Source organism: Apis cerana, linkage group LG13, assembly GCF_029169275.1.
Source record: "Apis cerana isolate GH-2021 linkage group LG13, AcerK_1.0, whole genome shotgun sequence".
In the NCBI taxonomy this organism is placed as follows: domain Eukaryota; kingdom Metazoa; phylum Arthropoda; class Insecta; order Hymenoptera; family Apidae; genus Apis; species Apis cerana.
In genome coordinates, this window is record NC_083864.1 from 10,800,137 (window position 1) to 10,859,988 (window position 59,852).

Genomic DNA, 59,852 nt, shown 5'->3' on the forward strand with positions numbered 1-59,852 from the left:
TCAATATTGCGATATATCAGATTATTTTATTATGTTACATCATATTAATTTACAATTACATATCAATAATTGCATATCCTCGACACGATATTTTTAAAAAAAAACATAGATATATAGATATTTCTTAATTGATTTAAAAGTGCTCTTGAAATGAAAGAGAAAATTTCTTATTTATTTTGCACTCATTATCACTCTTAGATAATAAACTAATAAAAAAAATTATAAACATAATATCATTGATATTTTTATGAGATCAATAGGATACAATAAAATATCATTCGCACTGACAGAAATAATTCAAAGTAACGACCATTCAATTGAACATATGACACGTTTCGTTTCTTTATATTCTCTGCTACGATTAATAGATAGATCCTCTAGTCACAAATCACTCTTTGCGATTTTAAAATCGTGCAACTTTCCGATAAATCGTATCCTTGAACATATACATAAATTTATGAGAAATTAGCGAATGGAATAAAATAAATTTAACGATTCTTGCAATTCTTATTTCTTTTTCTGGAATGATATCAATCCGTTCTAAATTAAATTCCCAGAGATATCTGCCTGATTGATTATGCGTATATATTTAAACAATAACTTACAAGCGCGATATATTTTTTTATACATGTATATAAATAATTCTTATATTACGACGATAAAATAATATCAACGATAAAATAACGATATTTAATAATTTGGAAATAAGATTAAAAGAGATAAAAATAAAAAGTTATCTAATAGTTGGAGTAATAGAGAGGCAAAAATTATTATTTGGAGAAATTGTTATGAGAATTTTGAAGGGATAAATTTTGAAGATTTTAAGAATTTAAAATATGCGACGTATCGAGAAACTTTTAAATTAAATAACGAGAAATATATAATAAAAAAATAAATAGGAAATTTTTTAACTTTACATACCGGCACGTTCAAATTTGTACTTTCTGTTATTTTCTATCGTTACAACAAAAATATACGTTATCTATCTAATAATAAGAAGATAAGAAACTTTTCAATAAGAATACATACGTTCCTATCATTCTTCAATTCAGGAAAGAATTTTATTATCGCAATGTAATTTTCCCTTCACGTTTCTAGCGGTGTGAATTACCGATGGTTCCACTGAGAAAATATAAATGCACGGCATAAACTTCCTGTAAATCACGATGATTTCTTTGAGAAAATGCAAAGGGAACCCGAACAATGAGAATTAACCGTGGCTATGAAAATTATACCGCTTACGAACCTCGATGTTAACATCGTCAATCAAGTCGAGTTAATGAAAGTAACGTCACCGATCGAACAAAAGAATTGGAAGCTGGGAATACTTGTTATCGGCTAATGTGTATGAATTAAACGAAATTATTAATATTTTTTCCACTTGCGGTTGGAACGCTTTGAACCCAATGAAAAAAAAAAAGATAAATATCGATGGAAAGATAATAATTTTATGGAAAAGGGAAATAATTTTGAATAAAATAAAAAAATATTTTGAAATTATAATTAATAGGAATCTCGAGTCGATCGTATCGATCCGAATCCAATTCAACAAAATCGACTATAAAATTGGAAAATATTTCTTCGACGAAAAAATAATTGTCAGGGATCGATCAGCCCTATAAATAACGATATATAACGCAGGTAAATTCAATATATGGTTGAAATTTTCTTGAAATAAAAGGATAGAGATGCGTGGATTAAAAGGAGAGAATAGAGAAGCGGCGCAGCTTGCCAGCGGAACGTGTTAATTATTAATACAAAGCATTTAAGCCGAACAGTTATGGCGGCCTATTTTAATCCTGGAGCTCTGTTTTCACCGTTGCTTTTCGGCCACTTCCGCTCCTGAATTAGAAGCGCCAATAAACGGGTGGGCCTATATAGAGGCCTCGTTGTTTGACCAAGTGCACGCCAGCCACCCTCTCTACCCGCTCCACTCCTTTCAAATACCAGGAACGACGCTATGAAAAAAACCGATAATTCCACGTGTTCTGCCTTCGAAAATCGAGATAAACGTTGGAAGAGCAATTAATTAGCGATCTATTTCTCGCCAATCATATTATTCGATATTATTTTTTAATATTATAGACGCGTCTTTTCTAGATATTACAATAGAAATAAGATGTTAGATAAAAAATCGGTTTATCATTTTCTTACATTGTACACGTCATTTTCTTACGTGATGTACGATCATAATTTTTTCTTCGAACCATTCATTACTGACAAACCAGACACAGTGTCGGCGAACCGGAATAAATCTGAATCTTTTTTGTGAAATATATAACTTACATACTATACATATAATATATAAATTAAATCAAACCCTTTATCTATTCTTCGAATAATGAAGCGTTATGTGACCAAGGGAAATGGTTATCTGAATTTTTTTATCCCAGATTAAAACATTATTTCTTCGTGCATACGTTTCTCATCGTTATCGGTTATGTGCAACAACGTGGAACATTTGAGTTTTCAAAAATTTTAGAATCGTGACGTTTCATTTCATTTTCATTAAATTATAACGATAAATCGTTATAAAGTAATCGTAAAATTTTAAGATCCTATAAAGTTTACAATAACAAAATCTGACTCATATTCCATTACTATCTATTATATTATTCACTATATCGATTCCACTTTGAAATTAACGTTATTCCCTTTCGAAACAGAAGAAGAAAAATATAAAAGGAAAAAAAACAAAATATTCGATCATAGAAAGCTTCAACATTGAACTCGTGCTAATCGCGTCATTTTAATGATTCACGTCGAAATAATGATATCTCTCAACGCAAATCGTTCTCCTCGGGTCTTTTTATGATTTCATCAAATCTAGTGAAGAGCTATCACCTAGATCTCGCGTCTTTCATCGCATCATGCGAATTTTATACCCGCGTTTGGCACCTTTGTCGTGACACTATTACGCTATTATGTGTATTAGTTTCTGCTGCGTGCCGCAGAGGTGGATTAAAGGTCTCGCGGATAATGGCAACAACAGGTATTTGTTCTGTTATGAACTCATATCCTTTTGTGTAATTGGAGGCTTATGTGAAATATATTTGTTTTTTTTGTGCAATAGATGAAAAACTTGACACGTTTCGTCGTTCAAATAAAATTTAAGATTTTTATCGGCGGGGAAAGGTATCTTTAAAATTTTTTTTCTTTAAAAAAAAACGATCAACACGCGTGTGTTTCATTCTCGTATAAAATACATCATTATTTTTATTACTCCTGTGTTAAATTCCTATCAGCTTTCGTCATTTTTTCTCATATTTTAATTTCTGTCTCGGATACTTCGGATAAAACTTCGTATAATTCCAAGTATAAACATTCTTTACAAACCAATATTCGAAATCAATAAAAAATATAAAAGAACATAATGACAGTGCATTAGGGTGTAATAAAAATAATGCAATAGGATGAGAACCTCATTGAATAACACGTAAATCTGTCAAAATGTCCGAAAATGTTCGCGTACACGGTAGCACTTAATACTAAATACATCCAAGTACTCACTTAAAGTTGGAAGTGAGAGTACCATATGGAATCCTTGAGGAAGGTTAGGTCCTTTATGCCGGTGACTGTTAAATGTTATGGTTGACGGTGCATGCCAGGCTCGATCCTCTCAGTGATGTCCACTCACGCATGCGTTTCTGGGCATAGACTCTGAACGAGACCATTGTAAAATGAGGGTTTTTGTTCTTACGCGACGCACACGAGAAGGCCCTTCCAATCGACCTCTTTTTTTTTCTCCTTGTCTCTCAGGCTCAGCCCCTCCGTCCTGCCAGATCACCTATCGCTCACTTCTTCTTTTTTTTTTTTTCAAATCGTTTCATCTAACCCCCGTTGCGCGAATCGTCGTTGACAAACGATGCTTTTAACGTTTTCTTCGCCTGCGGTGTCTCTGCTCCCAATACTTTACCGATTATTTCTTTTCATGATATCTATTTATGATAATTCGAACAAGAAACATCGAGAAGCGAGCTTTTCTTTTATCCGATTTTGAAGCGTTCTGAGCATAAGTTTTCCTTTTCCAAGTCCTGTTTTACAAAATAACTAGTGGATTTTACGATAGAGCAGATTTCATCTTGATATATTTTTCAATCAATTTGAAACTAGAAAGATATTTAACGCGGACAAAGTTAACGAGACATCCCGTACACGAAGAAATTAGAAAGATTTTCTATTCTAACTTGGAGCTGGAAATTTTAATCATCCCTAGAAAAAACGAAATACTTTCCATCATAATTATTCGCTGACTCGATTTATTCGCCCGCCATTTCGAAAATGCTCGCCACGGTGAAATTACACGAGTTTAAAGGCTGCGTCGAAACTATACGTCGCATTACGCCACTGGCAGCCAGGCATCGGATTACAATAAAATTATTCATGGCGACTGTATCGGCGTGGCGACACTCTTGAAAGCACCTTTTCGATCGGGGGTCAGAGAATCACCAGCCGGACTTTCGCTGCTTAAAAAGTCAAATACAGTACATATGTCGAATTTGAAGTAGAAAAACAAAACGTCGACCGATATATATACGATTCTATTTATGCACCTCGTAACCGTATTTGGGTTAAAAGAAATGTAGAATAAAGGGGAGAGAAGATACTGATCTCGATGTCGCTACATTCATCAATGAATAAAGAAAAAAAAAAAAATATTCTTTCTCTTCTTCCGACATAATAAATATCATCGAATTTTCACCACACAAACCTATTAGAGCTCCGTTTGATTGTTGATTTCAAGAGAAACTCGAAGATCGTAGAATTAAATACAGATTACAAATTAAATTAACGACTGATATCACTCCATATCATCATGCAACTTACAAACAAAACGTCGTTGCAAACAACAAAGTTACATTAAACGTAATCTCTTATTCGACAAATTAACCATCCTGCTATCATTGATATCGATTTCCTCTCTGATTACGAATCTATCCAAAGAATTTTCACGAAAAGAAAACAACTAGTAGCAGTGAGAACTCGAAGAAGAAGAAGAAGAAGAAGTAATACTGTTAGTATGGTTGAAAGAAAATGTAGAATCGCCCGAGGAAATCTGCTACCGGCAATCGTAAGAAATCACGTTGGTAATTAATACGTTGTGCTCGTAAATTGTAATCCGTTACGTAAGCTTGGTTTCATTAGTCGAAGACATGGCGGCGTGATTGCTCGATGGGAGGAAATTACGGAACAAATATTTGGTTCGTCACGCCTCTCGATACAATTTACGGGAAGAAGATTACGAACGATGTACGAGAAAGGAAATCGCCATCCGTTTTACAGATTGTCCATTGACAAGCATCGGATGCTTTGTTGTAAATTACGCGATAAGATACTTTACTTACCTTTTAGTTTTCCTTCATATTTTTATGAAATCTATTACTTTAATGTTTTTAACATTATAAAATGTATATATTACGTACATATTATCGTTCATACTTGGATCCAGTGTATAGAATAAATAAAATCATTATTACGAAACAAAATTATCCTTTAATGTTTAATTTAAAAAATGGGAGATTCAATCGCTCGAATAATACCATTTTTGTTCTTATATCGTTTGAAACACTTACGAGGATAATAAGAACAAGATATCGGAAAGATTTATGTTTAAAAACGCACAAATACGAATAAATTTTGATCGATCTTCCCGAACAGAAGAAACGAAGAAGAGAATCAGCGAGAATCGACGTTGCCTCGATCGAGTAATTCAATTTCAACGAGAATCGATACGAGTTATTAACGATGGGATCAAGTGTCCTTTTTCAATGTATACTTATTCAGCAAACTAAATCTGATACGAAAGATTAATCCTACGAGATGCAATAATTAATACTTGTATTACGACGTGATGTTCAATCGTATGTAAGTTCAAGTGTAAATCGTTTATTTCAACGTGATCTTTTTGAAAACTCTACTAACGTTATCAACAATTTTTTTCATGTTAAATTTTAGGAAGAGATGTCGAAGATCTAGCCGACAAAGACGATCTTGAACCACTTCACCCGGTAATTTCTCAACTCCTCTAACGAGATCTTTATCGTGAACGTGCCATTATCTCGGTTGCGACTAACGATCATCGTCCGTGAATCGTAACGAGCAAGAAAGCAGCATCCCAACCGTTCATTCTATAATTGATTACTTTTTCAATCCTAATTTTCTCATTCCTCGCGTCTAATGAAAAAGTCAAACGATTTCCGAATTTTTTCTCACTAAATACATTTAATACATCTTTACATCCATCTTTGATGTATCGCATCTCGATGTGCAATAAGTAAGAAGAAAAAAAAGCGTAAATAATTTTTAACTTTAAAAACTTTCGAATTATTGCTTGATCATCAACAGTGGGCGAATTAGAACGAAGCGTATCCTTGCAAGCTTTGTTCTACGTTTAGCTAATGTCCATGTTTAATATGACACGAGGCCAGCGTGAAAAGCTGACCGATCAACAGGACAAATATCTAGCCTAATTGGAGAGACGCGTAAATACGAGTCAGCCACCGCGTCGACCCGTGACCCCATAATGGTCCTTTTTTTCGCGAGCCACATGTGAAAACAGACCTGCTCACCCCCGTACACGTTGCAGCTCCTTCAACGGTCGCTCAGGGTTCGTGGGTAGTGATCGTGGGAAACACGTACTAGCCTTGGAATCTTTTGAAACCCGCCACATCGATCCGTGTCCAAGCCAAATCTCTACCTCGTCTCCTTTTATATCTATCTCTCCTCCTTCGATCGTACGATCGATCTTTCTTATCGATCGTATCCTACGTTTTCCCCTTCCTTCTACTTTTATTCGATTTTTTTTTTTCCTTTTTTTCTTTTCCTCAGACAGAGATGCAAATGTTAAGATGGTTGGTCGGTTGGTCGGTCAATAGTTTTCCAAACGGTTTGGTGTACATGTGCTTCGCATCCCTAAACGCGTTACGAGACGTTCAGGCATGGGCGTGGAATCGTGATTGACACACCATGGTAATTTTCCTTTCCTCGTCAAGATCTCGGCCATATAGGTATGTAAATTCGAGGGCCACTTTCGATGGATGGAATCTCGTACGAAGGACGGATGGACCGGAGGATGTTGCAACTTTTTCGATAATAAAATAGTCGTTGGAGATCTTGATAAAAATTGTTATGGATTTCTTCCAAGTTTTCCAAGTTTTTCATTTATTTCTGTGCGTGTTTTTAAATATCTTTATGTGCTTTATGTGTAGACATATCGAACAAATACATCTAACAAATAACAAATGATCTGAAAATCTATAAAAAATTTTGTATTTCTCTTTCTTCTTACACAACCAACGAAAAATCACAAGGATCGTCAAAAAAAAATTCCCATATTTTTCCGTAATATCGTAAAGAAAATTGATTTTCTTCGAAAATGCCCACGCCATTGCGCCTCGACCTTACCAGAATTTTATAGGAGGCAGCACCTGTGGTTTTCGTCCTCGAATTCAATTCGACTGGATGGGGGTGCGGCGCAGAAGAAGAAGAAGAAGAAGAAGAAGAAGAAGAAGAAGAAGAAAGAGAAACTTGGGCGAGAAAGGAGATAGAACGATGCATACGTATATATCGAGCCTCTGTTCATGATTGTCGGACCCTTAAAAAGGGAAGGTCGCGTAGAGGGTTCGGATTCGAAAAGTCCCATTTTCAAGACGCACACGCATCGACGATGACGCGTATAACATCCATTCGTGGCCTTTCTGGACCCTTAGAAACACCTGTGTTCACGACCTGTTCCTCCACTATACAAACGTGCGCGTGTATTTATTTATCCCGGGGGTAAAAGCGACCTGCATTATGAATTATATGAATGCCACGGGGCTAGGATAGGGACGGCCTAGGGGATGATGAATCGTAAGGGTGGAATGTGTGTCCCTCGATTGTGGAAATCGTGAAATTTGAGAAACGATTCCGTTTGGATTGCAGGTATATACCTGTATACGCTGATGATGAATGCAATCTTTTGACTTCCATCGATATAACAAATTTTCAAGTTGTGTTAAACTTTTTTTTTTTTCAAATAATGTTATTCTTTTTCCTTTGCTATTCATTTCCCGTAAGAATAATTTTACACTTCGTTCGGAATGAATTTTAATTGATAAACGTTTAAAGTATTTAAGTCTCGATGTGTGATTTTACGATGCAGTAATAAAAATGTTAATAAATAATTAAGCATTTTTTTTTTAATTCTTTTCTAGAAAATATATAGAGGAAATTTTATAAACGTGTTTCTCGAAGAAAAAAATAGAAGATTATCGATCGTTGTTGACCGGAAGTATTGATTAACGTGCATTATAATTGACCTCCATCTATAGTTAAAGAATTACATATCGTGCATGAAATAAAATATTAGTTATTATTTTTCTCAAAAAAATATAATATAATAAGGAGAATGTAACAAGTATCTTTTAAATCTTTTTTAAATAATGGATTAATAATTAAAAATGGATATTGTTATTATTAAAGAATATATAAAAATATATATAAAAAATATCATATCATAGAAAATTGTAATAATTGTAATAATATTAAATAATCGATAATTCAACGATTTAACCTGCGCAATTTTTAAATTTTTTACATCCCCAAAATATGTATATCTGGATAATCTGTATCCTATTGACGCACTTCTCTATGATTATTTATTTATAGTGAAAATCGATCGTTAATGAAAAATATTCAGGCAAAATGGAAGAAAAAGATTTCCACGCTTTTTTTTATTCTACTTAGCTCGAGTCTATCGCATCAAACATAGGAATATTTATAAACGTTGTCGGCCAATGCTAGGCCGATTCAAACGAACTCTGGTTTCATCTTGGTTTCAACTCGGATCCGCACTTCTACTTTCGATGGTCGACCGTAGCAAGCGTTATCAATCATCCTCGAATATAACCGAGAGAAATATTAGTCGGGATAAGATAAAAAAAGAAAATACGTAAATATAGACAGAAGATAAGCGACGGCCATTTGTGCTGATTTCAGCAGCTCGAGGTGCTCTGGATACCAGCTATGGAATTGTATTTCCACCGCATCGATTATAGTACGATAGTGTAAATAAAGGTCAGAAATCAATCTTCTCGTTGCAATACGCTTTCTGTGACCCTAAGTTAATCGATCGATTATCTCAATAAAGATAAATTAAATTAAAAATTCGGTTAAGTGATAAATTCGTTCATCTTTTTTTAAATCCTTGTGTCAAGCCAATCGGAGTAATCATTTTCAAATCTTTTTTTTTTTTCTTTATTTTACTATATGTCAAGCAATTCTTAGGCACGATTATTATTATTATTATTATCATACGTGTAAAATTATTTCATTAATTTAATTAAAGAATTTCAGAGAAATTGACTTTTACTTGAAACTTTTGGGCGCAAAAGAAGGAGAAATGAATAATTGAAATATACGTATTGTTCGAAGCAGCTGTGCTTAACTTTTTACGTTACGTAGAGTTAAATGTATTAACCCTCGTTAAAAGTCGTATGGCTTATTTAGCTGTTGATATTGCTGGATCAATGTAGCTCCATTTAAAAACAATTAATTGAAATGAAAAGGTACACGAACGAACAATAGATCGTTAATGCAAGATAACAAATAGGATTTATTGTCTTCTTGGAACGATTAAAAATCCATAATTTATTCTCATTATTCTTGTTAACTGGGCGGTTAGATAATGATCAAATCCCGCGATAATATAAATATTATAATATAATTTGGATGTTAAAAGTTTGAAAACTTTTCTATTATAAAATCTATTGAAAATTCGAAACGAAATGTGAACGATTTGATACTTATTAACGTATTGATATTTATTAATTCTATTACTCATAATTATTTTCATTTAAAAATTAATAAAATTCTAACAATTAGATTTAATCTACTTCTACGAGATAGAAGAGATTATAAACAATATATAATTTCATTCAATCCGTATAAATTAAATATTATAGATTAATATTCTTCGCGATAATAATCAATATTTTCACACTGTTTTTATCTATGATTCTTAAACCAAGTTTAAAAAACAAGCTTCTTTCCAAAAAAGTCGAAGCAAAATATTTAAAAAAATAATTATTGTTTCTAATCATATCATTTTCCGTTATGCGTAAAATTAATCAACTCTTTCTTCCATCCTGCTCAATATTTTTTTCTTTTTCTACTCTTAGTCATACGACCAAATAAAAAAGATATTTCAAATCGATCGATAGATGGAAAATTATAAAACGAATCTCTCGCGTTAAATTCCATCTTTACCTATACTTTAGCAACATTATCCACCGTCGAATTACAGTGAAAAAATTCTCAAATCGGTTCGTTGTTAATAACAAAGAAATACAATAGAAATATAATTTTGGGAAACGAAGATATAAGGGAAACTGGTATACGGTTAAAAAGTTCAGATTTACGTTTCCTTTTTGGAGGGATCATAGCCGGGGGATCAGGTAAAAAGACCCGTTAGGAGATACTTTTTTTACAAAATTCGAAATTACGTCCTTCGGATCGGAGATTATGGTGGAAGATCAGGCGAGGAAGGAACCGGTCCTCTTTTTCGGCCGTCGATGTCTCCGCTTCTACGAGCTCTTCGATCCTGCTCGCCGTTCGCGCGCAACAATTATTCTCTCCCCTCCCTCTGCCCCTCACCTCGTCCCGTCTCACCACATTCGACACCCCTTCACCACGGTTTCTTACGATAGACCGAACAAATTCATCTTTCCTTCACCTCCGATACCCCTTTCCTCTCTTTCTTTCCGTTCCATACTCCTCGCTGCTCCTTTCTCTTCGTCGATCGTGCACTTTCTCCGTCACGAATTCTCTCGCTCGATCATCGCACAACAACAACGAACGAAAGTCGGGAACCGATCGTAGGAGTTTCTAATTTCGACCTTCGTGGAAGTGGGTTAAATCATGAACCGCGCTACCTGACTTCGGCCATTTTGCTTCCGCCACTTGCCGCTGCCACGGCGTGGAAGATAACAGCCAGGCGCTGTTCGCCATCCGGATCCCACTTCTTCTCGTTCTTCCAATTCTCGCTCTTCCTCTTTTTCCTTCCCCTTCTTGGGAATTCGATAACAAGATTCGCCTTATTGTACGGATATCTCGTTTCTCCGTCGCGCTATATATCGTAATCGAAGACCCCTTTGATAGAGGGATATCCCTGTATAAAACTTTCAAAGATTATTCCTAATCTTTCGGGTTATGTGGCAGTGCGATTATTGGAATTAGATAGTTACATTAGATAATTTCATTTTAGAAATATTACGTATAAGGGAGAAATACAATCAATAACAAATATATTAAATATTAATTAGCGATTTATACATATGTTAAAAATTTTATGAAATCGTAAAAACCTAATGAAATACGTCCAATACGTTTTTCTATACAGTTATTAAATTCTATCGCTATAACGTTTTTACGAGTATTTATCGATAATATACGAAGATTTATATTCGTATATGAATTATCGTTGCATAATTTTTTCTGTATACATATATCGATAAAAATTATAATTCTCGATTAAACGATATTAATAATAATGACCGAAAATATACCGTGAACGAAGAAGAAGTAAAAAGTTACATTGAGTATAGATTTTTTTTTTGAAAATCATGGACATTAGAAACGGAGATATATATCGAGGAAAAGATGACATTATCGTTGAACAAATGGATCGACCCTTATCCATTCTTTTTTCCAAAATCGAGGCTCGAATTATGGCAAGATAACATCGAGATAAGTAGTGACTGATGTCACCTTGAACTCCCGTAGAGCTTAAAATTGGTCATTTTCTCGACGTAAAGTGAATGCATCCGGTACCCATAAACTATATAATATACCGCGTCATTTAGCTTGTATTTTATTTGTAATTTTTTAAATAACTTTCGTAACACATAACATGTATATATGTATATATATATATATTTCCAATTCACTGAAAAATTAAAATTGAATATTTGAATATTAATCTCAAAAATATCTAAATATTCTAATGTAACGATTATCTTAGAATAGAAAGATATTTTATTTTTAGCGATCGAATAATATTTCGTTTCTATTTTGTTCATTACTTTATTCATTATTTAATTACGATTCATTCGATTGAAGATAATCTAGATAAAAGAATCTCACTAAGCCATTTTTTCGAATCAAAATATCGTTTCTCTCGATCATACGTTCAATTTATTATCATTCGATTCGAATAAAAATCGAAAATAATACAAATTCGAAAAGGCGTCTCGATAAAATCTAAAAAAAGAGAAAAGAAGGCTCTTTTTCTCAAGATTTGGGCAAATTGATGTTGCGCGTTTAATTGGTTCAATCTGTGGCCGAACGAAACGAAAGCAATCGTATGGTATAAATATTCGTTCCATTTCGATAAAGTTTCACGCTCGATGGTGGTCCCCCGTTTTTCTTTGGATTCAGGTAGCGGCATAAACTACCGTTAATTCGCGAACCGTGTACGCACGAACAATACTCGAAAGTGTTTGGGAATATTTTTCAAAGGGGGCGTAGCAGTCGCTATACGGCGAACTGAATCGCGCGAAAACGTAATGCGATCGCGAAACGGCATATGCGAACGTGGCCCGGCCTTTAACCAAGTGCTTGTACTTGGTGCCGGAAGAGAAATTTTATCAAGTACCTATCGTCGTCATTTCTTTTCCCGCGGTGGGAAGAGTAAGAGGCCGCGTGCACGCGCCGAGAAATACGACGAGGATCGGGGAACATGGACGCACGATGGAGAAAACGAGAACCGGTGACGACGAATCGGCGTCGTTTCGATATTTCGTGAAATACGAGGAAACGTCGATGTATTCATGGCCCGAGCGCGACGTTCCCGCTTTTTTTCGCCGCTGCGTGTAACCGATAACGGGAACCTTCCTTCTTCCACTTTACCACTTGCGGCCCTCCGATCAATCTTTTTTCAAATTTATTTTAAAATTTCCTTCTTATCATCGATTTTTCCATCGATTAATCTCTCTTCTTCTCGCGAGAAAACATAACCTTATTCCATGACCGTTAATTTTGTCTTTTCTTCTTCTTATTCTAGACGCACACATTGTATTTGTAATATTCTTTATGGTCTACAGTGGATCCATATTTTCGAAATTAATAGGAATCTATAATTTTTTATCATCTATTGTTACATACGTAACGTTATTTGTTTCCTCGGGATAAATGGACTGGTGATATCATGTCGAAAATTCACAAAGGGTAATTCGTGAATGGCCAGAACGTTTCATCGTCCGATCCTCGATATGTGTTACTTCGACAAGCCGAAGAGCTGTGGTCCAGCAGCGGCCATGTTGAAGGTCTGACCTTGAAGGGATAAAAAATCTTCCCCAAGATGTCTCGCGGCTCGAAGCCACTTTCCCTCTTCGTCTTTCGTCGTCGAACCTTCTCCCGGACTTTAACCTTCTCTCTCGTACCACCGGCTTTCCTCCACTCCTTCAATTAGTCTCCTTCCTCCTCCATCGTTTTCGACGTTCTTCTTCCCCTCTCTCGTTTCCTTTCTTATTCTCTTAGACGCGCTCTTTTCATTCCCGTCTCTCCCGTCTTCTCTTATTTCCTCCCTTATTCACTCGCGCCACCACGCCTCCTGCCTCTCTTTCTCTCCCTTTACCCATTACATCTCCCCTCTCTCTCGCTTCTTTTCCACCTTAAAACATCTCGTCCCCACGTTCCCTCTCTCGTTCCATCATTCTCCCTTCGAGACTTCCATAACCCTAGTTCCCTCTTCTTTTCACGCATTCGACCAATCGGCGTCTCCTTATCACGCCCTTGAACGCTTCTCTGTCCTTTCAAAGGAACCCAACGTGACTTTCCTTCCCTTTCTCCCTTCCTCTCCCGTTCCGACTGCCGGAGTCGCTCACCGCAGCCTTCGCAACTTCTCCGTCTCCTTTCTACCCGATCGCTTTTCGTCCTCTCCTTTTCCCTCGCCCCATGATTTACAATTCTCGCTCCGTCTCGCTCCATCCAATCGCCCCTCCTCGACCCTGTCCCGTGTCTTCTTTCTTTCTCTCGCTCCCGACCCCCCATCTTTTTATTCTACTCTCGCTCCTTCCGATCCAGCCCGATCCTGCGTCTCCGTCCATCTAACGCGATTCGACTCCCCTCTTTCTCTGACTCTCCGACTCCTCTTCCAGACCGTTTTCTTCTTCCTTCCATCTTCCTCGAATCTCACTTTCTCGCTCTCAACCACAACCTTCGACCGTCTCTTCTTTTCCCTTCCATTTTGCTCCACCGATTTCCCTCTTACTCGGCTTGCTGTCCAGTCAGACAGATATCCGAGCAACAAGGTTCGCTATATATAAGTATATAAATATATACGTGTATGTTTGTATATATATATATATATACATATAGTACGTACAATAAGATTCGTGTGATTGGAGTTGTATCAATTTCTCCGCAATAAGAAATTAGAAGCGGAATATATACACACATAATTCGAAAATTACGTTTCCAAGGGACTCGAGGGAAACCAGAAACGTATACACCGTGAATAATTGTCGAGCACGAAATTGGATATTATCCGATGTGACGAACATTGGACGTTATACATTTATAATGTAACAGTTGTCATTAAGGATTAACGCGTATTAATGTATTATAAATGTGTATTTGCTCGGTTGTCAGTCATGCTTAATCGTGATGTTCAAAGCGCGATGTTAATCGTTGTCCAAAGTTCGAGGACCGTGATCGAATCGGATGAATGATTGGTTTTTTATTTTGTTCGAAGTGCATGATTACGTTCCGAGTAGAAATTAGAATTCTGAGCATTTTGAGAGTTTTTTTTCGTTCTGAGTGGCTACGTTTGGAATTTGAGAATTTTTGTAGTGCGATATAGGAGGAGATTTGTGTAATATGATATTTAGATGCCTGAGTGGAAATCTGGTACTTATAGATTTTTTTTTTTGTTTAAAAATAAAAATAAAAATCTGGAAAATGATGCCTATATTGTAATTCGTATCTATGTAAAACAAATTTTCACGCGTAAAGTTGTGTATTTTAATTTTGAATTGAAAATTTAACTTTTATATCATTTTTATATCTTAGATATTAATTACAAAGGACTTGAGATTAAAAGATTAAATTCATTATCTTCAATATTTCACGAATAATCTTTTTATTTAATTATATTTTTGAACGATCTCCGATAATTTCAAAAGTTTTATTATAAGTTTTCTACATTCATTTCATTTACAACATTATATAACTTATGTATTCGTGAGATACCTTTGAAAGATCAAGATTCAAATAAATACAAAAATATCGATTGAGACTTATTTATTGAGTTATAAGCAATCGAAAAAGTTAGATAAAACGAGTAGGAGACGATTTTATCTCTGCTACATCATATCACTCTGTTGTTTTTCTCTTTTCTTTAATGTTCATAACAATTGAAATAGATTCACATATTATTTGAAGATCATAGAAATACATCATTGCAAAATAAAAATAATATTTTAATTTTCTCAATTTAAAAAACATCGTGACATATAATAATTTGTTTCATTCCAAGCAAATGTCCCTTAAAAATTCTTTTCCTCTATTTCTAAATAAGAAACATCTATTGGCCACTCGCCAGCGTTAAAAAACTTCCTCAAAGAGTTGGGTTAAACTCTAAAACACCATCTCGGCAATTATTCATCCGTCATCCCGAAACAGCTGTCATCGTTTCGTCTAAATAAAAACTTAACTATTCTAAGTCTTAGGGAAGAGAACTGAGGAGTGAAAGCAAAAGTTACGTACGTACGGTATAATTATCCATAGGCATTAACATTCGCTCGATATATCATACATTAAATACATAAAATTTACGTTTTCAACTATAACACAACGAACATTTTTTAATGTATTAAAGTATATAAATTCAATAACACATGTGACATCATGATATTCAAATATTAATACTAGTTATCGTATACACATACATGCATACGTACGATCACCATACACTGAATTCTGATCGAGAAACGGCATTATCTGTGGATACACGTTCGCGCGTACCAGTTGGCAAAAGCTGGCACAACACATTTACGATAACGAGCCCGCGTTTACGATTGCACGGTAAACGTAAGCGGTGTCGTTAAGCAAAGGCGAAATTCATGCAAGCGTATCACCTAACCGGCTACTCTCTCCTCCTCCCACCGATTTCGTTGGTCTAGGTCAGTAATCATAGGTTTAGAAACCAGTTGCAGTACGTAACCGCAAGAAATGTTATTAGCTCACGAGAAGGAAGCCGAACAGGTAAACATAACGTGAGCAGTTCATAATTTCGCAGATATGGGACGCATAATGCCATCGTTCGTTCGAACTAATCGTGCAATTTGCGTTAGTCTTGTAGTCACCATTCGATCCACCATTCGATAAGGTTAATATCCGTGAGATTTCGTGGAATCGTCGAGGCGTTTCGTTCTTTCCTTTTATTTCTTGCTTCTTCGTAACAGGAATTTCGTGATTCTAGATTGTAATAGAACGAATGGAACGGTTCTACCGGAATATCGCGCTAGATTAGGTTACTCTACTCTGGGTAGAAGTGGCTGTGATCGAAACGAGCACTGCTAAACCAATGATTAGAGCGATCGATGATATCAATCGTCGCGATTGAAACGTTTGACCATCGATTGACCATTAAATTTTTTATTCGAAGGATATTTAATCGCATTTAATGAATTAACGAATAAATTGATATTTGATTTCGTAGTTTTGATTTTATCTAATTTTAATCGTCGGCATTAATCATTGCGCGAAAATAAAAATTTATTTTGTTAAATTATATCTGAAGAACTTCTATCGATCAATCTATACATATATATACCTACCATAGCTGCGCAAGAGTTTTAAGAGTAATTTTATCGAGTCAGACATTGACGAAAATCAGGTCATCGAGAGAAGGAGTGTCAAAAATGCAGCTTTTTGCGTGCGTTTTACGAACTGGTATCCTTCTCTCTTTCATTGACCTAGGTTACTAATTGTATCGTTGTAGACGAAATGTCTTTCTATTCCATACTCGGAGAGTGAGTAGTAGGAATGAGTTGCGTTTTTCAACTGAACTAGAGAAACAAACGTAGCCATGCTCGCTTCTCTTTCTGTCTTTTACTTTCTTGTTGTGTCACGTTGAGACAGTGAACGATAATGGACTTTCCTGATCGAGTCGACGCGTTTAATTGCAACCAATGTTTTGTAAGAATCGGTCAGCGTGAACGAACCAGCCAATTACCATCGATGCTTTTCCACGCTGATTTACCGATTTCTTCGTTTTTGATTGAATTGCGGTTAATCGCACCGGAAATCGCACCGAACTTCCTCTCTTTCTCGACACGACCATGTTTTAAATGTCCTGCATATCGATATTCTGAAAATTAGTCACGAGATTGGAAAGATAGAAAATATGTTTACATGTAGAAAAAAAAATAAATAATAATAATCAATTCGTAAATTTAATAAATTAATAAATTATCTTTGATTGAAATTTAATTAGGATGATGAAAGTGATTGGATGTACAATATATAACGTGTAAAAAGAGTTAATACATTCACTGAGACACTTTGGAAGAATTAATTTTAGAGATGAAAACAAACATAAAAATTAATATAGAAAAATATCGATTAGAAACAGTTTAAGTTTGCGTTAGATGAAGCGAGAATACACAATGTAGACTGAGACGTGCGATAAAGACAGAACAATCTTACTCCATCTTCGTTTTACTTGGTCTAACGCAACTTTAATTGATAATAACTTAATGTTAATGAGATTAAACCGATATTTTTATACTTGTCTTGACCCGACACATTTGTGTCAAACAAACTTTGAAATCGATCCTCCGAGACATAACATCAATACATTACCAATATATTAATTTATTTAATTACATTATCTCGATAAATCATCTCAAGATGTATTAATTTTCGCATGCGACTAGTTGTGTTTGCATGTATTTAATAATAATTAAAAAGAACCTGTTATCCGCCCATCGAAGGATATAAAGGAATCTAAAATTTCAATCATAATTTATAATTCATATTAAAAAAAGAAAAGACTAATATTATGCAAAAATAATATTAATAATTCAAACGGAATATGAAATACACTATTTATAGGGATGTACGTATATTTTATTCGCATCGAAGAAGAAAAAAAAAACTTAATTGCGTGGAATAACCAATCGGTTTCTCACGATCGGCGTTGTATGATTAGAGAAGCGTAGGAATTGTTTGAGAAAATACGGTATGAATGGAAGATTGTGTCGTGGAATTCGAAAACTGGCTCGTAGCTTTTACGGAATTGCTTCATCGTTGCAATTACGTTACATCACACGTAGGTATGTGTGTCACGAAAAACTCGTTTCTTCGCTCGTATCCAGCATCTTCAAAACGTTGATAACATTACTCGATTTGCTGTCCGATTCGCGCACAATTTTGTTGCAAAGTTTAATTTCATGCAAAGATGCTGAGTTAGCGATTTCATCCAACTGCGTATATTTTCTGTCTTATATTTCGATTACTTGGTATTTATATAATATCTGTTTTTGAATGAGTCAGTTATTTTGCGCGAAATACGTAGGAATCATTTTCAAGCTTATTTTTCTTTTTATAGAAATACTTCTTCTCTGATAAGAAATTCTAAATTTCTCAACACTTATCACGTAGAAAATTTTGCGAGTGAAACAAAATTTTAATCATATATTATTACGTAAGGAAATGAGAATTCTAATATGATATACAGTTTTTTGTAAATTTTAAAAGTTTTGTAGATAATATTGTAGAAAGTTTGAAGGAAAATGAGATTAGATTAGATATATAGAGTTTGATCCAATAGAGAAAGTTCTTTGATTATATATATTTATATATCTATATATGTTACATTAATGATATAACAAAAATAAATTGTTAATATGGGAAACTATAATATGAAATAATATAACATAATGTAGAAAATTATAAATTATATAATTTTAATTTAAAATATATAAAATATTTTTGCTCAGAAATGATAAAAAAAAATAAAAAAAAAATCTTCTTCGATAAATGAAAATAATTGTATATATAAAATAAAAAATATTTTATATATTTTAATTAAGAAATGAACATATTTAACAATATGTATTCGAGTTAAAAAGTCAAGTTTACTAAATATCATTTTTAGAAAATTATCACGTTGTTCCACTGAGATAAGCAATATATGATTTAAAAAAATATCGATTAATTTAAAATTAATTAATTAAAAATTTTAAAGTGATTTACAACACTTCAACTTTTCATTTTGAAAATTAAATTTAAATCGTTGAATATAAAATTCACGTGTTCTATAATTCTATCTTTAACATTCTCTAGTTAATAATATCTTGAAACGATACAAAATATATACTAATAATTTGCGGCAATATTAAAGTATTATTAACGCTATCCAAGCGTAAAATCGTTAATTGTGCACGATTTATTCCTATAGTCAAATAATTGACGATAATCTCTTATGTATAAGAATTATTGCACTTGTATTTATCGTATTCCCACATTATATTGTATATAAAATAAACGGAACAACAAATAAGAGATAAGATTGAAAAATCATTTTTCAATCTTGTTGAAGATGATTATGAAAAAACTGGAAGACAATTGTTATATGTGTTAAACAATTCGTACGTTTGTTATCGAATCTCAATTAAGAGCGACACGAGTTGACATGGCCAGTTCCAAGAGATCGGTTTTCATTGTCGACGAAGCTAACAGCGTTGAGAGAGAGATATACGTCATATTTGGTAGATCGGTATCGGTCAAAGTATCCATTTACAAAGATGAAAATTCTGCCCGATCGAATTTTGACGCAGGTTAGGGATCCTTTTTGGGATCGACGATCGGAGCAGGGATGGCCCTGAACCTGTGGGAGATTCATTTTTCAAGGGATCTAAGGACCTGCTCGTCCACTCTCTTTCTCCACCCTTCATCCTCTCTTCCCTGGGGCCCGGCACACAACCTCCAACGATCTCGTCCCGGCCTTTCTTCCCTTCTTCCCCTTCTCTCCTCTCACCAAGCCCGTCCAAAAACCCCTTATTATTGTAGTCCTTTCTCTCTCGCACGCTCATGAATTTCCGAGATAAACATACGAATTTACTGTACAAAAACATGGCGGCCGTCCATGTGACTTTGCGAACGAAATATTCTCTCCAATCCTCGAGCCTCGTCTCTTCGACACGATCCCCCCTGCGACGTTCACTTTCTTTCGTTTTTTTCCTTTTCCTCTTTTCTTTTTCGCCCCTAATTTCCCGATTTTTTACGCGGATAAAATCCCAGATTAATCAAATCGGAGGAATGTTTGTAACTCTAGATAAGAGAACCTGCAACTTTCACAATTTATAATATTTCCATAACATAGCACGAAATAATGTTTTTAAACCAAATAAATCGTTCGAGAAGTTTATTATTCGGTTGATTATCGAGTTGATTATCAGTTGATTATTAGTGATAAATTATTAATTCGATAATTCGTTAAAAATCGTCAAGTCAAATAAATTTTGATCGAAAAATACATAAATAATCTCTACTCTATTCTAAATTAATCAATTTATTCGCAATGTTATCTAGATTCATAGATTTATTTTATCGGATTAAAAAAAGAAAAAGGAAAAGAAATATGTAAATATCGAATATAAAATTAATTCGGGAAGAAAAATTAAGTTAATCGAATAAAAAATCAGGTTTTTGCATTATAGCCAAATTCATCGATATTAAATGCCAATTTAACATCAGCCGATAAAGCAAATTCAGATAAACGATGAATAGAATGATGATCGAGTAGAAAATCTCAAGGACCATCTCGTTTCGGAGTACGTAAGTAAGTATATCTTTTTTCCGATAAAAATTTAATTCAAGATAGCTCGGCATCGGTCCAAGGTTTTACGCTCGACTATCTCGTCCGGCAACCTTTAAACTTTTCTTCCAGGCTGTACCACACTGAGTTGTTTACATTTTAACGGATCGCGACGTTGCCAACTCTACAAACCTGTCGCCCTCTCCGCGCCGAGAATCCTCCATTAATTAACTACCTTAATGATGCATACGTCGAATTAATTCGTATCTCCGAGATTCACGCGTGGAATCTCGCGTCGATCGAGAGAAAAATTTGAAATTGTACGAATTATGATCTATACATACAGGGTGACTCGAAGGAAAAACGTCTACGTGTAATATTTGATATTAGTCGATTGCACTAGATTTACTTATTTGCATGATAATGTAATAAATATAATGTAATGAAAAATTTTTGTAAAAACTGTACTTGTTAGAAAATAATACGTTTAACCGAAAAATTGAAAAAAAATCGCGTTGTACTCGTAAAAAAATTAAACGCATGTGGACAGACAAATATTATCGGCAGTAGCCTGGTTGTACTAGCGAAAGGAATTTTTAGAGTAAAGTGTACATACGTATCCAAACCGGCTGAAAAGTTGTGTATCGTCTACGGCAAACATTTAAGTCGCGATAATGGCGCCTCTTCGATAAAGACCCTCGCCCTTTGAAATGTTACGTTTTACGTGAGATGCCCTATCTCTCGTTGGATCACAAAAAATCATCTTCAAAACACATATGTATTTACAAGAAGAAAATCGTTTCCTTGGGACATCTGTTTAAATTTACCAAGAACCATTTTCTTCTCAAAAGTTATCCGGTTTTGCGTAATTTTTCTTCACCGAATTACGTTATTGCTTTTAAACGCAATCGTAATGACAACGCGATGCCTGTACATCCCCCTGCCTCGAAAATTCAATATTTTTAGGATCCTGCGTCACATATTTTGCACGGAACTAAAATTCAATTCTTTGAATCTTATTTTATACAAAGATAACGCGATTGCTTTTAAAAATATACGAAATAATTTATTTCCGTTACGCTTCTATATTTTACGCTATAATATTTATAATAGTAACGAAGGAGATTGAGAAACTGAAAAATAATTTCATGAATTAATTTTTATACGTTCGGGATGAAACGGTATACGGTTTAACGGAACGAAAAGGATAAAATTGAAGTAACGTTTCGAATAAAATAATATTCTTATCTTCGATGAACGTGAATAAATTTCGAATAAAATATCAAGTAAATATTTATACTATCGTGAATATATGTTATTTTAATACTAAGTTTCATTCAGAACTCTAAATTGAAGAAAATTTCGAATAATCGAGCGAATCAAAGATATTTTTTTTCTTTTTAAAAAAAATTAAAAGATTAAACAAGCTTTGAGCTCTATAATAAAATTTAACTTTATAGGCTATATTTATTCCAAATTATCATCATTAACGAATATCTACATATTTATGAAGATACAATTTTAATATGTATTAAGACAGAAAAAAATCGGAAAATTAAAATTAGATTAGATATGCAATAATTTTTTAATTGAAATTATTTTTGGATATTATAGTAATACAATAACGTTACAATATTATTATCTAATATATTTTATCTAATATTATTATCTATATATTTAGTCGTATACATTTATTATAGATAATATCGAATCATTTCGATAATTTTGATTTTTTCTCGACATGTTTAATCATATTAAGTAAAAATATATTAGATAAAAAAAAATTTTAATACGAAAATGAAATATAATAATTTTTGCGGTGTACTAGAATAAGCTTGAATCGAGTAATTTATTATTTGCAATTTATTACTATTATTACTGTTTTTCTCTATTTTTTTTTAATGATGTAATATGGACATAACAATATTATGTAAAAAGCTTGCAAGAAAAAGATCCAAACTTTTGACACTTTTTCGAATTATAAGACTCAATATACGTCAAGTGATGCGTTAAAACAAAAATTTGCTTAAAGTTGTTATAAATGGATTTATCTTCTTTTTGTATCTTCTTTTTTTATCTCGTATAAAGTTAGCTTTACATTTATCTTCCACAACAAGAATATCTTTTTGATTTACCACGCTAATAGTATACAATCTAAAATCTCGAGCAGATTGACGCAAGTGATTATTTACAAAGTATTTGGTTGAAATCTGAACGTGATAAAAGTTTTCGTACGTGGCATTATTCGTTTTGCACGATCCACGTTTGAATATCGAGTATGAGTCATACTTTATTTTTCCACGTGCATTTCAGTTTGCGATCGCACATCTGTGCTCGTCGGCTTGTTTTCGATCATTTCGAAGACTCGGTCGAGGACAGCTGTGTACAAGATTTTCACATATTCCAAGATAAAGAAATCGAATGCGTTCCTTACAATTTACTTGTACTTTTCTCTCTCGATAATAAGTAAATAACGAGAAAGAAACGCAAAGTTGCGAAAAAATTAAGAAAGTGAGATTTATAGCATTATCCTTGAATTCTATCCTAGCATTTCCATTTATCACGGATCTCGTTTTCAGTCCACGTGTTGTTCGCGTTTATTCATCTGCGAGCCTCTCGACAACGTTCTTCACATCTGGTCGATTATTTACTATTTCCACTGATTTCTCCACCTTGTCAAAAAGAATAAAAATAAAAGTAAAACCAACGTAACGCGAGTAAAATTGTTCTTCCCGTATTTTTTATTAACGATCGACAAAATTACGAATTACGAAGTTATAAAAATATACTTACTCTGCTTTATTACCAGTACTTTTTTTTTTTATTTTCATATACACAGACTGTACATCAATGAGTCTGCTGTCATTTGCGCGTAATCATTCTTATCGCCTATGAATAAGAACAAGTTTTGTTCTTTCGTTACTAGCTTAAATACGAAACAGATCAAACGTGCGTCATTTTATTATCATTTATTAAGGATAAACATATTAATATTAATTAATTATATTAACAAGAAAGAGAAGAGAAAAGATCAAGAGAAAAGATCATTTTTTGGGAAGAAAAATCTACTTGGTCTTTTGGTACTTTGGTCTTTACTTACGTACATCGATAGTTTGCGGAGAAACGGAGAAACGCGAATGCTTTTATTTCATCTCCGTATTTTATTTTCAATCCGTAGCCGGTAATTATTTTCACTTTACATCGCATCCGTCAAGCGGTGTACACACAGAGAACGATTGTGAATTTCGTTGTCGGATGTTTATTATCGTATCAGAAATTCCGCACTTAACATGCATTACGACCTTTTTATCACTCGTAGTTTCCTTCTTTACGCTGCGACACCGTTGACCTCACCTCACCGTGGAAACGTTTTCGCCTCCTAAAATATCTCCCGGCCGCAAACACTTTCTAACGTACAAAGATATTTTAACGCGCGGACCAACAAAGCGGATCCGCCGAACGAAAATACCTTTCCCGCGCAAAAACGATGCCCACGGCCGCAACCGCCACCGCCACCGCCACCAACGTCTATAACTCGGCCTCGATCTGCTTTTCAACTCGATTTTTACGCTCCTATACCTACATTTTATGCAAATACATTTCCTATAAATTCGAACGACCACGTGACACTGACGACGAATCCTCGTAATCGCAAAATTAAATAAGATTTAAAACGATCCATTATTGTTCGAACGAATGAATTTTCATATCGAAATAAAATATTATTCTATCACGTATAAGTCCAATTATCGCGTAACCTTGTATCGAAATTAATTATAAATATAATAAATAACAAAGTGAGATTACGACTAAATGCATTAATAATTTATAACGAAAAATTAAATATAATGCGCGCAAGTTACACACGTAATGTATTCATAAATGTATATAATAATACGAAGTAAACGAAGCATATATCATACATATACACCCGTGTTTTTCATTTGAATAATATAATGTAATCACTTTACTGTATTCGCATATTATTATTTTATTCTTCGTATATTTAAAAATTTCTCATGCGTGTCGGTGTTTGTGACAAGCGTGAATTAAGGGATGATAAAGAAATCTGAATAATTGTGTGGGCTCGTCGTTCGTGCCTCCGAATGATAATTTCTTATCATATCCTCCACCTCTTATTGTATATATACATACGCACAAACGTGTGACGATACACGTATTTTTTTGCAACATCATCTTTGAGCAATTTCTCCAACAACTCTCAAACCAGAGTCTCTCAAATTCGTTGCTGTTCAAAATTATTAATCAACCATCATCCATCGATAACGCATCGTTATTCATACGTGTTTTAGAAAATTTCGATGACAATTGACAAAATTGTTCTTACTTCGACTATTAGCGATACGAGTTTGATGATTATTTTTAATATTCGTATATCCCATTAAATATTTTAACGCGTAATAACACAACTTTGATGACTATTTTCGATGATATTTATTGTAATACACATAAGATCGTTAATGAACACGTTTTCGATAGCTCGCATAACCTTTGAATAGTTTTGATAGTCAAGATGGCCATGAATATTAAAAAACACATACATCATAATTTCTCAAATGATTATAAATCTTAATGTCACGATGATGCCTATGATTTTCGAATGACTTTGGATACCAATTACGATCTCGATGATCTTATGGCTTTTGAATCTTATGGCCTTGAAAGCTAATTATACGATCGCAATCATCATTCGTCATTTTTAAATGATCTTAACTATCAATGACAATCGTCGTGGTGATTGTTTATAACCTTGAGTGATAAATATATAATTTTATATTATCGTGTTAAACAGATGTGCGTGTGTGTGTATGTGTGTGTGTGTGTGTGTTTATTCATAATACAATAAAATATTTAATATTAAAAATAATAATACTAAATATCTATAGTATGAAAACTAAGAAACAACGAAGAAAAACGTGCAAAAATAGGACGAAACTATTTTATCTCCTTTAACTAGATTTTAAATCGAATTAAAATATTAAATTCGTGCGCAACATCGAGTTACAAGATAAAAATTATTCTTTCCACTATATCTACGTCCACCTACGTAACAGGATTGAAAAATAATTCGGTACCGTTTCAATCAAAATTCATGCGAAATAATTCAACCTTGTGCCAAGTATACATATTAAACAGTTTATAATTCACATGGATACGCGTAACAATACAATTATGCGTGTATTTAGTGCAATCATCTCGATGCACGCGTCAACACTAGTCAAGGATTTCCGGTGTTCGGTGTTCAACACCCGTAAATCCGTGCATTTAAGTGTACAATCGACTACGTAAGTATAAGTATACTCACGTATCACCGATTGACCGTTGCACGTCCTTGCTTTTACACTCGAAATCACTTAATCGAGATGATGATGGTGGTGATGATGATGCGGTGTGTATCCGTTTCGTAAAATTTAAATTTTTCCGTAATCATAAATGCGATCTCGCCGCTGTGTGGCGCGACGGTGTAACGGAGATTAACTTGTCTCGCTCTATCTCCCTCTCTCTTTGTCTAACGCAAACTTCAAATTTCTTTTCATTTCCATAATCGAGTCTTCAAAAAAACGTGTTTCTTCGGTATATTATTAAGATGTTGTAGAGATTAAGTTTTTTTTTTTAAATATCTCTACTTCTTTTTGTATTTTATATATAATTAATATATATATACGTAAATCCGTTAAAGGAACAAGATATAAAGATATCGTATACGTAACAATAAAATATTATTATTTATCTAAAAAATGGCAAAAATTTGTATTTTGGCATTGGCGACGATAAAGCCACGTAGAAGTTGCGATTGTTGCACATAAATGCATATAGAAACGTTGTTCTCGTTCCTTGTTACATGGCTGCATAAACATGGGCAGGTATATGTATATTTTTAATGAGTTTCGAGCAGGAGACGATGGATAAGGGATACGTCGATTATCGATCAGCGTGCGCCAAATATGATCGTAGTTTTTTGCGAAGAGTTTGCTCATTGTCGAAATGCATTCTTATATACCTAAGATGACTTGGCAAAAACGCACATCTCGTGTAAATGAATGGAATTAAGATTCGAGATTATCTCTTTAGATACGATGACTATTTTAATTTATCGGCAACGTTCAATTATTTCAAATCCCATATTCTTCCATCTTTTTTTTTTTCGATCGACCAAAGTATTTAATGCCAACCTTTGCCATTTCGCTTCACGATCGCCACGATTCGCCATCATTCTTCGACTAACGTATGGAACTCGGCTTCGAACGTACCGATTGCGACACGTTTCTTTCTTTTCTTTTCATAAAAAGAAGTTGGGCTTATTCAAATACGAGCTTTCTCTTTCGATCCATCCATCCTTTTTTCCCCTCCCCTTTTTTTTATTTTCTTTTCATTCACTTGGACGATCGTTAATTTCTGCGATTTGACAAGTTATGCCTATTGTCGATCCACGTAATAAATCTTTAAACGTTCGATTTCTTCTTTGAATTAATAAAAAAAATCTTATTTCGAATCGACGGATATGTTATAAAAACTTAGCAATGTTCGCAATTACACGATCTTACGTTGTACATGAAATTTTCGTATATATTTTAACGAGAAACATTATGGTAACAAAGAAAAAGATGGGGAAAAAATGTGACGAAGAATCGATGAATGGTTTATTAAACTGAAACAAAAATAGTCATAATCTATTCAATAATAACTGATTCACGCGAAACAGCGTGAATATTTCGAAATATTAAATATCCGTATTGTATCACATTACCTACTCCAACTTGTTTTATAATTTCTTTATAAAATTATTTCCACATATTTTCTTTTAAAATTTTTTTTCTTTTCTTTTTTCTAAATTTGCAATCAATGAAAATATTTCAAAATATCTGGAAAAAGCGAAGAAATGTTAAATTTTGTTATGCTCGATGATGATTCAATCCATGGGTAAATTAAAAAATAAGTATCAGTAAAGACAAATATTCACTTGTTCTTCTCGGATCATTGAATAGAAGAGGGAGGGGAATTGATGAAATCAAATGTCACTCTCTCAAAATACGAGGGCAACACGAGATTCGTGGTCGTCGAATTATTATCTTTTCACGAAAGGCTCGATTGTCCTTATGGAAAATTGACAATGACAGGACTTTTTAGAAGGTATTCCCTATTGTGGGTATTGTACAGACCCTTTGGAAAGTCGTTATTCCGGTTCATTGTCGTCGAAATTTTGAGCTCACCTGCAGCCACAGGGAGAGGAGACCGGTGCAAGAGCAAGCAAGGTGCCCCATTCAACGGGAACAATCGACTAGAATTCGTCTATTCTTTCTCATCCTTTCCTTGTCTTCTTCTCGCGCACTTCCGTTATTCTTCTTACACAGTACTAATGATCTTTGCGAATATCACGAGGGAAATTCCGTTTCTTTAATCTCACGATTGTTTTTTTTTTGTAAGGATACGATTAAAAGATTCAAATGCAAAAAATAATATTCAAAGATCGATTTTATGTGTGTTTCTTCCGATAAATATTTACAGGAAAAAAAAATAATATGATTTCAGATTATTAAGTATTATTACGATAAAAAATCGTATTTTCAGATTTCAGTTAATCTCGAAATGTTTGCACGTCGCTTCAATTTCAGATCAAATCTGCCAATCTGATTCTATCGGTAATCTCCTGATCGGTAAATCGATTGAAATTGAAATGGATTTGCTTTTACGTAATCCTGTCTCTCAAGACTCTACGTTGCAATATGCTGGAAATGTACGTTTAAAGATAATCTTATTTTTCATTCATTCTAATCCTCGCTTATCAAATTATTATTCTAAGCTGAATCGTTGTACCATTGGTTAAAATATTAAGTTGATCATGAACTTTTGACAAAATAATGCTTAATTATAATTATGTAGGATCTGTTATTAGTAATTAATTATTTTAATCCTGTAAACGGCAGCGAATTATTTTTGACGAAGGAGTTACATCTGCGAAGCCTGTAATACCGCTTCTTGTATCGTTTGTAACGAATTAAAAAAGAAGAAATAGGAAGGAATTCCAGTTTTATCCTTGGCACGAGATAGTAAGCTAAGCAAACATCTCGCAATCCCGTTCCAGTTTATAATTTCAAGGGAAGCTCTTGTTCTTCTTTTTATCCTCGCGTCGTTCTTCGGGAACACGGTGTCGGTGAAAAGTGATACATTTTCGATTATGTGTTCAAACGGTTCGAATTATATTTTTAAATTATATTTTGACCTATTGTCAGCCTCTAATAAAATGGCAGACAGATACGATTATTTACAAAAGTCTTCGCATCGATGGAAATTGAATAACGTAAATTGTATGATGTACACGTAGCACTTAAAGCACATCGTGTTAATTAAATGTCGAATAATTTTATATAGTTAAAATCGTGTTAACGGAAATATGATCGTTAAGAAATTAATTGTTAATTGAACAATGGAAAATAAACAGTTATTTCTTTCAGTGATTAGAAACCCAAGAGAAATAATGGTAAAATACAAAAATGTAATATGATATGAAAATGTAGAGAAACGATTAAAAAAGAAAATATTATGATAATATAATACGTAAAAGTAGGGAAAAAATATGATAATAAAAATAAAAACATCGATACGTAATTACATTGGAAAATATTGTCAAACGAATCGATAGAATAAGTGAACGATTGTGAAATATCTTCCTATTCCTTTCTCCGTTAAAACATTTATAGTACAATTATTCCTTTTAAATCTTACGAAACTGACAGCACAATACGTTCCAACCTAACTTTTATCAACCGTTGGATTGTCATCATTTTTTCCGTCACCATTGGGATCCATTCAGACATATGATCCCATTGTAAAGGATTAACGTGACTATACGCGCTATATTTTAATCTTTCCCTCTAATCTTCTAAATTACTTGTCACTCGAAAGAATAAAAAAAATACTTTTACATTGTTTCGAATTCTCAGCGTGTGAACACGAGAGAATCTTGCCTGGAAAGGCACAGATAAATATCTGAAATTTCAAAATCAATTATTTTATTTCTTCTTAAATTAAATTCTCGATCAAATTTGTCCCCTCATGTATCCATCTTTCAACTCTCGTTTTATTCTAATTTTATTACTTTGTATCGAACCATCTATTCAATATCTTAATTATCATAATACAATATCTTAAATTATACGAATAACGATGATTATCGCTCAAAGTATTCCACGATTAAGAATCATTAATAACCGGACAGATCTTTGATACTCGAAAGCGTATTTCACTGAAATGCAATCTACACGAGACGCGAGAGTGTGCAGTAGAGGCTCTTACATTTTTACCGACCCCATGCTGAGTAACACAAGTGCGGAGCACGCTGCACGCAGCCAAAAAAGAAAAAAGAGAGAAAAGAAAGAAAAAATAGAAGAAGAAGAAGAAGAAGAAGAAGGAAGAAAAGAAAAGCTTGAGAAATGATTTTCTTCTGGGTTCTCGAGACGTGGCTCCTGCATCAGGAGGAGTCGAGCACACTTATCGCGTGGCCACGGCGAACGTATACTTTAAGGTTTAAAGAATAAGTTAGTGCGGGGCAATAAGATGAGATTTTGCGCTTTTACGGGTTTCATAACGTTCTGGCTGGAAGCAACGAGCAACAGAACGGCCCTACTCGGCCCGCTCGAGCATGCCTCGCTCGTTGCGTAACGCAATATTCTCCTCATCGATTATATTCTACGGGAACGTTCGTCATAGAAGCATGGAATCGAATTTATCGCGAGTCGACACAGACGACGTTTTTCAATCTACTCGTCGAATAACTGCTACTTCCTGCATCACAGAAATTAGTATAGAAAACTTCTATTCTATTCTCCGTTGTTTTGTTCGATTTATCGAAAAATTATTTATTCTTCTCCTATTGTTCCTCAGACGTATATCGTCATTGTTGTCATTGACGATTGTAGATTAATGTTACAAAGACGGATCTCTGTTGTCTCATTTATAAACAACTTCTGCTTCTAAGACTCTTCCTTAACTACGTGATTTAATTCACACGAACCTTTTGGAATACATAAATTCTTCTTACTATCGACTATTTATAAATTTAATTGGATCTGTTCATCTGTGAATTGTTGTTCATTGCTGAATTTTATTCTAATATTTCAGTCTAGATTTTAAATTGACATTCTATTCACAGTTTTTTTCTACGAATTTGTTTATTTTTAATTTGTTTGTTTGTTTAATTGAAAAATTTCTATCTTTTAAATTTTCAATTCTTGTACTTTTTACTCACCTAATATCTATTTAATTTTTAAAGCTTCTTATTATATTACAACCGATAAATGTCTTCCTTCATGCATGTTTCCTTTATTTTTCCTATATTCTCGTCATTGCTCGTTACGTTATATTTTATTACAATAAAATACAATTATGAAGCCATCATTATTGGTAATTGATATATCATTTGCTATTTTCATTCTATTTAATATATAATTTTACCCCAACGATATATTATCATCGAAATGATTAGACTAATGGAAGGTTTGAATAATACGTTTCTACGAAGAAAAAATATCGAAAACGATCGATCGATGAATGATTCGTACGGCCATTAATACGTGACTCGAATATCTTTACCAAAGGGGAAATCTTCGTTTTCGTTTACAATTTCGGCTACCTCATGCAGTATTAATGTAGCATTAATTCCGTGAATGCGTACAATTAAAATTTATATAATCTTCTTTCGCGTATGCATGACGAACAATGTAATAGTAAGACATAACAATATTCACGTGTATGGTAAATTTTATTCGATACATTTTTTTATGCATTATGTATTATTGTATTTGTAAGATTAATTAAAGATGAAACAAAAATATTATATTTTCGATCTATTCATTTCATTTTAATTTATATTTCCAGACTAAATGTAAATAAGTACTCATCGTTTAATTTTTACTTTGCTTGAATTTGTTTATTTGCTCGTATTAGAAAAATGTAACATATAATAAAAGATGGCTCGTGAAATTTTTCCTGGAATTTTAACATTTAAAATTTCTTAGCATCGATGATAGCCAAATGAAGAAAATTATACAATTTTACATCGAATTGAAAAGAATACAATAATTGAAAATTTCCATGACTTTAAAAAAAGAGAAAAGAAAATTAAAGTTGATAAGAGATGATTCGCTATTATTTCTATCATCCGTCGAAGCGAGATGCGATGTATTCATTCAAGTCTAATGTACCTAGTATCCAATAACAATCTCTCGATGAATATGCCAAGTGAACATAATAGACATATGCACTTACGTACGTATCTAGCTTAAACTAAGTTGTCTCGTACACGTTTATGGGAAAGTAAAAGTTCTATAAAGATACAACCGAGAGTTCCATTAAAATTTTACGACAAAATTCTTGTTTTTTGCACTTCCCTTCTTTTATGCGCATCAATTAACTTGTCAATTGCGCTCATCGATCTTCCGAAACTTTTGACACCGCGTTTTATATTTATAATGTCTAAAAAATCATTCGTTAACAAGAAAATTTATTATCAACAGTGAAAAATTAACAACTGATCGATAATAATAGGATCAAATTCATATAGATCACGAATATACGAATATACAAGTTCGATAGATTCATTTTTGACAGTTGTTGAATTATTACACGTAATATAGCTAAAAAGAATCGAAAATCGTATGAGTTAGATGCAGACATCGATAAAAAACGAATGATTGCTACTCTATTTTGGAGCATTTTGTGCGAAATAAAAGTGCACAATAAAAATATAAATCCGTTCTTTTATTAAAGATAAACGATATTTTTGATTAATAAAAATAACAAATAAACCAATAAATTAATTACAAAATTAATAAAAATAATCGTTCTTCTATGACACTTTGATATTAATCGAGATGGAAATTTTAAAAATCCAGCAAGAATTTTTTTAAATTAAACTTTTTTCAACATTAAATTAAAATAATAATTTTACAAGTAACTTTTTTAATTGGTTTAAAATACCACAAATAAATTTCTTTCTCTCTCTCTCTCTCTCTTTCTCTCTCTCTCTCTTCAATAATATAAACCGTTTATCCTCTTAAGGTGGAGATAAGCGATGTTCCACTACTATACGATAAATCTCAAGTATACTCTACTGTAATAGATCTTTGCTGCAAACTAGAATTCGCACGTAACATTGCATATTCGCCTCCGGGTTGGTGGAACGCAACACGCCATATATTTTCAAATGCAAATGCAGGCTCCGTAGTCGATTGGAATGGCGGGAGAGGCTAAGACAACACGGTGGGGTATCGTCGAGTCTTGGACAAAGATAGGTCTGGACTCGGATAAGAGGCGACCCCGTATAGGGGTCTGGGGGATTTGTTTTAGCAGGTCAGAAAGCAGAAAGCAGAACCTGTCAACCGAACAGAGAGGTAAAACGGAGTGGCAAAAATAACGATCCACCGGATTTTCCTTCCTTTCAATCAAATGGCTGCTCGCATTTCTTCGTTTTCGCTTTTCTTCGTCCATATCTTCCCGCATTTCCTCTTCCTCTCTTCGAAATTTGTGTTTTTCAGAGAAATTCCGAAACAAAAATCGGAGATAGATACTCGAGACGATTCTCGAGTGATGAAACCTCGACTCGGGTTTCTAATTTCTTTTTTTTTTTCCCAACTCTAAAAGAAGGAACGGAAAGGAGAGAATATGGAATTCGAATCGTGATCGACAGCTATCTCGAGAGCGAGATCATTTTTCGATGAAACGCGCCGCATCTGGTAATTGCTGCACAAACTCGTGGACGAAAATTCAACAAAGAACAGGAGGAGGTTGGTCGGTCTGCGTGGCTTCCGAACCCGTTTCCTTTTTTTCCTCTTCTACCCAAACAAAACTCTTTTACCTTACCTCTCGCCTTCCTTTTGCGTTTCGTGACTTCTCCCTGACCGAACAGTGTTCTCAACCGTTAACGCTCGTCGTGCTCGTTCGAGGCCACCTTACTCTTTCACCGTGTAACTACGTATACACGGTATACACATATGGGTCTCGTTTCTTCGCTTTTCCATGATGTTATAATTACTGTAATTACTCGAGAGCTTGATAGGATACCCGGGATTACCTTATTCTACTTCGTGCTAACTTATGGAACGGAGACGATAGGTCTCGATTGTATATACAGGAACCTTTTAATTAGTACATTATTCGCCAAATTAATTTGATCTCGTTTTAATCTTTTTTGTTCGTGCAATTTCAGGCGATTTCAGTTTTTTCTCTCTCTCTTTCTGCAACTGTTTTAAACGCTTATGTCGTTGCAAAAGCTGTTATTATTATCATGTTAAGTTTTATCGATGTAAAAACGTTGAATTAAAAGGGTTTCGTGTACGGATCATGGAATTTTGATTCCGTTTCATGATTTCTTAATGGTCTCGATTTCTCCCTCTAATTTCTCCCTCTTTATCTCTTTTTCTTTTTTACGTCAAAAGTAAATTTCACATTATTCCGATTAACAATCGGAATGGTACAAGTTCATCTTTCTCAGTCGAGGGAACGATTCGAAATAATTTCAACTTCAAGGCTTCTATACGATTTTTAAATAATTATGCGTTAATTTTAAATTGAATCGGAAAATGATTTAATAATTTTTTTATCGAATAAAATATATTCAATTTAAACTTTTATAAGCTAATTATTGAAATAATATCGTAATTAACTTCTCGTTGTTTACTTCTCTTTAATTTTATAATTACGGAAATTTCTAGGTAAAAAATATTTTACGTAAATAACATGAAAAAAATCAATAATATAGATAATAATTAAGTAATTTTTAAAATTCTATCGCGACCAAACTATATATTAATTACTATATACATTATAATCATTGTTTAAAAAATATACGAGTTATTAAAAGTATTCTGTACGTTATACTTATCGCATCACGTATTTTGATGGCCTCGATCACGCATACTTGTTTCCTCAACTCCTGATTACTTTAACTTCAAATCACCTTGCTGCGCGTTATTATTATTTCCCTATATAATTACTACTAGTTTTCTCACTTCTTCGACACTTAATCGAATCGATGCTATATCACTGTTAGAATGTTGCAAATTAATAGAAAATTTCATCTTTTTATCGCAATCTATAATTTTCATCTATACCTTTTCTGGATTTAAGATTTTAATTTTCTTGTAATGTTTTACGATAAATTCAAAAATTATGCAAATAAAAGATTCGAGTTACAATATTTTTTTTTTATCGAAGTTTTCGAATAGAAAGAAATTTTAAAAATTTTACATCCAAAGAGTTTGTACAAGAATTGATATTTGATATTTGATATTTATCTCGGTATATTTAATACAAAATTAAATTAAAATTCCTCGTATTAAAATTCCGATATTTTTGCATATCCACGTTTGGGCGTTTTGATAAAGATTATCTCTTTAAAGATAACTCGTATGTTTGGTATACCTAGAAATTGGTTGTTATTATTCCAGAAAAACCAGACAAGATCGAGGAAGGGGATTGCTAGATTGACTTTCGTAGCGTTACTAGAAATCCAAATATCGGATATTATAGTTCTGGATAGTTCGAGATTTAAAAAAAGCGGACGGCCATGTAAACTCGACGAGAAACGTGTCGTTTAATTTTTTAAACTCGAAAAAGCCAGACTAACCCTAAATTTATGCGAGCATAATAATTCGATTGTAGCATAGCATAGCTGTTCTTTAGTTTACCGAAATGGTAAAAAATTCGATTTTATATGTTAAATACCACAGATTTAAATTTACCATCTTATTTTATACTCGTCATATACTTCGTATTTTTATAATCAAGATGATGCGAATCTTCTATGACGATAAAAGAGATAATAGATATTTCAATATTTTTCGAGAATTTGAATTATCGATTTTCAATCTCTATCTCGTAAAATTGTTCGATTTTATTGCAACCATGTGATTACATTTTCGAACAATTATTATATTATTATTATCAATCATATTATCACTGCAATAATTTATTCTTTGTTACACTATATAAAAAAATAATACCATTGTTATAAATGATACATCGTACAGTCTTTGTTCCATTCATTTACATTCCTTTTTTTCTATTTAAATTTATTTTTTACAATATCGCGTTCTCTCTTAACTTTGCGGCTTCACAATTGTATTTTATGTACATTGGCTACATTGGATAATTTTAACATTGTACTCTCGTGAGAAATCAAGAAAAATCTCCTTTATTTAATTTTTGTTCTTTCGTAATCGTTAGTTTATTCTTATTATTAATATATTCTTTACGAATCGAAGAGTAGCTTTCTACGCGTATTTCAAGACTTTCCTTTTTCACGGTAAATATTATTCCACTAATTTCGCAATCGATGGTAATTCTAGATATTTCTTGAATGATTTATCTTTAGATAGAATGAGATAAAAGATAACGTCATCCTTTGAATGATTATGAAGATTAACATAAATAAAAGTAATCTTAAGGTTAAATTTATCAGGATTATTTCACAAAAATTTATGAAAATTTATTTATTTATTTATTTATTTTTTGTTGATAAACGATATTTCTTATTCAAAAAAGATATCTTATTAAAAGAAGAATTTTGATTTGGTATAAAAAATATATTAAAATAACACTTCATTTCTTATAACTTATAACTTCTATCTTGTACAGACTTATAAATATGCAATCTATACTAGTTTTCGAACATTCGTATTTTATAGTATTCGAAATAAGAGTTGATATTTTAACAAAAATTTGATTTAACTTTATTCGTTATTCCATGCTTTCAAGATAAATTCAAGAATATTCAGAAATATTTTATTATTATATCTACTATACAACCGAACAGTTAAATTCTTTTGAAACTTTCGAATTTAATTAAAGTAAACGAAAGTTTAAAAGTTTTTTAAATAAAATAAATTCTATAAAAATGGAATTTAATGTAATTAATATAGTTCCAAAATTGTCATTTATTTGAAATTTAAATAGACCATAATAGAATAGAATCGAAAATACACTTCACTTTGTTCTTCGTTCATTTAAATTTAATTATTATTTTTTTATTATTATGATTAAATACTTATTACGATATATATACGATCCGATCCCACATATAGAATTATAAAAGGTTGTAAATTTTCGATACAAAATATTATTACAAAATGAACCGTCGCATATGACCAATGTCATAAGAAATGATAGCCTGTCTTATTATCCATCGATAAAATGAAGATCGTATTAATGAAAAAAAAAAAAAATATTTTAATATTGAAGTCATAATACCAACGAGGATATAAAGTAACTTAAGAAAATGTATATTATTCGAGTTGATAATTTGCATCGTGGGCAGAGAAGTGAGGCAACTCGAACCGGTTTTAAAAAAATTGAGCGAGTTACAATGAAAGATAATTAACCGGTAGCTGAAGAATGTGCCACACATGAGTAGTGCTAATCACAGGTTGGCCGTTGTTGTGAGCATTAACGTTTCATTTTTTCCTTTCAGATGCAATCATATCGATTCTCTCTACTTTCTCCAATGTCTACTTTTTTCTCCGTCCTTGTAATAATAATTGCTAAGCAAAGATACAATTGCGAAGAAATTTAAAAATATTGTATAATGATAATTATAATAATAATTATAATACAATTTTTTATATATTAATATATATAATATAAATTATATAATATAATATAATATAAATATAATATTAAATATAATAAAATATAATATAAATTAATCGTATTAAATATAATATTTTTTATTTTCTAAATTGTTTCACATATTAAATTGATCTTGAATTTTTCATTTATTGTACAGCTATAAGTTAAAAAAATGTAAGTGTTATTAAAAGTATGATTTGATATGATCGTTTTAAAACCTCTAGACTTTTCAAAAATGTTCCTTACTTTGTATGAATCTATGAGTCAAATATATTAATAATCATATATAATATTATACATAATATTTGAAAAGTAAAATTTATGTTTATTAATTTTTCTTACAAATTAAATCTTATGCTTTCTAAATACAAGAACATATTAATTAAAGAGAGTGGTATTTTAGTTGTCATATTGGAGTAATATTAAAATAGTAATCAATAGTTTCCGTATTCTTCATAAAAAAGAAAAAAACAAATCTTCTTCCTTCTTCGAAAAATTATTTTGAAAATTTCTTAAAAATTTTGTTTAATAAAACATAGATTCGTAATATAAGGGAAAGGAAACGAGTGTTTTGCAATTCTTTCGCATCGGACTGCCTTGTAACATCGCAATGGCACACTTATTGTAATTGCGTTCTGTGCTTAATTAATGCCGTTTGTCTCGTGGACAGCGGATTATAACGAAGATCATTTCGTATCCTCCTATCTCTCGATAACGTCGTTTAACGCTGGTCTCATCGTCCGTATTGTTTTCAAGGTAACGTGTGTTTTACCAACTATCTGCCAATTTTCTTCCCGATTGATTCTGCTTTGCTAAGTGGCTGTTTGCTTCGTGTGGAAAATGAGAAATATAATAACGTGTTCTTTGTTGTCCAGTTAATTAACATTGCATCATTTTCACATGGACATCTTTTTTACACGATTTTGATTCGATACGATTAAATTAATTATTGTAAAATTACATTCTTGTTAAAAAAATTCGATTCAAAAGATATACGAACAAGCGAAAAAATTGTACTCTAATCACAAATTTCTCACGAATTTATGTAAGATATAATTTGTAATAAACTTATTTTGTGAAAAAAATGTTTGTAGCATCGTATGGTGAATGCGATTCATATTTCTCGTAACCTCTTATTTTATATTTTTCGCCCACTGCAAAGAAAATCATTATTAACAAAATTTATCATTCAACCTGAAAATCTCTGTTATTATTTTAAAAATTCTGTCAAACGGTTCCCAGCTGGTTTTTCATTACGATCAAAAAGATCGCTATTTTGGTCCGATTACATTTCAATCGGTTGCGAAGAAGAAGAACATCCACGTTCCCTGGTTACGATGTTATTTACGGGCGAATCGTAACGAGTTACATCCAGAATCGATCCGTTGGCCGCGCTTGTTCCTGCAACACACAAGCTTAAACTCCCGTTGTGGTTACACCCCGCCGTGGTCCGTGTAATTTTAGCAGAATAACGATTTGTCGGTATTCTCTTCGGGCAAAAACCCATCCGAGAAACGGGGAAACAACGATGAATCACTTATTGCGTAAATATCGTTCACTTTCAATATCTATGAGAAAAATGAATTTAAATGATTCAATATGAATAATTATTTTACGATTCCATTAAATGTAATGGCAATCGAAATAGAAATCTCGCAAAGGAGCATTTCTTTTTAAGTAAGATCGGAAAATTGCGCAAATCAAATCTGTGAAAAAAATAATCGTTCGTTATTGAAAATACATTTAGCAAAATTAGCATTTATATGATGTATACGCATAGAAAAGCTTGGAAAGGAGGAGAGAAGAAAGCAATTTCCAGTGGCAAGGTTAAGAACCTCCCTATCCACGCAATTAAGATGAAGTGGACCAGAGGGCAGACTGACCCTGTAGTCACGTGGTTGCACGTTCATTGGCGAACAAAGGAGAATCCGTTTTGCTGGTCGAGGCGTTCGCAACCGATATATACCTGCGTGCACGTATAAGTACGAAACGTGCATCACGTGCGTGGTGTGCACGCGCGTACATTACGTTGCATACACACACGTGATCCAACACCACGTGGTGGACTGAGCGGCCGTCATTGACGAACAAAGAAGGAGAGAGCAATCCGTTCAGTGGTCATCATTTCGAAACGGAAATCGTTGCCTATATACCTTTTGCACACGTTGCCCAATTTTTTCGCGATCAATTCTTTCGCGCAGAATTCAGAATTTATTTTCCTTCACCTTTTCTATTTTCACGCGCAAATTTTTTTCTCCCTTAAAAGTTTGTAGTGTCGTTTTACCGTCCTTTTTCTTTTTCGATATTCATATAGAGGCTCGTTGATCTGAATCGGTTAATATTTATCACATTGTAATATAAAATACCAATAAATGGAAAAGTAATTATTTTTATAAATTTCATTATTTGTATGAACAAATTGATATATTTTAAATCTGATTCTGTGTTCGATCGAAGCGAATTTTCACCGTGGAAATAAAATGATAAAGCCTCGAGACTATAATAATATGAAAATATACTTTCCGCGAAACATTTGCATTTTCAAAGGATACAAAACGGAAAAGATTTATCGATTGTCGCTTTCATTTCTGCTGACTGTTGGTTTCCGTTTGCATAAACCGAATCTTGTTTACGCGAAGATGTCAGGCTACATGACGCGAAAGTGCAACGTGCGACACGCGAATTCGATGCCGAAGAAATTCAACGATATCGTGTTCACACTGTTGCCGAATGAGCATCGATAATTTTATGCGAAAAAAAGTAACGATAACCGATATATTTGTGTAAAGAAATTAATCACGATTGTTTAATCGAGGATTGTACCCTTCTCGATCAAATTTCGCGCCTTTTATCGCATTTATTTTTTACTTGCACGCGATGCATGATTTCACTACGTACATTCTTTTTTCTTTCTTTCTTTCTTTCTTTGCATTTATTTCTTGATTAAATTTTAAAAAATAGATGTACGATTTTAATCGAATTATTTATATAGGGATGTTAATATAATTTATACCAAGCGTTAATATTTAATTCGTGGCGCAAAAAGAAAGCTCTATCTGAATAGAATATTGGACGGCACCAATTTAGGAATAGTCTTTGCCAATTATAGAAACGGCATGCGATTGTTAATCATCGAAGCGATAATTTCGCGATGGTTCGACTTCGGTAATTGACGGAATGAGAGTTTGTTTTTAATTTTTGCCTACACTTTTGTTCCCTGTCAGAAAAAAAAAATTGTTTTGACAAGGAAAAAAGGATCGAATGAGATATGAATGAAAAAGAATAACAAAAGAATACGAATGAGATAAGATAAATAAATATAGATTCATGATATTATTATTATCGATTGACAATTATTTTAATTATATTGTTTTTTTTTATTCGTTTATTTTAATTATTTGCTCATCGACGAAAATTACACGAATATGATGACACGCCAGCAAAAGAGTATCGAATTATACATTTCGAACGAAGAGGTCGTCTCCCTATTGAATGGGGAAAGGTTTTTACCATTATTACTATTATGGAAATACTATGAAACGTAAACAGATGAATGTACGATATCAATGAAAACCTTAAACGCGATAAAATAATTATTAAGTAAAAAAAAATAGGATAAGTTGTAAATTGCAATAGCGATTTTTCATTTGTTAAATAAAAAAAGATTCGATAAATTGATTCAGCAACGCAGTTTTATATTTAAAAATGGATTACTTATCGGAATGCATGTTGTTGTTAAAAACAACAGTTGCTTTTCACATGTTACATTTATGTTGTGTCTTGAATCTTTAATTAAACAAGATAATATAAAAGATGCGCGATACACGATTCAATATTTTTGTTGAATAAAGATATGATTAGACATGGTAAAAAATAAAGAAGAAAATAATTTACGTCAAAGAATTTTTAATTCGTTATATTTAATTCGAACTAACGAATGCGCATTTTTCTATAACATTTTTATTGCTTATTTTTCGTATGTTTTTTCTTTTCCTTTCCCTTTTTTTTTATTTCTACGATCAAACTCTAAAGATTTAAACTTTATCAAAGGGTAAATATACGGGAATAAAAGGTGACGTGACGCCCTTCGAGACGCGTCGACCGGTTGGTTGGTGAACGTCACCAGAAAATGCACAAACGGTCCGTTGTTTCTTCGCTCACCATCCCTTTACGTTCATGTCGGACTGGCCTGGGTAAAAAAACATTCATGAATATCCTTCTTTCATGCTAACGGATACGGAAATAAAGTAAAAAGAGGGAGAACCATTCGAACAGTCGAGTCGCGGCATCGACCACGGTTTGTCCGTGTTTCGAGAGTCGATCGCCCCGTAGAGCGAACCGTGTGCAGTAGATAAGGGGTTACAACCTAGATAACACGGAGACGTCTTATCCATTAAGGCCCAAGATTGCGTATAACGCGATCTTTCATTTTTTCAATCTTTTTTCTATTTTCCATTATACCATATTTTTTAAAATCGTTATATACGAATTTCGAGAATTTGTTTAATATTTTCTTTTTTTTTTATCATCGTTTCCTTTTTTTAATTAGGATCTGTAACGATATTGCAAAGTAATAAATATATTTGAATCATATATAACACTATCTACGACAAACGTAGATAGTTTTGTGTAATTGATTCTCATAATATAGTATCTATTACTATTATAAAAAAAAAATTGAAAAAAAATTTAATTATAAAATAATAAAATATTTCAAAGAAATCGTATTATCTGGTTTAAAAAAATTAGAAAAAAAAATTCATTCTAAAAATTAAAAGTCACGCAATATTTGATTCCAATAAAACTGTCGCTTAAAAATTATTTATCATATATATGTATTTATTCCTTTATATAAAAAAATATCATGCTTCGAAATAATCAGTAATAGAAATATCGATGTTTTCTACCGATATATCAACGATATTTTCGAAACATTTCATTTCGTTTATTATATATTTTAACTTGTATAAAATATAAGCGCTCGAGGAATTCTCATATCGCTGCATTTCATTTTCGAAGCATCAATATATACATTGCCATTTCTAATCAAAACGTATCCAGCTCACAACTCAGGTTAGTTCAAAATGCGATACTCGATCAGACGGACAATACGTACATTTTTCTTTGCACAATCGAGGACCTCCTGGGTTCTGTTTGGTCATTCGCCTGCAACGGCGTCGATGTCAAGAAACTTTCATGAATATGCTCGACTGGTAATGCGTACATTTCCATCAACTTCTCTTCCTCGCCCTCCACCCCCGCGGCTCCCAGTCCGACATTGAAGAACCCGTCACTTTTTCCGACGACTGTACGTTTCTTGGAACTACACAGATCTCATACAAGCGCCATCTGTCTGCGTGTACACGTGCAAGGATGTATACGTGCGTGTACGAGCACGCGTGTGCGCCACTCTGGACCATTGGTTATCTTCGACAGTGGTTCCCAATTTCACATCTTGCTCGCCTTCTTCTTTGTTCGTCGACTCGCTCACCGTTATTTCGTTATTTAGCTTAACGAATGCCTCGATCACTTTTTGCGCCATTTATCATCTTCGATGGGTATTTGTCAATAAATATTTTCTTCGTGTTAAATAGATTCAGACATCGAGCCATTGGAACGAGCCATCGATTCCGTTTTTTGAAAATTTTAAATTTTGACGTGAAAATATACGATCGATATATCTGTAGATAATTTTTAAAAGAAAATAATTAGTCCGTTAATGGAGTTGTTCAATTTGATCCTAACTGAAAGTCACTTTACTATCGTTACCATGTATGCGTATTTCCTTTGTTCTGCTATCAGAGGAAAGGGGTAGAAGGCGTTCTCTCGGTCTCCCAATATGGCGCCCCGTTCTGCCGCTTTAGTTACGGTATCGACGATAAGAACGGATGTCCCGAGGAGCTTTGGGAACGTTAGTTAGACGAAATCGACCCACTCACTGATCGTGCTCCAACCTTGTTCGCGATCGATTCACCGTCCAACTGTGCGCCCATCGCTTTCGTTTTTTATCCATCATCAAGTCGAAACGGAAATTTTTCAACATTTATTTCTGTTGCGTGTATCTTATCATTGTGCGATAAGGTCTCTCGATTTGTTAAATTCGTTCTGTTCGCTCGTGTTATGTCGTTAGACTAGCGTTAGAAATATTAATGCAAATAAAGTATATCGATAACGATTATTTACATTTTTTTGAGTATTTTCCTTGCTGTGTCTAGAAAATAATTGAGAATTGGTAAAAAAAGAATCGTATGTACATACCAAAATTATAATTTTTATTTACCTCTCAAATGTTCTGAGAAAATATTTTAAGATATACATATTCCGTCAACATGTTCCAAGATCTTCTCGATCGTACATCTCGTCTTGTTACTCGAAATTGGCAAGATAACGAAGGAGTTTATAAACTCCGTTAAATTTAATCGCGGAGCGCGTAAGCACAAGTTAGAGCAAAGATTGTGACATTTCCCGTTTGACGAAATATAATCTCATCTCGACGGAGAGACTCGCGCGCCACGAATCAATGTCTCCGGGAGTCAATGATAAGGATCCAACATTTGAATTTCCAACCCGTGGTTATATGTTATACCTTTGTCCCTTTCTCAGCTATTTGCTTGTTAGAAAGCACGAATATTTTATGCTGATATTATTTATGAGCATTATTTTACGTATCGATAAAATTATATTTAACTATACCTAGTTTACGTTATTTTAATTTATTTGAAGACGCGCGTATTTTTTTAAAGAATGCGAAAATTGTATCAATTTCTCAATTGATGTATCGTACAATATGTTTAGTGTCTTAGATCACGAAAATTATTACAATTTTCTATATGTTGTATATACACGAAAATATTCAATATATATATAAAATTTTCATTAATATAAAATTATAATTTTGAGAAATGAGACAATGAAAAATTGTTATTAAGTTTAAAATGTTATATTAAATATAAAATAAATATAAATATCAAAATGTATTTTCATTCGAATTAAATAAAAATTGTTACATCAATAATTAAAGTCGCGAAAAACTAAACGAATTTTAAAAACTAAATTTCAAAATATGTTGTTAATCGAAAATTAAAAAATGCCGATCTAGAATACGTATAAACGATTTTGTCTTTATAAAAAAATCGTTATTATTATTAAAATTGAATATTAAATTTGAAAATTGAAGATATTTAACATATTACATACATACTATATACATATATTGAAAGAATGAAAGACGCGTTTTATCGGGTATTTCATTAATTTCTATGTGAGATCGTGAGATCGAAGTGCGAAGTTTGCAAGGAAAAAGATGACCCCGTGGTTTCGTTTACGTTACGATCGACCTTCTTCCCACGATTCTTACATTTCTACCTATGTCGAGTTTCTATTTGCAATTAAAAAAATTGGCTGGTATTTCAATAATTACGCTGCATCGTTTCGACGATTATCAATCAACGAATGATTATTATCCTGATTACATTAATCGAATTAATTTTTCAAATTAAAAATATTATTTTTTTTTATACGGTAATCATTCACGTCACTGTTTTAATTTTTAACAAAATTTTAAAATTAAAGAAAAGAAAATTAAATTTATCGATTATCATATATATTTATATTTCTATCTACCAAAACGATGGTATGACGGAGATAGAGCTATCTCACTCCATTTGTGTCTCGTTACATAAATTGTTTATAACTTGAAATTGTTTATAACTTGATGAATAAGGATGAACCGATATTTTTGTATACCAATACGTTTCGTGTTTAATATCGATTCTCCAAAGATATTCCACGAATATATATACACTTAATATTAACGAAGAGGTATTATAAAGGTGTTATAGAGGGGGATTATAAAAGTCGGAGTATAGCATAGCACGCGAATCGATCAAAAGGTGTATTTACAAACGAGTAAGAGGACAAAGGGTGGTCGATACTGGTTGGATCGATCTATTTTTCGAAATTGATGAAAAAAGGAAAAGTTTAACGGTACCGCGTCAAATCGTTTTCGTTGGCCGCGTTATTCTTGAGCGAGAAACGCATTTGAAATTCAAACTTCCGGCGGCGATCGGCGATGCCAATTAAATCGGGGCGGCAAGAGGACGTTGAACCCCTTACGAAAGAAATTGTGGGAATGTGTATGCGGAATAACTTTGCATTTCGAAGGGGCCGCATACGGTTCGCTCGCAATTTTCCCCGGCTTTAACTGAATTTCGTACGTCGGTATATCTATTCGGACGAATCCATTGGTGGTTGATAGTATCGCGTTGTCTCAAACACACCAGAGGAACGCTATAAAATGCCCTCTTTTATTTTTTATTCAATCAGTAATATCTATTACTATACAACCTCAATTTCAAACTAAATCCTATTTCCAATGTTGTATATCTCTTTCATATGCTAGTTCAATCGTCAGACAATAAAATCACCGTTGGATAAATTCTTCGATTTTTTTCCTTAATTAATTATCTCGAGAAAATTGGTAATATACCTCGCTATATTCGCAAAACCGTTCAATCCGTGCATCCGATTCGTAAAAGATGCCATTGTAATTCTTCCTTTCCCGAGTTGGCCATCTTATCCTCGAAAGGGTTATCCTTGTTTTTTCGAGGTTATCGCGAAATTAATTTAAATAACACGAACGTAACCAACGTTGATAACGTGGTACATATATGTATAAATAATGCCGGCTACGATACCATCCTCGTGGTTTATAATTATATGCGCTCAATAAATGGTATATATCTTCTCGGATCGATCGATCAAGCCAATCAGCCTTCGTCCAAGTGAAATGCTTGTGTCTCGTTCGTGTCTCGAGAAAAGGAAGATACGGATAATCTTACTCGATACCTCTTCGAACGAAATGACGAAAGAGAAGAAAAACGATAGCATAAAATAAGATTTGATAAAATGAAAGTCAAAATTACTTTATTTTTTCTTCTTTTTCCTTTTTTTCTTTAATTGTTTATTGGTGATCGGATTTTTATTATTTATAAAAGAATTCTTTGGAAAAAAAATATTTGAATAATTTTGAACGAAGAATTATCCTAATGCACGTGTGCGGTTTAAAAATGAAAGCATGTACGTAACATCATCCTATTTATTTTTAAATAAAACTATTTTTATTGTATAACGATCGATGTATATTTTTATCCTCTAGAAAAAATTATATTAAGATATTTTAGAAATATTGAATTTCGAAAAATTTACAATTATAATTATTATCCGATCTTTCTATATAAATGTACATTTTAATTCTACATATAAAGAATTAGAAACGAAATTATACGCAATATATTAATTAATAGAATTAATTAAATTAGATATACATATAATACGAATATATAAGATGAATGTAAAGGAAATATTTTTTCACAGAAAATATCGTTGTAAGAAAAAATTTAAATAAAATAGAAATGATAAAAGAAAAAAAAGAAATGATCTTCATATATTCAAAATATCTCTACTTTCGAACATGTACGTATCAACTATGTTTCACAATTCGAAACTATTTACTTGTGCTATAATTTAATAAAGATAAAGTTATTTTTTTATCTTTAAAAAAAGAAAAAGGAAAAAGAGATAAAAATTGAAATCGAAGAAAATAATATATAATGAATTATTACTTATGTGCCATTGTTTTATTATTATAAAAAATAATAATAAAGAATCGCGTGTAATTCTAGCATACATAACTTCCACAACAATCAAATGAAAACAGACTTTTATGATAAATCCCACAATGTGGGATGATATAAAAGAAAGGGGTTAGGCGCGTTAGCCTGACCGATAACTTTTAACCGAATCGTGGAAAAAAATTGATCGTTGTTATCATCCCTCGCTGGCGTCAATTCCTCTTATCGAACGGTACACATTATGATGTCTACACAGACCTAGGAATCGCTAGTATGAATACTATTATCAAATTTTTACATTCGTGCGAACAAATCGATTCGACTGTTCGTTATTATATCAAATTCTGAAATCTGGATAGGAAATTGATCAGTTTTATGACCGATTCTTAAAAGTCGTTTTAAAATTGAAAAAATTATATTAAAAAAAAAAAAAAAAAAAGAAAGAAAAATAATATTTAGAATCCAATTTTGATTTTAATTTTTCCATTAACGATTTAAAATATAATATAAAAATTTGTATAAAAATTTTAATTTACATATCATAATCATTATTATTAAAATATTCAATCCAATATTTGATCCAATTTCTCTAATCTAATAACTATCAAACTTTTGAACGATACTGTACATATTTTCTTTACAAATTAAAGTAATTTCCTTTATTCATTGACAGCACGTAAACACGACAAAGATTCTCTTATGCATTTAATAATACAACCATTCATCGTTGATAAAAGGAAATATTGATGCAATGAAAACCTCAATACCAAAATTCTTTTATTTGCCAAGATTACATGAAATTTATTGCCATGAATAAAAGTAAGAGCCACGATATTATTGTCGGGATTGGTTAGTTGTTTTCATTTCTATAAACCAATTAATTCACACGAATAGCTTCATGACTTCGTTAATGATCGCGTTAATGATTATTATTATGTTTCCATTTTCATTTTTGATTTCCATCAGCCTGATAAAAACGCATTTTGAAACGCAATTCGTTCCGTGACTTTTCGACTCGTGATAACGCGATTTTAATATCAACTATTGTTGATTTCTTTACTCTGTAAGTATATATATATATATATTATAATTAGATTTTTATAAAAATGTATAATATTTATTCGCGACTTAAAATCTTTTATCCTTTTATTTATCGTCTTATAATTACATTTTAATATTTTCTGTAATGAAACAAATCATGATTATATTTTAAATTTAAAATAAAATAATCTGATATTTTTATCATATATTAGTTGTAATAATTATAAGTAATAAAAACTTATAAGTAATATTTTTTTTTTTGCAATGAAATAAATTGTGATTATGTTATGAAAATTAACTTATATAATAATAACTTATGACAATTAAATTTTGCATTAGGTAAAGTAAGACGGAGACAGTTAGAGCGAGATAGCTTTATCTTTGTTATATTTCCGCGCCACGGTGCGGCGCACCAAGTCATTCTATGTCTGTCTCGCTTCATCTAACGTAAAATTAAATTATGACTATAATTTAATAAGGTTGAATGGATATTTTTTTCTACCAACTTTTCTATTTATCTTCTATCTCTAAAATCAATTTTCTCAAAGAAATATATATTAATATTCTGTAGAAAAATAAAATTTTGAAATCTTTCTGTAAAAAGAAAAAAGGAAAAGAATAAATTTTCCAAATAAAAGATACAAAACATTATCTTAAACATTTTTGAAAATAAAAAAAAATCTAAGATATGGATCTCATATAAATTATAAATAAAAATATTGCTATATAAAAAATTTAAGATTTAATATTCTTCACTATCGAAAAAACTGATCAAATAAAATATCATTTTTGAGATCAATTTAATTAATCGAACTATGATTTATGCCCATTATGCGCAGATATTAATTTTTTTTTATATTAATCTGATATAGAAACAATTAATCGAAATGGCTGTCCAAGAGCAAAATCCTAGAGTCCCCTATTAACGAACGAATAAAAAGTTGAGAGCTCGCGTACGAATGGACAGAATAATTTTCTCTTGATTCAATCGAGAGAAATCATGATTGGGCAGGCGGTCGAAAAGCAAATGGACGGCTGATAATTTCGGTCGTGCGAGTGACGTCATAACAGACGCCAACGAGGGTTGATACATTATGACAAGAAGGGACCATTTGACCCCACTCATTGTTTCTAATCCCACAATAAATTGAAGCAGCTGTACCGGCAATTGATACAAATTTACGTACAGTCAGCCGCATAAGGCGCTGATCTTACGAGAGATCTCGACCATTTGAAAATTTTCTTTCTTCTCTCGAGTCAATTGAATAAATTTTCATCTTGTTATTTTAAAAACTAAACGAAACGTCATATCGTATCATATCGTGTTTGGATGCTATTGCATTCACAAAAATAAAATCAATTTTTTATTCGTGTTCGTTATGTGATATAGATTTATTATAATTTTATAACACTGTTACTTCTTTACAATCTGTATCAGTCCAATATTTCTATTTACTTTGACTTATTTTTAAATTCTTATTCTATTAACTTTATTTTAATCTATATGTATCTTTCTTCTATACGTCTTAATTGTTTTATTTCGTTTAAAAAATTCTTCATCTTTACTTTTCTTTCCAGACTAATTATTTCCAAGTTGTGTTAAGTCGGTTAAAAATAACTACCGCATCGATTCTTTTTTCACCCTCAAATCGTTCCTCGAATTTTTCCACGACAAACCTTTCTTCGTTATCCATGTCAAACATCCTTTTCTCCGACACGATGCATCACAGTGACGCATGGGCTTCGTTCCACATTGATTAAACCCATCCTGGAGCACAAGGTCCAAGTTCTAGGTATTTTTTAACGGTTCGTCATTCTCCTCCTACCTCTATTGAACGTGCAGCAAAGAAGACGAGAGGAAGAGAGAGATCCTGAGGCGTAAACCACGCCACGAACACGTGTAACGACAATGGAAATTATATATGCAGGAGACGGTATGGCGTGGTGCATTCACGGCTACATTTTCTTCTCCCTTTTTCGCTTCTTCCTTTTCGTCGCTCGAGCTATACGAACTTTTTACATTCTTCGTGTTTGATTTATATTCCGCGTGTAGAAACATTGTTCACGCATCTCCGTATATCAACAACAACGCTGTATTTTGTCTTATCTGTTTGGGAATATTTTATAATTACATTAAGGATCGTTAAGTAGATCGTTTATTACGACGTCGTGTTGCTTTCTACACGGTTTTACGACTGGTTACATTTGCACCAAATCCGTTATGTATGATAATAAAGTTAAAAAATTAATGGATTATGTTCGTTTTACGTTGTTATCACGATTTTTCTTCGTATCTTCTCATGTATTTAAAGCGAAAAATATTTGAACAGCGATATATTGAATATCTTAGGACTGGTGGTATTGTGTACCATAGATCACATATTTTTCAAAATTTTTTCTTTTTTTCTAAATATTAAATGTTGAATATCAAAACAAGAAAAATAATATAATTCAAAATGATAAATCATTCATCGATAAAAGAGAATGTTACCTTTATTACTTATGTTGCTAACAAATGTAATAACAATAGGCATTGCATATTCGAGAAACCAGAGATCCGAAACGATCGTTTATGCGCTCTCTTTGCCGCCTCCTATTTCACTCTAGCTTTTTATTATCATTTCTCGTTTCTTTGCCCAAGTTGACATCGTCGTCACGTACCAGACTTCCTACGGGCTTGGCTGCCTTTCTGAATACATAACATCCTTTTTGTACATCCCTCCGTCGTAATCTCGAATATCTGGATTTCTCTTATCCAGATCACAAATCTCGATAATGATCTTTTCGGTAATGACACGGGTGCTACGATAAACCGGGTCAAATATAAAAAGCCTATTTTTATTCTCCGGTAGAGATTGAGAAAATTTAATTTAAAAAAAATTTCTTTTTTTTTCCTTTTTTAATTTTAATACGATTTTTTTATAAATGAAATATAAAAATTAAAATTGTTACACTTTTTTATTTTTTCTACAAATGATATTCATTCTATATCAAGTAACTTCTACAAGATATGTATAAAAAGAAAACGATACGCTTTTTTTCTAATACTAGATATAATATAGTATTAGATACAATTAATTTTATTATAGAAAATTAAATTGTCCGTTTAATGGATTAAACTTATATCATAATTTTAAACATTAGACATTTTAAAATTTTATTCTTTCATACTCAATTTTAAATAAATAATTAAATTATTGATATATTTTGTTATTCATTTGAATAATATTATAAATTCTTTAATAACAAGATTATGTTATCAAATCGGAAATGATGTAGCATCAACGTAGTATTCGTTTTACAAAATTTACGTCAGCAGACATACAAACCGTCTCTTCCTTGAATTCTATCGACTTCTATAGTTGAAATTATTAATAGATGCAAAATTGTAAGAAAAAATCCGACTGAATGATAAAATGCGAAATTCAATAATGCGAAAAATATAAAAAATTTATTAATATAACGATTTATCAGAATATACTTTTATTTTTCAATTTATTTTCAAGTAATTTATTTTAAAAATATTTTATAATTCTATAATTTATTTTTCAAGTTCATTGTTATTTAAGTAAAATTATTTAAAATAAAAAAAAATACATAACAAAATAAAAATTTTATACAGATAATTATTTGTATAAAAATTTATTTCAATTAAATTATCCTAAAAAAAAAATATTAAATTATTAATTTATTAATATTATTAACAGATCTATATTATGGATATTTATGCATTTATGAAAAATTTAAATGTGCAAAGATACATCCATAATGAAATTCATATATTACGACGCTTAAGAAGGAAGTAGATCTCTTTCATTTTTTTAATTGTCTAATTAATTTATAAATTATTTTACAGAAATAAAAATTATGGATGATATCTTCGCTAATGTAATAATATATATATAGAAGTGTGTAATAATATATATATTTTTATTAGCCAAAAGCATCACTTTTGTTGTATTTCTTCTATATTCACATATTTAACGATCATTAAGAATTATTAAACTCATGGAAGCGTATATTTTATAGGAATGAAAGTTCCAATTGTATATTTGCGCTTCGTCTAGATAAGTGAGTAGATAAGTAAGCATTATTATAAGTAAGTATTAGAAATTCGTAGTTACATGTATTGGTGGATACGTGACCTCGCGCTCGCGAGCGCATATACAAATGTGTACTCATTATTTGCGATTGTTACGCGATTGTCCTCTATTACGAAATGGTAAGCAAGTCGAGAAATTTTTCTCGTCGTGTAAATATTTAATCAAGAACATCGGCGGCCTGAATACCATAAGTCAAAGATGTTCTCGTCACTTTTCGTTGTTGGTTAAGATTACATAAGGGGATTTATTTGAATAAAATATTTCTATAATTATATCCAATTTTGTTTTGCATAAATATTTTTTTTTCGCATCATTTCGTTTTAACGATTACAGCGATTTACAGTGAAAATTATTATTTTTTTTATTTCGCGAGATTTATTTTGATCTAATACAATTCAAAAATGATGCTCTTTTTTTTTTAAAGAAATTCTCTTTTTACTTAATTTAAAGAAGTTTAATTTAAAGAAAAGAATATCTTTATTGAAAAATTTTTTTTTTAAATTATTCAAATATTTGTAACAAAAATTATGCTTCTATATTTTTCGAAATAAATTTAACTTTGAAAATAAAAAGTAACCTTAACGCGGCCGCAACAACAAGTTTTTAAGATAAAAATAAAAAATTACTCGAAGTATGACTCATTATTTTAAATAAAATGTGTTAAGGACTTAGTTAAACTTTGCTCAAACATAAATAATATAATATTTCATGTAATATTTCAATAATAATTTAACAATAATAGTATGATAATTTTTAAATAAGTTTGAAAAGAATAAAAAAAATATATATATATAATATATATATATATATTTTTGTATTATTAGTACTAAAAATTTAACGTATCAAAATTAAAGTTTTTGAATTTGAATTTATTTTAATTTTAATTTTTTCTTAATTTTTAATATCAGAAATACGAAAATTTTCACTATAAAATTTTCATTTCAATTCTCTTTATTATTAAATTAATTAATACGTAATGACTCAAAATTCTCTAGATTTTTTTTTAATTTTATTTTATATATCGTAATATAACATGATAATCTTTTTTCCTATTGAACATAATGTTAATATATTTTTATACATTTAAAGTGCATAAATATTCGCGATGTATCAATCATTATTCTATTTTTATTTGTCTTGATTCTAATCTAATAAATCGGAAGGAAAATGTTATGTAGTATAGATTTTGTAATTTGTACCGATTTTTCGCGATATTCTATTATCATATAACAAACTTTTTCATAAAAATTTGCTAAAAAATATTCAATCACAATATTCGCTTAAATAGACAGATCACTGCAATCTTGGATTTAGTCATGAACGCCATCTATCCAACTATCCGTGTATATATTCTGTATGCACATGTGAATGTGGCTATATATTCGTTACATATTATACGATACATAAGTAGTTCTTTCGACACTTACTATTTTTCAAGGTGACGCTTCGCTCATTCACACGTACTGTGTCTCTTATCTTTTTGTCTGCATATACATCGTGTATAGTTACTTATATGTATACGTATACTTAGAGGCTCGGAGCACAAATTAAATCTCATGTGTGAGTACGTTACTCACACATCATTGTACATGTACAATCTTCGGGACGAGTATTTGAGTACAGTCGATGATAAAACTTTACTTCTACGAAGTCGATGGAAGTCAGTGGAAAGAAACTTTTCTAGTTACATGCGTGAACCGAGGATAGAACCTGACCTACGTAAATGCTTGGTGGGGGAAGATACAAGGTAGCCATTGCTGTATTGTAACCAGAGACTTAATATCGATACTATTTTAATATTGTTATTATTTTAAATTGTATCGACAAAAAGTTATCATATCGAAACTATTATATATTATATATCGATAATAATTTATATTCAAGTATATATATATATATATATATATATATATATATAAATATTATAATAAGTGTATCTATATGTAAACATATTAACGTATGAAGTATTCGTGAATACTTTTTTCGAGAACTCTATTTCTTAGGGATTAAAATAAATACAAAAATCTCGATCAAAGCCTATTATCTATTAAGTTATAAGCAATTTAATTTTCCGTTAAACATGGCAAGATGCATTCAATGATCAAGCAATGTGACGAAGATAAAATTCAAATTAAATTTAAAATTTAATAATAAAATCGTCACGATCAACATTTTCTACATAATCATCAATTTTTATATTTGTTCTTATATTTGTTTCTTTCGAATCGATTTATCAAAGATAAATTTACTCTAATAATATTTAAAGGACATAAAGAAATGAAAATTATTATTCCGTACCTTTTTAAACAAATTGAAATAAAATTTTAATCATCATAAAAGTATATATATGTTGTATGTTTTTGTCGATATCATTAGTTTAAAAAAAAGAATAAAAAGGAAATACGATACGGTGCAGTTTGTACACGACTTAAAATAGCGAGAACACTTTTTTTGGTTTTTTTTTTCTCGTAAAAGGTAAGATACCCACATTTATATTCTTAAACGAGACATCCTGCGTGTTCAGTGGCGGATACAGACGGTTGTCGTCGAAACCGTGCAAAGGCGAGAGAGAGGAATCCATTCAGTATAGTTCACGTTGAGAATGCGACTTGTACCGACTACAAATTATGGTTACACACTGATAGCGAAAGTTTCGCTTCTTTTCCCTTCTTTTTCTTTTTCTTCTTCTTCTTCTTTTTTTCAATTTGCATGAGGATACGTCATAAATGATAATTGATATTTTTTTTCGCGAGTGAAGGCTACGCTGAAAATTTACATTGAGAAGAAAGCAAGTACGATATATCTCTATACTATTTTCTCTTCTATCGTCTCTTCATGTTTTCTTCTCTCGTGATGGTGTCAAAGTCTCAAGTCGAGTATTGTGACATTTGTTTTTAAATAAAAAGATTATCGATCCTTGATACGTCGGTAATTTTTAAAAAAGAAACAGACGCAATAATAACTGAAATTTGAATTTATATCATATATAATCACTTAAGATATATTTTACGATGTCTAGAATTTTTATTATTTTTGAAACGATATCGTATATGTTTATATTTTTACATTTCATACATTTATGTTAAAGTCATTTAACTAATTATAATTTTCTTTTATTTTTACATTTTTACAATGGTATTCGACAATATCATTCTTATCATAATAAAATTTCAATAAAATTTTTAATTCATTTCTCTCACTTGTTTACGAAGATAATCATTCGTTGAACCAATAATATTTTCTCAATCGTTGGTATTTTTCTACGAAAATAAATAAGAGGATTGATCGGTTCTTATCAGTCATTGATATATATTTATAAATAATTGGTCGTTTATAGTACGGGGATCGGATGGAACAGTAAACACTCGTGATAACCCTTTATCGAGGAAAAGCGTTATACCGCAAACAGTAGCGTATCTTGATTCGTGTCATTTCATCACTTGCTGGTATTAATGGAGTAGCAACGTATCCGATATCCATAGATATCTTTTCAGTAAGGATTGTATTACTATAAGTAAGTAGTAATTCTAATAAAAAATGCTTCTTTAGCGGTATAATTTTTAATTCAAATTTCTTTATCGTTAAAACGTCATCTTTTTTATTTCCTATGTAAGATAAATATATTTGAAAGCTAAAGTATCATATAAAACGAATTATTTTCATTTAAATTCCATAATTTCATCGGAGACAACAATATTTTATTTGTGCAAATATTTTTTCTTTTTTTGTCGACATCTAAAAATTATCGTAATATCGAGTTTCGTAACATTTATCATTATCCAAATCTTTAAAGTTGAAATAAAAATCTATTTTAGTTTAAAGAGATTTCTCCAATTTTTTATAAATCGTTTATATATAGATTCTAACTCTTGTCTAAATTTATAGATTATTATATATATCTTCTATATATCTTCTTTTTTAAAATTTTCATTAATTATTATTATCATAGTGTAAGAAATGATTTTAATTTATTTGAATACTTTCATATCCCTAAAAGGAAACTAAATTTCCTACCTAATATTTATATCTATTATTTATATCTATCTTAATAACTGTTTATTCAAAAGCTTGATAAAATTGAATAAAAAAAAATAAACGAAACAAAATGTTATTCGTATGAGTAAACAATTTGTCGTTATTTTATAATATAGGCAAATTACTTATTTATTTCTATTCCTCGTAAATTAATAATATTGCATTTCAAAAGTCTATGAATAAAGCGTGTTTAATTCCAACGAGAATTCTGTTTCCATAAATTGTGCTTGGAAGCGAAAATTTTCAGTAAAAATCCACTTAAGAAAATATGATTATTTGCACGAGGTACTATTGTTTTCATACTTGCATACATGTCTTATCGTTAAGTGCAATGTTATACACATTTATTCGTATGGATGAATATATATATATATATATATATATATCGCGATGTTTAAATCGCTTATATCGCTTTGATATACCGGGTATATGTCTATTAAACAATTATTTTACATAAAATGTAAAAGTAAGATGATACCGTGTGAAACAAATCAAACAGAAATAACTCGTTATTGATCTCATATAATTATTAAATTGAAATATGTAAAAATAATATGTTAAAATAAAATAAATAAATAATAAATATAATAATTTATATTTAGATATTTCCTTTTTCTTATTTATACATATTATAACAATTTTCCTTATTTATAAATAATTTTAATTCACTTTTATACAAATCATATTACAAATATTTAACACAATCATATTTAATTATTTGTTGTCTAAAACTGTTGTCTAAAAATTAATTAATTTCTAATTAAAAGCGACGTTATTTCATATAATCGCTTTTCGAACGAAATATTGAAATTTGTTACATGAAAATTATAACGTCATATCATTGTTTGGAATGTTAAATAGAAGAAGAAAATTTCGATTCTCATATCGTGGTCAAAAGTTGTAATCATATGTTTTCACCAGCGCAGTGTGGTTACCGTGTATGAAAGTATATTACAGGATGAAAGCGAAGAAGAAGCTCGATCACGCTCATGTGCACACGATTTAAATTTGAACGTTAATAGATACTGTGAATTTTCATCGATAATTCAGTGAAAGTGAAGAAACGGATTCTATATAACTATACATCCAAATGGTAATTTCACGTAATAAAAATTCATAATCTTTTTGCCACGTTATCTCTTTTAAACGTTACTTTTAGAGAGGATGAATATAAATTTTATATAAAAATTACTGGGATGAGTAAACTCTTAAATTACATTTTCATTTATCGAAATGATAGAATTACTTTCTATTCCCCCTGTTGCACGATGCTTCGTATATAACGAATAATCAAATAATCATACTTTCGTTTCAGCGAAGAAATCGTTAACGACTTTATATTTATGCAGGTATTATTATATAGGTAAATCACGGTTATTACGTGCCAATTTTTTCCTAACGTATTTCATTCATAAATAACATTTTAATCGAATTTTTTTTTTTCATAAAATAGGTCAAAAGTTTACAGAAATAAAGTACAGTTTGGGACAAAAGTATTCGTAGAGATTATTTGAATTGTAATATAATTTGAATAAATTGTAATTGTAAAATTTGAAAAATTAATACAAGATATTAATAGATGGAATGATTTGAAATTTGCAATTGAAAAAAGAAAAAGATAAGAAAATATTCTAATTTTTGAGTTTTGTTTTTTATAGGCATATTTTAAAGTATTTAATTAAGTAAATTTTACTCGAGGATAAAAAAATTACGAATAACAATGTTGCATTAACATACAACTATGAAGTTCAAAGATAGAATTAAATCAAATAAAATATTTGAGAATTGGAAATAACAATGTTATGTTAACGTATAACTACAAAGTTCAAAGCCAGAATTAAATTAAATAAATTACGCGAGAATAAAGAATTGCAAATAATAATGTTGCATTAATACGAGGTTCTTAATGAGTTAACATTAACATAAAAATATTTTAAAACGTTTAAAATTAGCAAATGGTCAAATTATTTACGAATAAACACAACATATCGATCGCATCTTTTTTTTTCATAGATATGATTTAATAATATAATTCCGAGATCGGAGTTAGATAAAGATGAGATATTTTTTATAGATGCTGCACATTGATTTACTAGGATGGTAATATTTACGGGTCGCTATTGGTCGATTCGTTTTAAGCATGATGGCCTTAAGTGGTCAAGAGTGACGCTGATGTTTAATGACAAGCGCCTGCTATTGAAAATTGCCGAGTAACAACTGGCTACTTACAAAGTCCACCACGGGTCACTATTACATTAAGCAAAGCTATGAAACTGTCGGTGGGCAAGTAACGACTCGTTATTCTGTTAAGATTTATTATTTTCATGCAGTTTCAAAATTACAGACGTACTTTAATTTTTATAATTAGCCATTTAAAATATTTCGCGATAAAATATTCTTACGATGTACGATAATGTTTCTTCGAAAACAGTTTCACGTATGATTTAATTGTGTGATGAATGATTAATTTAAAAAATATATATATTTATTGCTGAAACCTCGATATATCACTTGAATTTAAAGTTTAATAATTTTAATTGAAAAAAAATTGATAATTCTCCATAATGTTATCTTTATTATTTAGTACATTATATTTTATAATAAATATAATTTTTCCTTATTTATTTGGTCTTATCTATTAAATATTACATCACGATATATCAATGTTTTATCGAATAAACAGTAAAATTTTCCCTTAAAAAACGCAAAAAAAAAAGAGAACGATTAATCTCGATAACATTGAGATTCATAAACTTGAGATTTTGTAACAGAGAAGTATATTGTTTCCTCGATGTTATTTACGATTCATGGTATACATGGTTACACAAGAAGTGACTTGGAAACTTGCCACAAAGTGTAATTTACATTACTTTATACCAAACAATAAATATTCTATCAGAAACTTAGTCCATCATCAGTTGTTTACGTTTGCTTTTTTTCTTCTTATTATTAAATTACATGGCGTAAAAGCGTGATATTTTAAAAAAACTATAGTATATATGAATATTTAATAGAATTTTTAATGTGAACATTAACAAGAAGGCACGACTATTGTTCGGATAAGAAAATTTTTGAATAGGCGAATATTCATATGTCTTTGCTTCATTTCATATTAAACAATTCAACACAATAGAAAATTGTTTCCCAAGATATTTTTTTATAATATATCTGACAAAAAATTCTATAATTAAAGTTCTATTTGAAATATATTGGAAGTAGATACAATTTAAGAAATTCACGAAGAAAACGAATTTAAATGATATTTTAAATATGTTTCAAAAAATGGGAAAATATTTTCATGACAAACAACAACAAATTGCTTAATTCGATATAAAAAAAATAATAAAAAAAAAGATCTAAAAGTTATTTTTATGAGAAAATAATTTTTCCAACGCTTCTTCCCTTCATTCAATTAAAAATTACGATCCAATTTTATGGTCTTTTTTAACTTTCAATTAAAAAATATTATCGATCTTTCCAATTAAAATCGTTTTGATTCGCATAATTAAATTCAAGAAACAAATATTAAAAGAAATAATAAATCCGTATGTATTTTAAATAAAATTATCTTTTTTCAAAAATCATTACAAT

At 31.4% G+C, this 59,852-nt stretch overlaps 2 long non-coding RNA genes across 4 annotated transcripts; both read right to left on the reverse strand.

Moving 5' to 3' along the window:
- Nucleotides 1-22,517: 22,517 nt before the first annotated feature.
- On the reverse strand, nt 22,518-25,624 carry LOC114578283 (uncharacterized). 2 transcript variants are annotated; one of them, XR_009832496.1, is made up of 3 exons: nt 23,911-25,624; nt 23,600-23,732; nt 22,518-23,478 (listed from the first exon to the last, which is right to left on the reverse strand). It is a non-coding gene; the product is annotated as an uncharacterized LOC114578283 (long non-coding RNA). The 2 variants fall into 2 exon arrangements; XR_003699107.2 differs by having other exon boundaries at nt 23,907-25,622.
- A 15,715-nt stretch (nt 25,625-41,339) lies between these two features.
- LOC108003980 (uncharacterized) lies at nt 41,340-44,000 on the reverse strand. 2 transcript variants are annotated; one of them, XR_003699102.2, is made up of 5 exons: nt 43,731-43,960; nt 43,220-43,661; nt 42,567-43,131; nt 41,715-42,002; nt 41,340-41,639 (listed from the first exon to the last, which is right to left on the reverse strand). It is a non-coding gene; the product is annotated as an uncharacterized LOC108003980 (long non-coding RNA). The 2 variants fall into 2 exon arrangements; XR_009832497.1 differs by having other exon boundaries at nt 41,340-43,131; nt 43,731-44,000.
- Nucleotides 44,001-59,852: the final 15,852 nt, after the last annotated feature.